We start from the raw sequence: 60,948 nt of genomic DNA on the forward strand, positions 1-60,948 counted from the left end.
CAAGCGTTTTGGAAGCAGCCAGTCTTATCTCTGCTACGACATGTTCCCTGCAGTTTATTTGCTCTTCGGACCACACTTAGGTCAGATCCCGAGAGCACTCAGGATGCGAGCGGGATTGAGCCAACAGGCCCTCACCTTATTTCAGCTGCCGTCAGATCAGGAAAAAAATAAAATAAAATAAAAAATAAAAAACCAACAACAAAAATCACAGCGCAGACACTTAGGGAAAAAATAAAATAAAAAAATCACGGGGAACATGCTCTGAGCACAAAACCCTGACCGTGTCACTCCAGGGCACCCCGTTTGTTCGGATTCTGCTACGCCTGCATCTCATCAGGGTTACGAGGTGTGTTCGCCTCCCCCTTTCTGAGGGAGTGAACTGGCTTTCCTTCAGCTGGATTGCATTCCCTGAGCTTACAGAGCCGGCTCTGGAATTCAGTCATCCCAATCATCGGTCCAAATTTGCAAGGATCCAAGAGTGAGGTCTTTTAAGTTCTCTCGTGCCCATTGCTCAGACAACCCCAGAGAGAGGGAGCCGGTCCAGACCCGATAAGGCATCTGAGCTGCGTAGGTGGGATCCGACATCCATCGGCTCCTCCGTTTGCCTGTAATGTATTAATAAACGCCCGAGTGCGCCCGCGTTCCAACCCAGAGACGCACAGGACGGCCGTGTTTGCCAGGGCTGGAGGAGGCGAGAGAAGACAGAGGGATTGCTTAGCGAGTCTCCACGGGGGTGACGGGATGTTCTGGAACCAGACGGCGGGGACGGTCACATGATACCGTGAATGTACTAAATGCCTCCGGTGCAGAAGACGCTCGTCTCGCTGAGCAACACCAGCCGGGCAGGATCAAGCACTTTCTTTAAAAAAAAAAATTATCTTTATTGTTGAAAGTATTACAAATGCACCCCCTTATTTCCCCCATTACCCCCTTCACCCCGCTCACCCACCCCCTGCCCCAGGCCTTCCCCACATTATTGTCTGTGTCCGTGGGTTATGCACAGATGCATGTAAGTTCTTTGGTTCATCTCTTCCCACCCCCCTTCCCTCGGAGATCCCTCCGTCTGCTCCAGGCTTCCACGTCTCTGGTTCAATTTTTTCATCAGTTTATTTTGTTCAGATATGAGTGAGACCATGGGGATACTTGTCTTTCTCTGCCTGGCTTATTTCACTCAGCATAACACTCTCCAGGTGCCTCCCTGCTGCCCCAAAGGGTAAGAGATCGCCTTTTTCACAGCTGTATACTATTCCGCAATGTAGATATACCACAGCTTTTTTATCCGCTCACCCACGGATGGGCACGTGGGCTGTTTCCAGGTCTTAGCTGTTGTGAATTGCTCTGCTATGAACATAGGGGAGCTTATATTCTTTCTGATGGGTGTTTCGGGTTTTTTAGGATATATTCCTAGAAGTGGGATCACCGGGTCACAAGGCAGCTCCATTTTTAATTTCTTTGAGGAACCTCCACACTGTTTTCCACAGTAGCTGCACCCGTTTGCCTTCCCACCAGCCGTGCACCAGGGTCCCCCTTTCCCCACACCCTCGCCAGCACCTGTCGTTTGCTGATCAATCACTTTGGATGACGGATTTAGATCCAGTAAAAAAGTCCCCTTGGCCGTCTCGCTCACGGGCTCTGCCCAGAAAAGACCTTCCTGATCCTGGCTGTCGGGTCAGGACGCATTCTCTCCCAGGGACGCAGCGAGCTTTGCGTGTTTGGCGAGCTCCTGTCCCTGCGCAGTTGGGAAAATAGAGGCTCATTCAAACAACGTGAAGGGTTTGGAAGGTGTTCATTCATCCGACTGTTGCCCAAGTTCCCTGAAACAGCTGCATCGGCCACTTCGAAAGCGGATACGAGATTTCAAGTTTCTGCGTTAGAGCCACTTCGGGGAAAGCGGGGGGCGGAGGCCGGGGAGGGGGGCGTCTTACTGTATTTCTTTGCGATTCAAATACATCCAAGGTTGGGAACGGAGTCCCCGAACATTTGCTTTCCTTATGATGTATGAAACGGCGATTGCAAGAGGACTTTTTAAAACTCCAAGCTCAAGGATTGAACACGTTGTTTATTTCCCAGACGTAATTGAATTAGGCTGTATTTTTCCAGTGGGACAGGGACAGGAGTCGGCGTGGGCGAGCTCCAGAAACTAAATCATTTTAACGTGCTCGCCGCAAAAGACTTACATTTCTAGAAACTCTCACGGGCGATATACACGCATGCTGGAATTTAAAAAAATAATAATAATAAAAATGTTATTTGTATTGATTTCAGAGAGAGGAAGAGAGCGAGAAACATCGATGATGAGAGTCAGTCACTGATCAGCGGCCTGCTGCACGCCCCCTCCTGGGGCCTGACCGGGAATCGAACCCTGAACGCCTGGTTCGTGGGTCAACGCTCAACCACTGAGCCACGCCAGCCGGGCCATACTGTAAGTTTTTGCATCTGGACTTTAAAAACATACGGTGTCCCCCCAAAATCTATATGCACACACTCTGAATAATTACACGGTCAGTGTTTATTAAAGTGCATTTCGTTTTCCAGATGGAGCCCTCGGCTGTCAAAGCGCGTCTGCGTCTTTTTGGGGGACACCCGGCGTTTTTGCGTCTGTCTGAGGTTTGCAGCAGGACCTGGACACCTGGGGCTGGATGCCTCTCTGGGGCGTCCTGTGCGTTGCAGGAATCTCAGCAGCGTCTCTGGTCTCCCCTCCCTTACGGACGCCGGTCGAGTCCTCCAGCCCGGCCGGCGTGGCTCAGGGGTTGAGCATCGACCTATGAACCAAGAGGTCAGGGTTCGAGTCCCGGTCAGGGCACATGCTCGAGTTGCCCACACACAAGGCAGATGCGGAGCCATGAAATTCAGGCAAAACTCCCTCCCCAAATATTTCATTTTTTTTTTCAACCGAATTTTGGTCGACGCGGTGAACCGTCACCCGAGGATATTTTTTCCATTGATTTCTAGAGAGAGTGGACACAAGGGAGGGGGAGAGAGAGAGGCCGACGGTCTTATCTTACCGCGGACCCACACGGGCCGGGCCTAAACCAAATTTATAATTTTTTAAATAATTTTTATAATTTTTTAATAATTTTTTATAATTTTTTTATAATTTTTTTTGCCATCAGAAGCATTTCCAGTCAAAATAGTATCAGCATTTGGCTCCTAGAATATTGGAAAGAGCAGCGTCCTTATTAGAATTACAGCCGCCGTGGAGGGAGGGACAGGGCTTGGCCGAAGCTCTCGCCAGATGCTGTGATGTCACGAGACACAGGAAACGCCCACCGGGTCCTTTATTTCGCATTTTGTTTAGTCTTCAATGGTATTCGTGGGTTTTGCATGAGATACGTCAGGAGGGGTGTATGTATAGACGTGTTTATAGATGTTTCCATGATTCCGGCCCTGTCCTCATAGTCGTATCACGACCCTCGAGTGTCCAACAGGCCGGGGACCGTCTGTAGTTTACGAGCAGAATGATGGAAACCATTTCATTTATTTCTTTATTTTAATTTTATATATATATATATTTTTTTAAGTGCACAAATTTATACTTTATTTATGTAAAGCTATACATATATGATTTACTAATATGCACATTTAATGGCAAAAGGGGACACGTTTGCATTTTTTGGAACTTTTACATTGAGTCCATGCTGTATTTATAATTAATAATATAAAAGCCAAAGAAATAGTCACATGATGGCTTATTACTAAAGGTTATTTATTATTATTTTTAAAATTTTGTTACTAAAGGTTATTTATTATTATTTTTTAAATTTTATTACTAAAGGTTATTTATTATTATTTTTAAAATTTTGTTACTAAAGGTTATTTATTATTATTTTTTAAATTTTATTACTAAAGGTTATTTATTTTTTTTTTAAATTTTATTACTAAAGGTTATTTATTATTTTTTTAAATTTTGTTACTAAAGATTATTTATTATTTTTTTAAATTTTATTACTAAAGGTTATTTATTATTATTTTTTAAATTTTATTACTAAAGGTTATTTATTATTTTTTAAATTTTTTACTAAGGTTATTTATTATTTTTTTAAATTTTATTACTAAAGGTTATTTATTATTATTGTAAAAAAATTTTTTTTATATAATTTTATGGTTGAAAGCATTACTGATGTCCCCCTGCCCTTTTTTTTTTTTTTTTTTTTAATTTCTATATGCTACTTGCTGTAGATTTTTCTCACAAGGAAACATGAATGACTCACATGGGGCTGGTTCGAAGCCCCCTTTGCATGTAACCTCTGTGCTATTCTGCCAACGATGAAAAAAAAAAAAATCTGCACCCGAGCCACCCCACCTGCGTGTCTAACGCTGCGTTCAGTGGGGCGCAGGCTCCCCGCACTCGGGTGCAGCCTGTGAGCTTGGAATTTGCCTGAGCCTCGGCGATTTCAGGAAAAGCCCGAGGAGATTCAACATTTCCCCCCCACCTCCCCTCCCCTCCCCACTTCGCCCCAGGGGAGCGTCCCACAGGCCTGCAAACACTTAGCTGTCGCTTGCTTACTTGAGAAAAGTCAGAAAGAATTATTGAAACGGACTGGAATGCTGAACCAAGTTTATAAATATTTCGGGGCTGTTTTCGTTAACGCGGGAAGATGCTGGAACAGGAAACACGGCGAAACTGCAGCTGAAACTGCACCCTCGTGAAAGGGCCCTATGAGCTCAGAATTCAAAGTCGCAGGACGGCTGGTGCGGCTCAGCGGTTGAGCATCGACCTACGAACCAGGAGGTCAGGGTTCGATTCCCGGTCAGGCACAGGCCCGGGTTTGGGGCTCGATCCCCAGTAAGGGGCATGCAGGAGGCGGCCGATCGATGCCTCTCATCATTGATGTTTCTCTCTCCTTCCTTTCTCTGAAATTAATAAAAATAACCATATTTTTTTTTTTTAAAAAAATTCAAAGTCCCCAGGCCAATCCCAACAGCTATACATGGACTCTGACAATCTCAGCCGCCAGCTTGTAAGCAGCGTTCCCGGGACTCCCCTGGAACCGTTCCCGTTCGGAGAAATGTTGGGAGGTCCAGCCGTGGCCGGCGTGGCCCCGTGGTGGGAGCATCGGCCTGAGCACTGGAGGGTTGAGGGTTCGATTCCCGGTCAAGGGCACGCACTTGGGTTGCAGGCTCGCTCCCCAGCCCCCGTCAAGACTTGTGCAGGAGGCAACCGGTGCATGTGTCTCTCTCCCATCAATATTTCTCTCTCTCTCGGTCTCTCCCCTTCCCTGCCTTCCAGTCTCTCTAAAAATCAATAGAAAAATATCCAATAACAACAAAAACATGAAGCCGAATAATCCCTCTCTGTCTTTCCGCCCCCTGCCCGCCTCCCCGCAAGCTGACGAGGGACATTTCCTGAGTCAGGAGCACGCCCGTCACCTTCCTAGACGGTGAAAAATGTGGTTTATTGGGACCGTCTCCAATCAACGCACCTTAACTCCCTCCCGTGGCCTGGGTCCCGGGGACTCGGATGGTGAGGTTTCTTCCCCCGATTGTCCGAGACCTTTTGTACAGAACTCAAGAGAATGGAGGCATTTTTCCTGGCGACTCTCAGATGTGTATTGAAATGCGCATTGTTCCCAAATGCATCGGTTTAAATATATATTTTTTTGTTCTAAAGACGGCGGGCCCCCCAGAGCTGAGCAACAGGGGCTCAGCGTCCTCGATCGTCAGCGTGGCTCACGGGTCACCCGCATCCACCCGTGTCTCGGTGGGGAACAGAGACTCCTGAACTCGCCTCCCGGGACAGCGCGAGAGGTTGAAGTGAAAATAAACCCTGGGCGACACCACAGCTTCCAACCAGAAAAAAAAATCTGTTTACCCGGCTAAAACCCTGACCGATGAATGTGACCTGACTCATAAGCCCCCGGACGTTATCTCAAAATACGTGTCACCAGTAACGCCCTTCACCCGTCAAAAGGGCCTGCGGTTGTTAGGGAAGGATGTCTCCGCAGAGCACTCACATTCTGCTGGAGACCTTCTCTTAAACCCTGGATCATCTAGTCTAAAAATGCTCGGCGTCCGACACATGCACACGGACACAGGGCCTTGAATCCCAAATGCATCCCCTCCCGTTACCTCCCATAGCAGGTGCAGACACCTAGGCCACCGGCGGGCCTCTCACGGCGAGAAATTCTGCGAGAGATCTTCTTTTATACCCCAGTTGATCTATTTAAAAAATGCACGTTGTGTGATACAGACGCAGACACGCGCCAACTAAATCCTCACCTCCAAGCATCACCTCCTGACCTGCCCGCGGCCTCTGCGAAAAATCCGAATTTTGCACGTGGCTGAGCTCAGGGAGCCTGGGTGAGCCTGGGTGCTGCTCTCCCGAATAATTAAATAAATGTTTTGCCGTGCTGGTTGTTAACCTGCACCCGAGGGTGTTTTTTGCATGGCTTTTGAGAGAGCGGGGAAGGGAGGGAGAGGAGACAGAGAGAGGAACATGGGCCTGAGAGAGACACATGGATGGGCTGCCCTCCGGCACTCATCTGGGTCGAACCCGCAACCCAGGTACATGCCCTTGACCCCGGAATCGAATCCAATGTGCGGATTGAGCTCTAATGATGGAGCCACACCGGCCGGGGTGCAATCGTCGATGACCAGCAATCACGCTTTTCTCGCCGACACGGGTTTCAGGGCAAGTCAGCAAAGAAGCAGAAGAGACGGGGCGTGGAGATGAGCCCCCGCCTGGGACGCGGGGGCGGGCGCCCCGGGTGTGAGTCACGCTGAGCTGCAGGAGGGAGCCCATGTCTTGGAAGAGGCCTGCGGTGTCTCCGCGGCTCTGGGCAGACACCTGCGCCTCGGCCCGGCCAGGGGAGGTGACGTCAGTTGTCTGGAAAGCGCAGGCAGAGCTGAGCAACAGTGAGATAAAAGAAGGGCCCTGACAGCGGGAAGCCGGGAGGAGATCTGAGGTCCTGCACCAGCCTTATCTGCCCTCTGTCATTCCAAAAGCCCTCTCCAGGGGCGCCTGCGTCGTCCGTGGAAAATCGCCATATGTCACCACCTGGCAGGAAAAAATGTATATTTTTGCAAGTGCAAAAATACTAAAAAATATTTTTTAATATTTAAATATTTTCAATATTTTTAAATATTTAAATATTTTAATATGTACTATTTTAATATTTTTAAATATTTAAATATTTTTAATATAAATATATATAAAATATTTAATATAAATATATTTAATATAAATATTTTAAATATTTTTAAATATATAAATATTAAAAATATTTTGAATATATAAATATTAAAAATATTTTAAAATATATAAACATTAAAAATATTTTAAACATGTAAATATTAAAAATATTTTTAAATATATAAATATTAAAAATATTTTGAATGTATAAATATTAAAAATATTTTAAATATATAAACATTAAAATATTTTAAATATATAAACATTAAAAATATTTTAAATATATAAACATTAAAAATATTTTAAACATATAAATATTAAAATATTTTAAACATCTAAATATTAAAAATATTTTTAAATATATAAATATTAAAAATATTTTTAAATATATAAATATTAAAAATATTTTTAAATATATAAATATTAAAAATATTTTGAATATATAAATATTAAAAATATTTTAAATATATAAACATTAAAATATTTTAAATATATAAACATTAAAAATATTTTAAATATATAAACATTAAAAATATTTTAAACATATAAATATTAAAATATTTTAAACATCTAAATATTAAAAATATTTTTAAATATATAAATATTAAAAATATTTTTAAATATATAAATATTAAAAATATTTTTAAATATATAAATATTAAAAATATTTTTGCAAGTGCAAGCTTTTTTTTTAATAAATATGTTTTTATTGATTTCAGAGAGAGGGAGCGGGTGAACGAGATAGAAACATCAATGAGTTATTGATCGGCCGCCTCCTGCACGCCCCCGACTGGGGATCGAACCCACAACCCCGGGCATGTGGCCTGACCGGGACTCGAACCCCGACCTCCTGGTTCATAAATTGACGCTCAACCACTGAGCCACGCCGGCCGGGCCTTCTGTCCGTTTTTTAATCAAACCGTTTCCTTTTTGCTATTGACTCCTGTGAGTTCATCTAATGCCTCTTGGCCTTGGGACAAAAAACTAACATATTTTCCAAAGGAACGCCCGTTCGATGACCGACAGGACCTAGCGTGCGCCCAGCCCGACGCGTGTCCAGGGCCCAAAGCGCGGGCAGGGAACAGCTGTCACCCAGGCCGCCGGCGGCTTCCCGCGGGGACTCGGCACGGTCTCGGCGGAAGTTCCCTGCTAGGGTCACGGATCCCAGATTAAAAGCCTCGGCTGGATCCCGAGACACTGTTTGCAACGGGCGAGGCACCTCGGTGCTGGAACAGAGACCTCCGGCAAAGCCGTGCATCCGACGACCGTCCCCCCCAAACTTGCACCGCAAGGGGCTGGGAGAAACTGCGGGTTGGGGCCACGTTTCCTCCAGAAATAATTCCAGGTTGACACCAAGGTGCATTTATTTGGTTGTTGAAGCCTGAAGAATGGGAGCCCGGCCGGCGTAGCTCTGGGGCTGAGCCTCCACCTACGACCCAGGAGGTCAGGGTTCGATTCCTGGTCGGGGCACCTGCTGGGGTTTCGGGCTCGACCTGTAGTCGGGGGGCGTGCAGGAGGCGGCCGATCCATGACTCTCATCATGGGTGTTTCTCTCTCTCTCCAAAATCAATAAAAATATATTTTTTAAAAAATGAGAATATTGCCCAGGCCGCTGTGGCTCCATGGTTAGAGCGTCACCCGGTGCACTAAAGGGTCTCGGGTTCGATTCCCGGTCAAGGGCTCATACCCGGGTTGCGGGTTCGATCCTCGGTCAGGCCATGTATGGGAACCAACCAACTGCTGTTCCCCTCTCTCGCCCTCCCCTTCTCTCTAAAAATCAATAAAAAACATCCTCAGGGAGGGATTTAAAAAAAAAAAAAAGGAAATATCGCTAATTGCTTATTTTTCGGCGTTCACTCCCTCGCTCATTTACGTTTCCTGAGCTCGCTTAGCCCTTCGGCCTGTGCGTCCCGTGGCACCGAGCGCCCACCTTTCACTGGTCTCGCCTTAAACGCACGTCGCGTGTTCCAAAAAAAACCCAAATAAACAAAAATCGAAGCATCGGGATGGTTTCCCACCCGGGTGCAGAAAAGACAAAATTCCGCGTTGTCGGAATAGAAGGCCGTGGCTCGTCCCGACCTCCGCGCCGGGCCTGGGGTAGGCCCTCCTGCAGGCGCGGGCAGGAGGCTCTGCGTTCCCTGGCGGGAGAGAGTCTGGCTGAGAAACGGAGCTGAGAAGCTAAGGAGGCCGGTGGTTTTTCACAGACGCCAGCCTGGCGTGTTCTTGTGCCGGGACGAACTCCACGCGCCCAGGGATTGCAGAGAACGGACGGACGCCGTAGGCAGGTGTCCACACAGGGTCACCCATCTCATCTGGACGCTTTTCATCTGCGCCGAGCTACACGCTTGGGGAGTCCATCCCGCCCGTGGCGGTGAACTTGGGTCATTCGGGGAGGTACGTGCCCTTGACCCGGAATCCGACCTTGAGACCGTCCGGCGAGCGGGCCGGTGCTCTGACCACGGAGCCACGCCGGCCAGGGCTTTCTCTAAACACGGCCACGGCCACAACGGGGGAAAAAAGTAAACTATTTACGAACACGGGGAGCAGACAGAGGGGTGTCAGAGGGAAAGGGGGGCAAGGGGACCGGAGGAGATTAACCAGAGAACTTCTGTGCGTCTGTGCAAAGCCCCTGGACACAGGCAATAGGGTGGGGAAGGCCTGGGAAGGGGGCCGGAGTGGGGCGCAGGGGGGCAATGCAGGGAAAAGAGGGGACATCTGGGATACTTTCAGCAGTAAAAATAATTTAAAATAAAAATAATAGCCCGGCCGGACGTGGCTCAGCGGTTGAGCGTCGACCTAGGATCCAGGCGATCGGGGTTCGATTCCCGGTCGGGGCACATGCCCGGGTTGTGGGCTCGATCAGTGACTCTCTCATCATTGATGTTTCTCTCTCCCTCTCCTTTCCTCTCTGTGAAATCAATAAAGATATATTTAAAATAAAATAATAAAATAAAATATAAAATAAAATAAAATAAAAAATAATAATTGCAATGCTTTAAAACCAAAGCGAACCCGTGTGGTAGAACATTTTTACGTTCAGTGTCTTCCCATGAGCTAAATGAGCATTTTTAAGCCAAATGCAGGGCGGGGGGAGACGGACGCGCCATTCGAGTCGCTCTCTGCTTTTCAGGAGCCAGGGCGGCCTCTCCTGAGGCCTCCAGTTTCCTGTTTAATTTCCTCGGGAAAGACAAGCCTGCTGGTAGCTCTTACTGTTTAAACAGCTCAGCTCGGCGGACGGCCCCCGATTGTTTACGGGGAGGCGGGGTGCGTGGCCAGCCTGCTGTGTGGCCAGCCAACCTGTGAGTTAGGCGACCGGACATGAAAGAGCGGCCCTGGCCAGTGCGGCTCAGTGGTCAGAGCACCGGCCTGAGCACCCCAGGGTCTCGGGTTCGATCCCAGGCCAAGGGCACGTACTTGGGCTACAGGTTCAATCCCTGGCGCCGGTCCGGGTGCAAGCGAGAGACCACCAATCTGGTGCAAGCGAGAGGCCACCAATCAATGTGTCTCTGTCCCATCAACGCTTCTCTCTCTCTCTCCCTCCCTTCCTCTCTCTAAAAAAAAATTTTAAAACCATGGAAACAGATCCCCGGGTGAGTATGAACAGCGACAACTCAAAGCAGTGAACACAATCCGGCGATTGTGCCCGTGGAACTCGCAGCCCAGCCGAGGCAGACGGTCATAAAAAACTCAGACGCACAGCCGGGCGACCGTTGCAGACGGAGTTAGGGGCCCTGACGGGACCCAGCGCCGCCGTGAGAAAATGCATCGCGGAGGAAACGAGTGGGGCCAGGGGGCCAGGCGTAGATGGCCCGTGGTCTCCCTGGAAGGGTGTCCAAAGGGTCTCGGGCGAATAGAGGCCCTGGAGGGAAGCCACGGGGCGGGAAAGGAGCCAGAGGCCTGAAATAAAGTCAGGGAGGGCCGGAGAGACCCGGGCATAGATCTCACGGGCATCATGCCCCGTAAGGGCAACCGCAAGCGCTTAGGGGGTTTCAGGGCTCCTTGCGTACAGGGCAGTTTCGGAAGGGGTAGAGAGCCGTTCGGCCGTCGGAAGCACATAAACTGCCCGGGTTGTAAACGTAAGAAACATTCACACCTGTAGAGAATCTGTGGGAGTGTATTTGAGCCACACTGTGGACAGTGGCCGGGAAGCAGGCTCTCAACGGATGGAGATTTTGCTCCCGAGATGGGCAGTTTTGTCCCTTGTTTTATGCAAAGAGGAGACGTCAGGGGGTCCCCTGAAATCCACGGGGGACAGATGGGGGAGACGGGAGGAAGCAAAGCGGGGAAACCTCTGGGGTTGGGTAGAAAATAAAATGATGGACGCACGTCTTTTACTCAGGCGGGTGCAGGATGGTTGACAGGCAACAATTAACTCGATGACAATGAGGGGGCCTGTGGTCTCTGCAGAGCGGGGCCTGTGCCCTGAGGGGTCCGGAAAAAGGGAAATTACTTTCCCATTCCAACCAAAGGGAAATTACTCTGACATCCCAACGATACATTATAGTAGATGCAAAAACACAATAAACAGGCTCAGTTCCCGTAAAGATGGACCTTTGTCAGGGGAGATGCCACCCGAGGCACTGACGACCCTCCATAAACTGCTTTTTAGTTGGAAAGTTTTCATTTCAGACCATCCCGTGGGGTTCCTTTAGGCCTCTGAGTTTGCCAGGCCGCCCGCAGGCCTCCCCTGAGCCCGTCGGGTTAGCACGGGGGCCCCTTTTTGTCCACAGGTTGAAAGACGATGGTAGTTTCCACTAGACCGGTGGAGGTAGAGAGAGGCGTAGAAATGACAGCCGCCCGTCAGGGCCGGCGACGGATTAGACGCAGGGTAAGAAAGACCCGTAGGCCCCTCGCTTGTGGAACGAGACCCGCGAACCCGGGTCAGAGGTTTGGGGTTTGGGGTTTTGAGTTTCACGGCCTCTAAGATGTCAGAGGCAAAATGTTGGCGATGAAATTAGATACGGATGCCTGGCGTGTCTAGAGACGGCCTGGGCTGGAGAAGATATATGCTCCCCTGTGCTCACTGCAGCACGACTCACGGTGCCCAAGGCATAGAGACCACCAAAGTGCCCTGCAATAGGCGACTGGACAGAGAGGATGTGGGACATGCACACGATGGAATACTACGCAGCCAGGAAAAAGGCTGGAATCCTGCCATTTGTGACAACGTGGATGGGCCTTGAGAATATCGTGCTGAGTGAACTAGGTCAGGCAGGAAAAGCTAAGAACCGTATGATGTCACTCGTCTGTGGGACATAAAACTGAAACTCGTGGACACAGACAGCAGAGTGGAGGTTGCCAGAGGGGAGTGAGGGGTGAAGGGGGCCTAAGAGAGGGTGACGGGAGGAGATATGACTTTGGGTGGTGGCCACACAGAGCAAGATACAGATCCCGTAACATAGAAACCCACACCCGAAACCCGTATGTTCCTATGGAGCGCTTTAATTATTTTATTTAATTAAAAATAAAAAGGAGACGTGGGCCCGGTTGGCGTGGCTCAGTGGTTGAGCATCAAAGCGTGAACCAGGAGGTCACCGGTTCGATTCCCAGTCCGGATTGTGGGCTCGATCCCCAGTGGGGGGCGTGCAGGAGGCACCCCATCCATGACTCTGTCATCGTTGATGTTTCTCTCTCTCCCTCTCCCTTTCTTTCTCTTTAAATTCAGTAAAAATATATTTAGAAAAAAAAAAAAAAAGTATGATACGTTCGAGAAGAAGTTGGAAGGACGGGCTCCAAGGCCCTAAAAATATATATATATTTTAAAAAAGTATGATACGTTCAAGAAGTTGGAAGGACAGGCTCCGAGGCCCTAAAAATATATATATATATTTTTAAATTTTTTATTTTTTAAAAAGTATGATACGTTCAAGAAGAAGGTGGAAGGACGGGCTCCAAGGCCCTGAAAAAATATATATATATATATTTTAAAAGTATGATACGTTCAAGAAGAAGTTGGAAGGACAGGCTCCGAGGCCCTAAAAATATTAAAAAAAAAAAAAAAAAAAAGTATGATACATTTAAGAAGAAGTTGGAAGGACAGGCTCCGAGGCCCTAAAAATATATATATATACATATTTAAAGGTATGATACATTCAAGAAGAAGGCAGAAGGATGGGCTCTGAGGCCCTAAAAAAAAAAAATATATATATATATATATATTTTTTTTTTTTTTTAAAGTATGATACTTTAAAGAAGAAGTCGGAAGGATGGGCTCCAAGGCCCTAAAAAATATATATATATATATTTAAAAGTAGGATACATTTGAGAAGAAGTCAGAAGGACAGGCTCCAAGGCCCTAAATATATATATATATATATATATATATATATATATATATATATATATATATATATATATTTTTTTTTTTTTTAAAAAGGATGATACGTTCAAGAAGAAGGCGGAAGGACGGGCTCCGAGGCCCTGAAAACATCTGCTCAATGGGAAGCGGCCTTGTTTTCCAGGGCAGAACTGCCGGCCTCAGCGATTCTCAGCACATGGGGCTGACCTAAAAAAAAAAAATGGGATTTCCACTCCCCCTCGCCTGCTGACGCGGCTGGACGGCTTTGAAGGACCTCCTGTCCAGATGTTTCTGGACACCCTCCTGTGTGGTCATTGTGTGGCCAGCTGCCAGGCCTCCTGGGGGGGAGGGAAGGGAGGCAGACGGCCTTGTCCAGCGAGGGGGTGGTGGGGAGACAAAGCCTCAGCCTCCGTCGTCAGCCAGGAAAACTCCAAGCGGGAGGTGATATACACGTCCCTGGAAGAATCCGACGGCCCCGAGATTTTCTTTTCTTTTTTTTTTTTTTACATGGTGGGCTCCTGGTCCCTCAGAGGCCGCAGGAAATGTTGCAGGAGAAAAACCCAGCGGCGGCTGGAAGGAGCCCGTTTCTGGAGGGGAAGAGGGCCTCCCACGCTGCGGACAGAGCGTGGAAGGGAGAAAATCAGAAGCTCCCGGGATGGGCTGTGGAAAACGGGAAAACTCTGGCAGCAGGCACAGAAAAATCTGGAGCCCAAGCCACCAGGACGCACCTCCCTGCCTCTGTCCCTTCCCTCCCACGGCCCCCTCTCTGCTGTTCTCGCCTCCACTTTCCTAATTTTTTAAATTTCTCTCCCGTCTTTCCACCCCCCACACTCTCCGCCGACGGGCCTTCCCTCTCCGCCCGTTTTTCTCCTGCTCAGGGAACAACGCATTTGCATTCTGCGTGATATTTCCTTTTATTTTTTTAAAAAGCGGTGATTATTTTAATTTTTTAAATTAATTTCAAAGAAGACAGGAGAGGGAGAGAGAGAGAAACATCCATGATGAGAGTCAGGGGTCGGCTGCCTCCTGCTCGCCCCCTGCTGGGGACCTTGGGCCCTGACCGGGAATCGAACCGAGAGCTCCTGGTTTCTGGGTCGACGCTCAACCGCTGAGCCACAGCGGCTGGGCTGCGATATTTCTTTCTTTTTTTTTTTAACATGTCTTTATTGATTTCAGAGAGAGGAAAGGAGAGGGAGAGAGAGAGAGAAACATCAACGATGAGAGTCATGGATCTGCTGCCTCCTGCAAGCCCCCGACCAGGGATCAAGCCTGCAACCCGGGCATGTGCCCTGAGCAGGAATCGAACCCTGATCGCCTGGATCCTAGGTCGATGCTCAACTGCTGAGCCACGCCTGGCCGGGTTTGATAAATACTTCTTAGAAATAACCAACACATGGCCGTCTTTATGGCTAATGGGTAAAGAGGTGAATAAATTACATAAATCCCTAAAAGTCGGAGGTATTTGCCGTGACGTGTCTGTGCGAAGCCTTCAAAACCCTACAAGCCACTATTGTGTCGAAATCAACTTGGGCATATTTCTTTTAAATACGAAACTGTGAACCCCAACAAACAGAGTATATTCCCCCCCCCCCATGAAGTTACAAGACGTGACACTTGAGTAAACAAACTGTGTTGACCTGGAGAATTTATTTATTTTTTTTAAATACCCGAGGATATTTTTTCCATTGATTTTTACAGAGAACGGAAGGGATGGGGAAGAGAGAGAGAGAAACACGGATGTCAGAGAGACACATCGATGGGTTGCCGCCCACCTGTGCCCCGACCACGGCCAGCGATTAAACCTGCAACCAAGGTCCATGCCCTTGACTGGGAATCCAGCCCGAGACCTTCCAGTCCGCAGGCCGATGCTCTCACCGCCCAGCCAAACCGGCCAGGGCGGCCTGGAAGAAATTTTTTCATCAAGCCAGAAAGCCCGTCCCCCAAATCCCCCCAGATCTGGGCCAGCTCCCTGCGATGCTGACGAACGTTGGGCTTATTTGAATGACGCGATGTCTCCCTCTCTCTGCGCTTCTGCAGGTCAGTCGGGGGTTAGAAGAGCAGACTATGAAACCATACGGGTGGAGCAGCCGTCACAGGCCAAAGGAGCGTAACGCTGTGAGCGATGGATGTTGGTCCTTGGATATAGATTTGAAATCCGGTTTCCTTGTGTGGGCCCGTTTACCGGTCCTGGCGGCTGGAATCTGAGACCCAGGTGTGGGCAGGGCTGGTTCCTCCTGAGGCCTGTCTCCTTGGAGTATAGAGGGCCGCCTCCACCCTGTGGCCATACGTGGTCATCCCCATGGCATCAGGGCCCACCCTAGTGACCTCATTTTCCCTAAATCACCTCTTCAAAGACCCACCTCCAAATACAGCCCCACGCTGAGGCCCGGCTGGTTACGACCCCCACATACCTGTCCACGTCGTGTGCACACCTGAGCCCGAGGGCGCCCCCCTCCTCCGACCTTTCCAACGATGACAAGAACCGTGGGCGGCTTCCATCCAAGTGTTTGGTTCGTGTTTGTTTTCCCCCCACTTTCGGCTTCGATTGGCTCGTCGCGTAGTCGAGCCAAAGTTGATTTCGACACAACAGTGGCCTGTAGGGTTTTGAAGGCTTAGCACAGACACGTCAGGGCAAATACCTCCGACTTTTAGGGATTTATATAATTTATTCACCTCTCTCCCCGTTAGCCATAAAGACGGCCATGCGTCGGTTATTTCTAAGAAGTATTGATCAAGCCCGGCCGGGCGTGGCTCAGCGGTTGAGCGTCGACCTAGGATCCAGGCGATCGGGGTTCGATTCCCCGTCAGGGCACATGCCCAGGTTGCGGGTTCGATCAATGACTCTCTCATCATTGATGTCTCTCTCTCTCTCTCTCCCTCTCCTTTCCTCTCTCTGAAATCAATAAGGATATATTTAAAAAAAAAAAAAAAGAAGAAGTATTGATCCAACCAACTAGAGAAACAGCCGCAGATGTCCAGCTACCGAAGAGGTTCAAGAGTAAGTCATGACGGTTGAACAGGACGGATGGCGTCTTGCATGAAGGTTGTAGGGACTCTTAAGTGTTGACTCCTTTGGGGACACAAGAAAAGCAGAACATGGAAAGGGGGTACTTTTGGAGCATCCCAATAAAGTGCATTGAGTCCGTCAAGTCCTGCCTATGGTTACATTTAAAAAATAATGAAAATAAAAAATAAAAATACGCCCCTAGTCCAATTTATGGGGGAGTTTCTTAACCCAAGAACAGCAAAGCTACCCAATACGGCAACACACGCGGAGACAAGGCTTGAGGAGCCGGGTCACCTTGGGTTGTATATGAAATATCACCGCAATGGAATCATGGTTTGGGCCTCAAAGAAAGCCCTTCGAAGATAGTTTTACCGGAGGCGAGATACGGCGGGCGTCATCGGGCGCCTTACGTTGGTAGCTGGCGTCGCTACAGAGAATCCACTCTTGGGTCTAATCAGCAAATTATCTCCCTGTCTAGACGGTGAATTAGGCCTGGCAAGGGGTCAGCTCCGCGCTTGCAGATACCGGGGGGCTGGCGTAATCTCCCCGGATCCTTTGACAAGTCTGCTGTTATTGTACCCCGTGAGTTGCCCTTTTTTTAAAAAAAAAAATAAAATATGTGTTTTTTTAAAATATATTTTTTAAAAAAAATATGTTTTTTTTAAAAAAATATATATATATATTTTTATTGATTTCAGAGAGAGGAAGGGACATGGAGAGAGAGAGATGGAAACATCAGTGATGAGAGTCATGGATCGGCTGCCTCCTGCACGCCCCCAACTGGGGATCGAGCCCCCAACCCGGGCCTGTGCCCTGCCCTGGAATCGAACCCGTGACCTCCTGGTTCATAGGTCATTGCTCAACCGCTGATCCCCGCCGGCCGGGCATGAGCGGCCTCTTCGAATTCCCAAGGATACGTGGGATATATTCGCCGGAGAACCTCCCACTCAGCATTTACCTAAGACACCGGTTGCTGAGATCACTTCTTGGCGAGAGCAATGAATTATCATTAATCAGTGTTTCCTGGTCTTCGTATGGCTGGTAATTATTGTTTTCCCTTCCATTCCCCAAGGGATTTTTCTTTTTTCTTTTTTTTTTTTTTGCATGCTAATGGCCTTACTCCCTTCTGCACACGAATTATCTCAGGGCTGTGACATCTTCTCCGTGTCTGCAACGGGAAAAGGCGAAGAAAACGCAGCCGGGCAGGGGGCTCGATGCCCAGCAGGGGGCGTGCGGGAGGCGGCCGGTCGACCATTCTCATCATCGACGTTTCTCTCTCCCTCTCGCCCTCTCCCTCCGAAAAGCAATGGGAAAAAATACCCTCGGGGGGAGATTTAAAAATAATAAAATAAAACCGTCTTGATGATGCGAATCAACGGCTTCCCGCACCCTCGGCATCATCTTGCTGAGGCCCCTGGGTCAGGACTCTTGTGGGAGCTGGACTGTGGACTTGGGGTTGGGCCCCCACCCTTGACCCCTGAACCGCCCACCGGTATATTCCCCAGCATTTTGGGGCCCCACACTGTCCTTAAACCTGTTTTTTTTTTCCTTCCTAAGTTCACGTCCGGACCTTGGGGTTCTTTCAGAATGTGAATAAATGGGGGCATTTTTTGGGGGGTGGAACAGAAACTTTTCTCTCCCGTTCTTTGTTTCTTTTTCTAGCGAATCTCCCTTTAAACAGAAGAACAGAACTGGGGGAAATAAAAAAATTAAAAAAAAAAAAGGCCACCCCAGGGAAGAAGGGCCCAGGACCCTCGTGACTTGGTTTCGACACGGATCAGGGTGGCAGCCCTTCGAGGGACCCGCTCGGAGCCCCCCGCTTGGTCCCGGATCCTCGGCGTCTCTCTGCCTGGGTGCTGTGGGGAGAATTTCAGTCGGCGTCCTTTCCAATGTCTCTTCAGGAATTTCCTTGGAAAAAAACCACACACACAAAAAACGCACGCACACAAACAGCCCGGCCATGTGGCTCAGTGGTGGAGCATCGACCTATGAACCGGGAGGTCACGGGTTCGAATCCTGGTCAGGGCCCACGCTCGGGCTGCCCAGTAGGGGGCGTGCAGGAGGCGGCCGATCCCTGACTCTCTCAACATCTATGTTTCTCTCTCCCTCTCCCTTCCTCTCTCTGAAATCAATGATAAAAATATATATATATTTAAAAAACCCCAGACATATTTTAATTAATTTGAGATGCACACAGCGATAGAAGAGGCCGTGTGTGCTCCCCGAGGACGACACGGCTTTGCGAGTGTGTCTTCTGCGCAGGCTGGAGCCCGGTGTGTGTCCGCCCCAAAGTCTGCATTGCTGCCATCTGTCCGTCTGTCTGCTCTCCCCGCCCAAGCCCCCCATGGCCCCCGACTTTCACCCGGGATGAAAAGTGGGCCCTTCTTGGTTGCGGAGCTACCTCGGCACCCGGGGAAGGGCGGACAGATGGACGCTTTGCGGCTGAGTTTCCTCCGCTGTTTCCCTGGCACCTTCGGTCATTAGCACCTTGTGTTCTTGTTGTTAATCGTCACCAGAGGATATGTTTCCCCTTCATTGTTAGAGAGAGTGGAGGGAACAGGGAGACAGAGAAACATGGATGTGAGAGAGACACAGGGATGGGTGCCTCCCACCTGCACCCAGACCTGGGCCGGGATTCGAACCTGCAACCCAGGTACATGCCCTTGACCAGGAATCGAACCCGAGACCCTCAGGTGCACAAGACGATGCGGTTGCCACTGAGCCACGCCGGCCCTCACAGCCTCTAGTTGTGTTTTTTTTTTTTTTAATCAATCAAAGCTCATCGGACCCGGGGTGCCAGGCTGGTAGAAACTCAGATGCCCAAACCTGGGCATCGGGAAGGCAGGTGGCGGTTTCCACGATTCCACTTTGCAGCAACGCGGGCAGAAGGCCTTGTGTCCCGAGACCACTCGGCGCACGTCTCCTCTTTGGGAAAACCCAGGCCTCTGTGAAAATCCGGGATTTTCCATCCTGACGGCATATTCGCGTTGCCCAGAGAGCTTAAGGACTAATCCAGGGCCAGGTCGAGAGACACCTGAGTTTGTTTTCGGACCCTCCATCCGGGAGAGATGCTGAGCCCGACCCGCCTGGTAACAAGGTCCCCGGGTGATTCATACGCACATGAAGCCTTAGACGTTCTAGGAGGATTTCTCGGATCCTTATATTATGTTTTTTTTCTTATTGCAAAGCATGGTACGCATTCCCATATATCCCTATTTTATTCTAATTTTATTCCCTAAAATTAGAAAGTACTAATTTTATATTAAGAAGCTCTTACCAGGCAGCCCAGCCGTGAAATGCATTTTCCCCCCCGAACCCCGTCCACTTGCCTATAGAGCCCATCTCCACGGTTCATGTTCATTTTTTTCAGATTCGTTTAATAGATACTTGCTCTCGCAACCCTTTAATTTCACGCAGGAGTCACCAGGGGCTGGAAAGGGACCTGAAATCGCTTTCAAACGAAACAGTATTGAGAAAGATGCCTTTGATGGGTCATCATTTTTTATTTTTTATTTTTTTCGTCCTAAACCAAAGCGAAACCTCAAAAGAGAGTCTATGCCAACGGCCGGGAAACTCAGAAACAAATTATATGTTAACAATTTGCAACCACAAACTCCCCGATGATCCGCCTCTGGCAGAGCGGGTACAGCTTGCAACGAGTAAAGAAATCAAAGGAGACACGTTTTTCTGGCTAACGCTTTATTTTTTTTTAATTTAGAAATTGGCTTTTTTTTTTTTTTTTGGCTTTTGGCTTTTGGGTTCCAAGAGGTGGAACAACTTCATCAATGGCCACCTGCCATCGGCCTCGCTCCATTTAAAATACCTGGGTGTTGACCATAGAAATGTGTCTTTGCTCTAAATGGCTGCCATTTTCACAGATTTTTGCCAAAATGATATAAATAGAGTTGCTTTTTTTAAAAAAATTCTCACACAAGGAGTGAGGATATTTTTTCCATTGATTTTTATATAAGAATTGAAAGGAGGGGGGAAAGAGAGAGAGACATCGATGGGTTGCCTCCTGCACGCGTCCCGATCAGGGCCTGGGGTCGAACCTGCAGCCCAGGTACATGCCCTTGACCGGGAATCAAACTCAAGACCCTGCGGTGTGCAGGCCAACGCTCTAACCACTGAACCACACCAGCCAGGGCCAGTTGCTTCTACTTTATTAAGTTTTAAAATAATTTTTTATTAGATCACAATTTACTGTGTGTGTGTTTTGTTTTGTTTTTTTCTCTCCAAAATCTGTCTTTGGCTTGCCATCAATATCCATCGCGAGTATTATTTTGTGGAGATGTGTTTTGCTTTGCATGGATCGTATACTTTATTATAGTAAAACCATTGCAGATTTTTCTCCCCCCTGTGCTGTGGTCTCTGTAAGAACAGTTAAAATAAAAATGTCTAAAAAATGCCCCTTTCCTCCCCTTTTTGGATGTAGTTGGATTAAAGTTCCAAAGGGTTTCTACATCATCAAAAATGACTTCTGACTCCAGTGCCAAGACGAGGAAGTACGAGTCTTTTGAACTGATGTCACTTCTATTTTCCGAATGCTAGTCATATAATCGTTTGCAAATGCCAAGAACATATTTTGAAAACACCCGGAAGGCACGAGGCTGAAAGTGATCAAAGAAAGACAGGATGGATATTTCAGCATTGCATATGGAGATGGATTTTAAAAATACATTTGGTCCGCATTTTTACTTTCAAAGAACAGCCTCTGCTTCCTGTGGGTTCAATGGTTCATCTTTGCCCATCAGCATCCTGACCTGGAGAAAGGAGACAGAAGTGCTGATGAACAGGCCACAGCAGCCAGGCTTGACCTTGGATGGGTGTAGGAGGCAAACAGGGATATTCTCCTGTGAAAAGAAACCATCATCATCACCATCACCATCACCACCATCACATCACCATCACATCACCATTATCACCATCATCAGCATCACTATCATCACAGTCACTGTCATCATCTCCAACATCACCATCATCCCCATCATCACCATCATCACCACCATCATCATCACCATCATCCCCATCATCATCACCATCACCATCATCATCACCATCATCACCATCAGCATCACCATCATCACCATCATCATCACCATCATCACCATCATCATCATCACCATCATCACCATCACCATCACCATCATCACCATCATCATCACCATCATCACCATCATCATCATCACCATCATCACCATCATCACCACCATCGCCATCACCATCACCATCATCACCACCATCATCATCACCATCATCCCCATCATCATCATCATCACCATCATCATCACCATCATCACCATCAGCATCACCATCATCACCATCATCACCATCATCACCATCACCATCATCACCATCACCATCATCATCACTATCACCATCACCATCACCATCATCACCATCATCATCACCATCATCACCATCAGCATCACCATCATCATCATCATCACCATCACCATCACCATCACCATCACCATCATCACCATCACCATCACCATCACCACCATCATCATCACCATCATCACCATCACCACCATCATCGCCACCATCGCCATCATCATCACCATCATCACCACCATCACCATCATCACCATCATCACCATCATCACCATCACCATCATCACCATCATCACCATCATCACCTGCCTCCCTTTTACAAGGATGCCCACCATGACATCAAGCCCACCTGGATAAGTCTTGACTCCGTCCACACCACTCTGTACCTGCTGGGCGGAGATCACTGAGTGGCTCGCAAACCTTTCACAAATATCTCTGACAGACTCAGGTTGCGAGAAATACCTGCCCAGATCAAACAATGCGCCTTACATTGAGCTCTGTCCGCTGAGGGATAAACACAACCCTCTCTCCTGCCGGACTCACCTGGATACCCACAAGCACAGCGGGCTCTGTTGAGAAAGAATATAGAAAAGCAAAATCTGTTGACCATGACAGGCACGGGCATGTATTCATCTTAAAGAAAAGAAATTTAACATCTGAAGGGCTGCCGTGTATATAAAGTAACAAAGATATTCCACAAGGCCGCTCAGGATGTACCTGTGATCTGCTAAAGTCACAAAGAAGTGGATTTCGGGGTAACAGGGGTGGCTAAATGTGGAGCACACCTGTCTCTATAAGAATCAGGCTTCCAACACAGGAGGCTGTAAACTAATTTAGTCTCTCCAGGCACTTGGAAAGGATGGTATGTAATTAATTTAGCCATTGATGGGTGATAATTTTGTTGCTATTAACCCTCAGCTGAGAATATTTTTTCCATTTTTTTTTTTTTTAAGAGAGAGTGGAAAGGAAGGAGGGAGGGAGACAGATGGAGAGAGAGAGAGAAATATCGACATGAGAGTCACATTGATTGCTTGCCTCCTGCACGTGTCAGGGATTGAACCTGTCATCCAGGTACGTGCTCTTTACCAGGAATTGAACCCTGGGCCCTTCGGTGTTCGGGCCAACACTCTAACCACTGAGCAACACCGGTCAAGGCTGGGGTGATAAAATATGATGGGGAATACGTAACCAATTAGGGAAATGTCTCCCGTTGAATTGATTTCCCTTTAAAGCACAGCTGTATCTCTTACATCAGTTGTCGCTTCAGTGGGACTCCTGTTTTAAGCACATCCGCATTATTTCCCGCTTTTTCCACTGCTCCTTGTGTTCAAAGGCAGACCATTAGGAGTCATCCGACTCGCTTTCCTTGTATCAGGATTACCCCCGTCATTGCAACAGTATCCACTTTTTTCCACTGCTCCCTGTGTTCAACGGCAGACAATTAGGAGTCATCCGACTCGCTTTCCTTGTATCAAGATTACCCTCATCATTGCAACAGTATCTTTATGTGCAATTAATGTAGCCACTTAGATTATAGACACAGACCCTTGTTTCCATACGAGGAATGCACGTAACTTGTAACTGTGTTCCTTCAAAAGAAAAAAGAGGATACAATTATCCAGGTGTTGAATAGGTGTTGGGGCCCCCGGGGTTCAAGTTGATGTACGAACATGTTCCTCAGTTTAACTTACTTCACGGCCCTGAAATGTTTAATCTCTCTTGGAAACTGTTACCTAACAGAGCCCCGGGCTGTGTCACTCGAGGATACAGAATACGTGGCTAATAAACAAAGCCAGCCCCTCTTAGATACCGACACAGGGCACGTGGGGAGAATGTGGGTGGTTCATTTAGGTGAGTCTCATACTTTACGATTCTGATTCAAGTGCACTTAGTTCATTTTTTTTTTTTTTTCCTCCTGGGACCTGCAGAAGCATGGGCTCCAATTATGTTGTCAAATTTTTTTTTAATTTTATTTTTTTAGTCCGTTTGCGCAATCTAATTTGCAGTCAGTGCCTCAATAAGCTTTTTTTTTTTTAAAGGAAGTTTGAGTATAAAGTCCCTAACTGGAGACTATGAGAATTAGATTTACCTTGTCCTACGGACAGATTAGAAGAGGGACACAGACAAAATCGCCAGCATTGAGAATCCGGGGCGATAGAAATTAGATGGAGAGAAGACACGGGGGGCAAATAATTCCAAGAATGCCGATGGGATGGCAGAACTCCAGATGCCATGTGGGGGTGGGACCATGGAAAGGCAAAGTGGAAGTGGGATGAGGAGCTTATTGCTAGAGTCTCAGAGAAGAGTAAGAGAGCCTGGGACCAGGGTGGGTGTAGTGCAGGTTGGGAGAAATACCTGAATCAAAAGAACTTAATAAACTGATGAACGGGATAGATTCAATGACATGGAAGCACAGATGAAGCCGTCACCTATTTCAAAGGGGGAGCTGGCAGGACTTAGCGTCAGGTTTGGTACAGAGAATGCAGACGTCTCTGTGCGAACAGTGGGATGAAGGATGGTGCTATTTACTGAGGTGGAGAAAGAGCTCATTTGGGAGGAAATGGGGCATTCTGATTGGACGCGTCGTGGGCGAGACGCCTGTTAGATGTTCAAGCGATGGCTGTAGATAGGAGGCTGAGAGTCGAAGAGGGTGAGATGGGAGAAATAGCAAAAGCTATTTTGCTATGACATCCAAGACCCATTAGCCATAGTAAATTGGCATTATTTTAAAAAATGGCATTATTTTAATGTTACAAAGTATCAATGAAGCTTTTTTTTTTTTTTTAAAGAACCGTGGTGGCCTGGTGGTCCTCAGATATCCTGTAGGGCGCAGTCACCTGCCGCCATATCTTGGCACGCGGAGCCCACGGCTGCTTCTGTAGGTTGAAAACAGAGCCTGAGATCTTTGTCTCTTTCCTAAAAATCATGACACGTTGGAGGGATGCGTCTGTCGGTGCCCACGGCTGGCATGCACGATATAGAGGGAGGTGGCTTCATTCTGCCTTTGGTTTTTTTTCCCGGGTTGGGGAGCACATTTCCTTGTAATAGAAACTCCTGGCTCAGATAAAGTCAGCGGTGAATAAATCGCTTCTATTATACCCAGAAATCCCTTCCAGCGAGTCCCCCGCGGTGGGTCAGACCAAGTTCACGCCTTACCCGCCACCCTTTTTCTGCACGTTTCTGCCCTTTCAGGCTGAGCATCATTTTCCCCCGGAAAATAATTCAACCGTGCTTGGCAGACGCGGACCCTTTCTCCGACTTGTCCCTCTTATTGTCTTTTTTTTTTTTTTTTTTTTTACATCGTTCCATTTTAAAATACGCCGATGAGAAAATCTGGAAGCATTTTAGGACAGGCAAGGGAGCCGGAGACGTCCGCCGGCGATGGTATGCACCAACAAACCAAACCAGAAATACCCTCTCATTTTCAGAGCCGGTAGCCTGTGTTACCATTCGGTGTTTATCCTAGACAGGCTGGGGGGCAAGTTTCACATGGCACATTCCTAAAAGTCTGTTTCTCCTCAACTACAGATACATCCCCGCTAGCAAGCACTCCTCCCCTGGGATTTTCCGGCTACGAAAGTAGACATTTCCTGTGCTGACTTCTGTCTCTCTCTCTCTCTCTCTCTCTCTCCAGTTATTCTGGAATATTTAGGGGCAGCCGTCCCCCCGATCATGTGGGCTGGGCGACAGTGGGGAGCGCAGCCACCCGACTCACAAGTAACATGCACAATCCCCATCAAGCAAAGAGCCACGTGATTCCCTGGTACTCCACGGACGCCCTGGGAATACTCAGCTCTCTCACTGAAGGGTCTGAAAGCCTAAGAACAGCAGCTGCCAGAAGAAACAGGCCCTGTATCCCCAGAGATCCTGCCTCAGGGCAAATTTGCGTAATAGACTGAAAGCCGCAAGTATGCAGTAGAAAATCATAGACTGTTGGTTCTCCAGGTCCTACGTATTAACTACAGATAGGATGCGGGGACTGTGTTCAGGGCCTGTATCTGCACCCTGATGTCACAACAGCTGTGAGAGGTGGGCGTTGTTTTACATTTGATTTTAAAAAAATAAATTAAAAAAAACACCTGTGGTACATCTATACCAGTGGAATACTATGCAGCTGTGAAAAAGGTGGATCTCTCACCCTTTGGGACAGCAGGGAGGGACCTGGAGAGTATTATGCTGAGTGAAATAAGCCAGGAGAGAAAGATAAGCATCCTCAAGATCTCACTCGTATGTGGAATCTAATGAACAAAATAAACAAACAAACAAAATAATCCAGAGACGTGGAAGCATGGAGCAGCCGGAGGGATCTCAGAGGGAAGGGGGCAGGAGGGACTGCATGAAAGAAAGTGAATAAATTAGCTAAAAGAACCTATTATATACACAATTCATGGACACAGACCACTGTGTGGTGATGGCCAGGGAAGGTGGGGGCAGAGACTGGGTGGAGATGGGTAAAAGGGGGGGTGAGCTTTCATTGTCCCCATGTCCCTCAGGGGAAGTATGGTCAAGGGCAGGATTTGGAAGCTGGGAACTGATCTGGCAAACCTTGTTAAGATTTCCTTCTGGCCCGGCCCGGTGTGGCTCAGAGGCTGGGCATCGACCTAGGATCCAGGAGATCGCGGTTCGATTCCCAAGTCAGGGCCCAGGCCCAGGTTGCGGGCTCCATCCCCAGTCGGGGGCGTGCAGGGGGCAGCCGATCCGTGACTCTCTCTCATCATTGATATTCCTCTCTCTCTCCCTCTCCTTTCCTCTCTCTGACATCAATAAAGACATATTAAAAATAAATAAATAAAAATATTTCCTTCCGGATGCCCAAGTTGAGAGAGTTGAAGATCAGGACCAGACACATCTTGCCCTGGCTGCTTTGGCTCAGTGGTTAGAGCGTTGACCCAGTGACCGAAGGGCCACAGGTTTCATTCTGGTCAAGGGCACGTACCTGGGTTGCAGGTTCGATCCCCGGCTCCTGTTGGGGTGCACGCTGGAGGCAACCAATCCATGTGTCTCTCCCACGTCGATGTTTTTTTTTCTCTCTCTCTCCCCCATTCCTTCCTCCCTCCCACTCTCTCCAAAACTCAAGGGTGAAAAAAAAATTAAATTAAATTAATCAATGGGTTTGGGTCGTTCCAAGCGGCCACCTAAAACCACTTACTGGAAACACATCAGCGCAGGGTGTGGGGAAATAATCCCGTAGAAGAAGTGCACTGGCTCGTTTGTGAACCCACTGAACAAACCGATCAGGGAGCCGGCGGAGCCGCAGCGAGGGATTCCTGGACGCCTGGTGCGAAAAAGGAAAGCAGCCCACGCTTTGTGCATCGGAAAGGACGCATCCACGGCTCATTCTAGGCCATCTCTTTTTTTTTTTTTTTTGTGGTTGTTAACCTTCCCCCTAGGATATATTTTCCCATTGATTTTTAGAGACAGTGGAAGAGAGACAGAGAGAGAGACAGAGAGAAACATCGATGTGGGAGAGACCCATCCATTGCTTGCCTCCTCCCCTTGCTCAGATGGGCCAGAATTGCCCCCAGATGGGCCAGAATTGAATCTCCAACCGAGGCATGTGCCCTTGACCGGGAATCGAACCTGCGACCCTTGGGTGAGCAGGATGACGGCCTAACCCCTGAGCCTCACTGGGCAGGACCTGGCGGCCCCTGGTGGGATCCCAGGCATGCAGCTGACTGCACCTGGAGCCCCCTGGACTGTTCCTTTGCGCACCCCCCAGCTCTTCCTCCACACGGTGCCTTCCTCCTGGAGTCCCACGTGGGCCCCTCTTGATAACCATCTCCACCTGACCCCTCCCCACAGTCCCTCTGGAAGCTAAGTGATCTCCAAGTCTCTCCCCTTGTGGGTCAGCTGCGCGCCCTGCTCTCACCCCCTCTCCAGGTCCTTGCGCGCAAAGCTCCCCAAGGCTCCCCAAGGCTCCCCAAGGCTCCCGGTGCTGGCCCGGCCCCCGCGGGCTCTCCAAGCGCAGGAGACCAGTCCCACCTTCCTGCCAGGAGGACGCTGGCAGCCGGAGGGGAGCGCGCAGCCAGGAGCAGAAGCAGAGGCGGGAGGGCGTGGCCGTGGGGCTCACATTGCAGCCGGGCCTGCAGCTCCGGGGACGCTGGCTGGCGGGGCGCAGCCGGCTCCCGCCTGCACCAGGGTTGCAAGGCGCTGCCAGAGGCCACTGCGCGCCCCCCCTGCCCACCTCGAGGCGTCCCAACCCTGCTGTGTTTCCCCCCACAAAGCAAGAAACCGTCTCCACCGCTGCTGGAACGGGCGCCGGGGTGCAGACTCTGCGGGCGCAGCTCCCTGCTTTTTCCCTCCCCTGCTCCGCCCGGGTCCCGGGACTTGCTCTGGGAGCAGCAATAACCCTCCCCAAAGCCGTGCGCCGCGTCCAGCCCGAGGGGCACAGGCGCGCCCACCCTGCGCCCGGCGCGATGAAGACGCGAGAAGAGGGCTGAGCGCAGAGCCGCGCGGCCAGGGTCCCTTGGCTCCGGCCCGCGCCCCGTCTCCCCGGGGTGGGGCAGGGTGGGGGTGGGCCGAGGCGTGGACTCCAGAAGCCTCTCGGCGCCTGTAATAAAAGGGCTCCGGCTCGCCTGGCCGCGCTGGGAAGCTGTGTCACCTCGCCCCCGGCCCCGGGAAGGACATGCCTCCTGCGGACCCCCAGGGGTGACTCGCGCCCCGACCCCGTGGATGCTCAGAGCGCGCTGCTCGCCTGGGTCTCTGCCTCCGAGGGACAGGTGAGGTCCCAGAGCCACCTGGGTTCCCGGGTGGGGGTGGGAAAGGGGGCGCAGCCGGGGATGGCGGGGCACGGTCTCTTTCGGCAAGGGGTGCAGGGGTTTGGGGGAACAGCCAAGAAAAAACAACAACAACGAGGGGGCATCAAGGCAAAGGGGCGTATTCAGCTGTTGCTGGTACTATAGGGGCTGAGGGGCCACTTGCCATCCAGGAGAGGCGCTGATGGAATCTGGCGGGAAGATGCCTGGAGTCGGTCTGACTTTGAAATCCGACCTCTGTCCCTTCCCCCCTTCCCTCCGTGCCCCCTAGGGACCCCTCACCCACCCACCCTCGGTTTCCAAGAAGCCGCCAACGGGACCCCCTAGGGAAAGCCCCTGCGCCCCTGCGTTCCTGGGGGGAGCTCCGCGGCGGGGCCTCCTCCCCAAGCGCTCTGGCTCCCGGCGCGAAACGTCCCCTCCTCCCGCGACTGTTTCCCTGGAAAGGGGGAGACCTAAGGCGCGCCGTGGGCTGAGCCACGGGGAAGCTGGAGAAGTCATTATCTGGGAGAGGCGGCTTTCGGTGTCCGGCTCCCAGGGGACCCGCGGGGCAACCGGAGCCTCGTTCCCGGAAAGCTCGGGTTCCCCCCCCCCCCGCGCCCTTGGCGGCGGGGGCGCGGCAGACCCCGCGCTGGAAGCTGGCCAGGGTCTCCGGGGCCGCGCGCCTGGCTGCTCCAGGTTTTGCGCGCACAGCTTTCCAAGGTTTGCTAGGGCGCATCCGGTGGCTTTTTGCAGGCTCCGGGGCGGTTTCCCCTTCGAGGTTCTTTGGGGTGCTCCGGGGCGCGAGATTTGGGTCCCCCCTGGGAAAACCAGGGAGGAAGGCAGGGGGACGCGGAGGCCACGTCCGCCGGTGGACACTGGGCGCGAGCTGGGATGCCCTGGGCGCAAGTCCAGAGCCCAAGTGGAGCGCTCAGGCGGGGGCGGGGAGGCCTGGGCGGGGGCCAGTCAGGAAACTCCCCTCTCCGCGCAGAGCCCTGAGCGCACGGTTCCAGGGCGCAGAGGCGGAGCCTGGACTGACTTTCACCAAAGCTGCTGCACAGTCAGCTCTTTCGGAGCAGCTGGAAGGCGGGACGGGCAGGGGCTTAGGAGACTCTGAAATCCTGCCAAAGAGGCCAAAGCTACGGATTTTTTTTTTTTTGGTGCCTGTATCCTGCAGGAGCGGGCGTGGAGTTAGTAATCAGCGGTGAGCGCTTGCCCGGAGCAGGGGCGCATGCACGGGCGCGTTTCTCTAGGGTGCCTTTTAGTTTCTGTGCGAATTACTGTTTTTATATAAACTTCAGAGGAGAGATGGCAAGAAAAAAAAAAAAATTTAAAAAAATGAGATGCTGAAGGCGTGGCCCAGGGGTGGAAATGCATCGCTGACATTCCAAAGAACGGAGCCTAATACAGTTGAACAGCTTCCCTCCCTCCCTCCTTCCTTCCTTCCTATTTCTTTCCACCTCTCTCATTTTTTTTTTTATCTTGTAATTTTTGTTGGCCTGACTATATTTCATCGGGCAATTCTTTCCCGCTTTATCTAATGGTGGAGGTTGCAGAGGTTTCCCCAAAGTTCCTTCCGCCTCCCGGGGTGGGGCAGGATGCTATACCTTTGGGTCTTCCCATGAAATAAAAATGAAAGACAATTAACAAACCCACAAATGACAGAGTGAATCTCGCTCTAGTGAATGCCTCTTTGAGCACGTTAAGGAAAGATAATTAAAGCGTGAAGGAATGTCACTGAAAGAAGGGCATACTCCTGATAATAATGACCTCCTTGGGGGTGTTTTTTATCCAAGTACGTACAACATATCATGGCTCAGACAACCCCCCCCACACACTCGCTCACAACCTACTGAGATTCCCAAATCGCAGACTCAAAGTCAGGAATTGAGCTACTGTTCTATAGCAAAGATTAACGTTAACCCCGAAACGTTACAAAATTACATTTCGGACTTTTTGACTCACATATTTTAAGCGTCGCGGAAATCGGTCATCGTCAAGTCTCGGGAACCTTCAAACCATTACCCACAACTCCAGCAACATTTGCTGAACCCAAGGAAGGGCTACCCCGGCGATACGTACATCTGTCTGTTTTTCTAGCTTCATTTTTTAATTACAGTTGACATTCGATGTTACTTTGTATCAGTTCCAGGAGTACAGCCTACTGGTTACAAAGTATCCCCCCTCGGTATTTCCAGTAGGCACCTGGCACCATAGAGGCGGAATCTAATGACCAAAATAAACTGACAAAGCGCATCTGTTTTTTTTGTTTGTTTGTTTTTTTGGTTCCACCCCTGCAGGTTGCCAGGGCCCACGCACCACCCCCGGGACAAGATGCCACCGTGGGCGCCCTGGAGAGCCCTCTCCGTGGTGCTGATCCTGGTCTGGGCGCATCTTCCCGCCGCGCGCACCTGCCCTCAGTCCTGCGCCTGCTACATCCCCACCGAGGTCCACTGCACCTTCCGCTCCCTGGCTTCTGTGCCCGCCGGGATCTCCAAACATGTGGAAAGAATCAATCTGGGGTTTGTACCACGTTTCCCATCCCCCGGGGGGAGCGCATTTGCCTCTTTGCCTGCGCGTTTTATTTGGTTTTGCGCGTCCGTGTGCGGGTAACTGTTCCCGTCCGTGCTTTCACGCGTCGCTCTTTCTAGAATGATGGGCTTCTTTATGGGTTTTAGCTCTACCAGAGGGAGCGCCTTCGGGCGGTTACCTGGATGTATCCATGAGCTCTCAGCGCCATCGTGAAGTCTGATGACAAAGCATCGTGACCGAGTTCAACTGTAGAGACGTTTCCCTTGGCTATTCTTTAATATGTCAATAGAAACGCGCACGACACATGGATACATATAAGAATATATATATACATATTGTTAATACTCACCCGAACGTATTTTTTTCCATGGATTTTTAAAAATTTTTTAGAGACGGGGAAAGGGAGGGAGAGAGAGAGAGAGGGAGAAACATCAATGTGAGAGAGACACATGGATGGGTTGCCTCCTGCATGAGCCCCAATCTCTCAGCCAAGGATCCAACCTGCAACCAGGTCCATGCCTTTGACCGGGGAATCGAACCCAAGACCCTTCATTTTAAGGGTCCATGCGCTACCCACTGAGCCACTAAGGCCACTGGCTGGTGTGGCTCAGTGACTGACCATCAACCTATGAACCAGGAGATCGCCGTTCGATTCCCAGCCAGGGGGCGTGCAGAAGGCAGCCGATCAATGACTCTCTCTCTCTCTCCCTTCCTCTGTCTGAAATCAGTAAAAACATATTTTTAAAAAGACAGTAAGACAGAAACACCCGTAATCCACAACAACAGACCACTAAATCGTTTACGCAATAAAATCTTGGGTAGTGCGGTGAGCTGACTGCCTGAAAACCCAGCCAGAAGGACGGTTTGGGGGAAACATCTCGAGTTTGCCAGAGGAGGTGATATTCATAACTAACCCAGTTTCGTTTTTTACAGTCTTACCATTTATTAAGACCCTTTTTTCGCATATTATCGCCTGAGATACTTTTGCATAATATTAAACAAAAGTTAACTAAGGAGTAGCTTTCACGGCATGTAGAAGGAATACATTATTTCCATCCCTATTAATTTGCAACATGACCTGCCACATTTCTAAGTTACATTTATATTCTCACAACACTGTTTTTTGTCAGGTTTGTTTGTTACTTTTTGGTTAATTTCTTCCCTAGGAAAATGTTTCCATTGATCTTTAGAGAGAGTGGAAGGGAGGGAGAGAGAGAGAGAAACATCGATGGGAGAGACACACATCAATGGGTTGCCTCTCGTATGCTCCCCGACCAGGGCTGGGGATACAACCTGCAACCCAGGTACATGCCCCTGACCGGGAATCGAACCCGAGACCCTTCCTTTTGAGGGCCGACACTCTAACCACTAAGGTGAGGGCTCACCGGGCACTGTTTTTGAAAACCAATCTCAAAGCAGATAACAAGGTTGGTATTGTGTATTTTCTTGGGGGTGGGGGGGTGTAAAAAAAATAAGAATGGTGTCCAATAGACATACAGCTCGGAGGTTGCTCATTTGAGTTTTAGCAATCTGGAAAGAATTCAAACCTCTCCGGGAATGAGGGATTCTAGGCAGAGCACTAATGAGAAGTTTTAACCCCACACAGATGTTTTTAGGGTTCCCAGCCAGCGCTGAAGGAGAGGTCTGCTGTTTCCTGTTTGGACGGCCCCAAAGCTTTTACCAAAAAAAAATTTTTTTTTTAATTACTTTCCAGATATTTTTGAGCAAACAAAAGAAAACCATCCACTCGGTGTCAGATTTATAGACCTGTGAATATTTGCCCCTTGTTGGAAACACTGATTTTGATAACATTTTTCCTATATCCGTGCAGCAGTTTTGCATATATTTCTGATGCAAAAGGAAGCATGTCACTCAGTTGGTTATGTAGCCAGGAACTGGCCATCAATAGGTGAGAAAGACACTCCCTACATCTCTGCTGGGTTTTGTGTTTTATTTTTTTTAAAAATTGATTTATTTGAGAGAGACAAAGAGAGAGAGAGATGCAGTCACTGGCTGATCCTTATATGCACCCTGACCAAAAATCGAACCCGCAACCTTGGCATATCGAGACGATGCTCTAACCAACGGAGCTACCCAGCCAGGGCTCTTCCAATGCCACTTCCTCACCTGATACCCTGATGTTCTTTACTGTTTCCAGACAAATCTCAGGTTCCAAAAATGGAAAAAAAGTGTAGATGTTGCTATGCATTCACTTTTTAAATATATATATGTGTGTTTTTATTGATTTCAGAGAGAGAGAGAAACATCAATGATGAGAGTCATGGATCGGCTGCCTCCTGCACGCCCCCTACTGGGGATCCAGCCCACAACCCAGGGCATGTGCCCTGACCGGGAATCGAACCCGTGACCACCTGACGCTCAACCGCTGAGCCACACCGGCCGGGCTAAACATTTCCTTTTTGTGTTCACCGCCCTGGACAAATTTCATTGCAGGGTCCTCATGAATGATAAACAGATGAGGTGGTGCCTCAGCCCAAAGACTATCTCGTATCCCATCTCAGCTCTAATTGGAATATAAATTTCAGAAATAATCTAAAACAGGTTTTTTGGGGGTTTTTTTCTTAAAAAAAGTTTATCGCTGAAAAGTGCTTCGGAAGGCTTTCGGGGGAAGTCATGACCCAGCTATTGACTTCAAAATCGGGGTTTCTGGGTTTAGGCGCACGTGTGTTCCGGAGAAAACTGGAACTCGTTTGCATTTCCTGCGTTTAGCGATGAGCCCTTCCTCGTAATTCTCTGCACATCTCTTTCCTGTTATTGAGGTGATAGGAGAAGTCATAAAGTCAGGCTAGATATGAATATATATATATATATATTTTTTAAAAAAGATGTTTTTATTGATTTTAGAGAGAAAAAGAGGAAGGGAGAGGGAGAGAGAGAGTCATTGACCGGCTGCCTCCCGCACGCCCCCTACTGGGGATCGAACCCCCAATCCGGGCAGGTGCCCCAACCGGGATTCGAACCCCCGACCTCCTGGTGCCTGGGGTGATGCTGAGCCAACTGAGCCATTGCAATGTAACAACGGGGCCCTGGCTGGCGTCCCTCCGTGGTCAGAGCATCGGCCTGCACACCGAAGCGTCGCACGTTCAATTCCCGGTCAAGGGCACGTGCCCGGGTTGCAGGCCCACCCCCAGCCCTGGTCCAGGCGCCTGTGGGAGGCCACCCACCGATGTGCCTGTCTTTTTATACTCGGAGCTACTCCCGATGCCGGCTTTTTCCTTCCGCTCCTGGGGGCCGCGTGTCCCGCATTACCGCCACTCTTGTACGGCGCAATTTCCTACAATTGGCCATTTCAACTGGCTCGTTTCAAAAGTGAAAAAATCCTCTATATCTCTGCAAGTATCCGCTGACCGCATCCACATATGCCAAGTCACAACCCCCAGCAGCTATGCCCGAAATGAACAGAAGCTAATAAGAAGGTGCCACGGTCCTTGGGGCCCCAGAAAGAGACGTGTGCATTTTTTTTTTTTTTTTTGGAACGGCATCAATAAAAGCTCAGAATCAGCCCGGCCGGTGTGGCTCAGCGGTTGAGCACTGTCTTGTGCGCCGAGAGGTCGCCGGTTCGATTTCCGGTCAGGGCGCCTGCCCTCGATCCCCAATAGGGGGCGAGCAGGAGGCGGCCGATCCCTGACTCTCTCTCCTCATTAATGTTTCTCTGTCTCTCCCTCCGCCTTCCTCCATCTATAAAAATCAACTTATAGATTTAAAATCAATTTATCAATTTGTAGATTAACAGCCAGAAGCACAAAAAGCTCAGAATCCGCGTCGTTGCTCCGTTGTTTCTCTGTAGGGTCGGCTGGGGAATCTTTCCCGCATGGGGTCACCCGGGTGCATGTTTTTTTTTCTTTTTAGGTTTAACAGCATCCAGGCCGTATCCGAAACCTCGTTTGCGGGGCTGACCAAGCTGGAGCTGCTCATGGTTCACGGCAACAACATCCCAAGCATCCCCGACGGGGCCCTGAGGGACCTCAGCTCTCTCCAGGTAACGCCGGGCGTGGAGAACCAGTCGTCTCCGTGTAGCTGCTGTTAATGCTCTGTCAGGGGTATTTTCTCCTATCGATTCTTAGAGAGACTGGAAGTGTGTGGGTGGGAGAGAGAGAGAGAAAAACATCGACGCCAGAGACAGACACGTCAATCGGTGGCCTCGAGACAGGGCCCGGGGATCGAACCTGCAACCCAAGCATGTGTCCTTGACCGGGAATCGCGCCCGAGACCCTTTGGCGCGCTGGCTGGCGCTCTAACCGCGGAGCCGAAGCGGCCAGGGCTAGAGCCCTTCTTAGCTGTAGCCTCCAGGACCGCCCATGACTATATATAAAACACTAGAATGCTCTCTGGACATGTATAAAATAGACTTTTTTATTTATTTTTTTATTTTATTTTATTTTAATATTTATTTATTTATTTATTTTTAAACATATCTTTATTGATTTCAGAGAGAGGAAAGGAGAGGGAGAGAGAGAAACATCAATGATGAGAGAGTCATTGATCGAACCCGCAACCCGGGCATGTGCCCTGCCCAGGAATCGAACCCCGATCGTCTGGATCCTAGGTCCGACGCTCGACCGCTGAGCCACTCCCAGCCGGGCTAGACTTTTTTCTTTAAACATGAGAAACGAGCTCACGGATTCGGTTTCTTTCGCGGTTATTTGTTCAGCTCGAAACGTGTCCGTCTCCTCTCTGGCGTGGGTTTGGAAGGTCGCACGTTCGTCGCCGCGTTACTTGCGATAGTCAAGACACGGTGGCAACCTCGGGGTCCGTGGATGGACGAGTGCTCCCTACGCTCGGTGGAATACTACTCGGCCCTGAAAAAGAACGGGACCCGACCATTAGCCACAACCCGGATGGGCCTAGAGGGTGTCCTAAGCCCCGTCCGAGAAAGACAGGCGCCCCATGAGCTCACTTACGTGTGGCATCTAGGAAGCAAAGTAAACCGATAAAACAGAAATAGAGTCATAGATGCAGAGAACAGAGGGGCAGAGTCGGGGGGCTGGGGCGAAAAGGGGGGACGGGATTGAGACGAATAAAGGGGCAGTTACAGGATAGACCTGCTGCGAAGCTCAGCACCGGGGGATACAGCCAATAATATTGTGATCACGACGCGTGGTGCCCGGTGGGCACTAGATTTATGGGGGGGCATCGCTTTGTAAGTTATACAGATGTCTAAGCACCATGCTGTGCACCTGAAACTCATATAAAAAAATATTCTAATCGACAATAAATTTAAAAAAAGCAAAAAAAACAAGCTTCATTGCTCCCCTACGCTTTGCATCCTTTCTGTTCCCGTTTGAAAGTTATAACCCGGATTTTTTCTGCCCTTTGCCCCCCGCTTTCCAGGTTTTCAAGTTATAACGACACGTGGTGCCCGGTGGGCTCTAGATTTATGGGGGGGCATCGCTTTGTAAGTTATACAGATGTCTAAGCACCGTGCCGTGCACCTGAAACGCATATAAAATAATATTCTAATTGACAATAAATTAAAAACAAAATACAAAAACAAGCTTCATTGCTCCCCTATGTGTCCCACTGTTTTCTGTTCCCGTTTGAAAATTATAACCCGGATTTTTTCTGCGCTTCGCCCCCCGCTTTCCAGGTGTTCAAGTTCAGCTACAACAAGCTGAGAGTGATCACGGCGCAGACGCTGCAGGGCCTCCGGAGCCTGGTGAGGCTGCACGTGGACCACAACCAGCTCGAGTTCATCCACCCGCAGGCCTTCCGGGGCCTCACGGCCCTGCGCCTGCTGCACCTGGAGGGCAACCAGCTGCGGCACCTGCACCCGGGCACCTTCTCCACCTTCGCCTTCCTGGATTATTTCCGTCTCTCCAGCGTCCGGCACCTCTACCTGGCGGAGAACCGGCTGCGGGGCCTGCCCGAGGGGCTGCTGCAGAACATGCCGCTGCTGGAGAACCTCTACCTGCAGGGCAACCCCTGGGCCTGCGACTGCGAGATGACCTGGTTTCTGCGCTGGGAGGCCAAGTCCGCAGGTAACCGCGCCGGGGGTGGGCCCGTGGCTCCTCGCCTCCCTGGGGAAGCCGCCCCCTCCAGCCGTTGGGTGTGGCTTCATCTTTCTAATTTTTTATATATTTTATATATTTTTTTTTATTGATTTCAGAGAGAGAGAGACTTATCAATAGCTTGCCACCTGCATGTGCCTGGACCTGGCCCGGGCATCAAATGCATTGCCCGGGAATCCGATCCGAGACCCGCGGGTGCGCAGGCCGAGGGTCTAACCACCGGGCCGCGCCGGCCAGGGCGGGATGAACAGCAACAACGAAAAACGTGTTCCTAGTCCCCGAGTTTCTCCATCGGGAGAGACGACAGCATCCGTCGATGGTATTTTAAAAAAATAAAAATAAAATAGTAATAATAATTTTTTAAAAGGGCCCCGAGAAGCCTGGTTTCTGCGCTGGGAGGCCAAGTCCGCAGGTAACCGCGCCGGGCGGGCCCGTGGCTCCTCGCCTCCCTGGGGAAGCCGCCCTCTCCAGCCGTTGGGTGTGGCTTCATCTTTCTAATTTTTTATATATTTTTTATAGTTTTTTATTGATTTCAGAGAGAGAGAGAGAGAGACTCATCGATAGCTTGCCTCCCGCATGTGCCCGGACCTGGCCCGGGCATCAAATGCATTGCCCGGGAATCCGATCCGAGACCCGCGGGTGCGCAGGCCGAGGGTCTAACCACCGGGCCGCGCCGGCCAGGGCGGGATGAACAGCAACAACGAAAAACGTGTTCCTAGTCCCCGAGTTTCTCCATCGGGAGAGACGACAGCATCCGTCGATGGTATTTTAAAAAAATAAAAATAAAATAGTAATGATAATTTTTAAAAAGGGCCCCGAGAAGCCTGGTTTCTGCGCTGGGAGGCCAAGTCCGCAGGTAACCGCGCCGGGCGGGCCCGTGGCTCCTCGCCTCCGCGGGAAGCCGCCCTCTCCAGCCGTTGGGTGTGGCTTCATCTTTCTAATTTTTTATATATTTTATATATTTTTTTTTATTGATTTCAGAGAGAGAGAGACTTATCAATAGCTTGCCACCTGCATGTGCCTGGACCTGGCCCGGGCATCAAATGCATTGCCCGGGAATCCAATCCGAGACCCGCGGGTGCGCAGGCCGAGGGTCTAACCACCAGACCGCGCCGGCCAGGGAGGGATTAACAGCAACAACAAAAAACGTGTTCCTAGTCCCCAAGTTTCTCCATCGGGAGAGACGACAGCATCCGTCGATGGTATTTTAAAAAAATAAAAATAAAATAGTAATAATAATTTTTTAAAAGGGCCCCGAGAAGCCTGGTTTCTGCGCTGGGAGGCCGAGTCCGCAGGTAACCGCGCCGGGCGGGCCCGTGGCTCCTCGCCTCCCTGGGGAAGCCGCCCTCTCCAGCCGTTGGGTGTGGCTTCATCTTTCTAATTTTTCATATATTTTATATATTTTTTTTATTGATTTCAGAGAGAGAGACTTATCAATAGCTTGCCACCTGCATGTGCCCGGACCTGGCCCAGGCATCAAATCCATTGCCCGGGAATCCCATCCGAGACCCGCAGGTGCGCAGGCCGAGGCTCTGGCCAGGGCGGGATGAACAGCAACGACGAGAAATGCGTTCCCAGTTCCCGAGTTTCCCCGTCGGGAGAGACGGCATCATGCCTCGATAGTATTGAAAAAAAATAAAAATAAAATAGTAATAATAATTTTTAAAAAGGGCCCCGAGAAGCCTGGGTTCGGCGCAGGGAGGAAACCATTTGGTTATGTAGACGACCGTGTGAGGGGTCGAAATAGACGCCGACGAAATAGACGCGCCAAGGAAGGGCTACGGCAGAAGCAGGTTAGCGGGGTTATTGGCGGGAAAAACGAGGGGACGTCTGTGATACTTTCAACAATAATTTATTTTCTTTTATTTTTTTGTTAATAACGATATTTTTTTGCATTGATTTTTTTTAATGACAGCGGCCGGGCGGAAGGAACGGGAGAGAGACGGAGACGGGACAGAGGCACCTCGACGGGTTCCCTCCCGCACAAGCCCCCACCGGGGATCAAACGCTCAACCCGGGCGCCTGCCCCTCGGCGGGGATCGAACCCGCGACCCGTCTTTTCAAAAACGGGAATAAAAAATAAAAAAGGAATCCTTTATAAGCTTTAAAGCGCTTCTGCTGATTCTAGAAAGACAGTTACTGAGCGGCGTGTTAATATTATGAAACCGCGTTAAAAAAAAAAAACGCAAAAAAACTGGGTCGTGACCACGCACTTGCCTTAAATTGATTTCTAAGACCAGAAATGCAGCCACAGAGGCGACGGGAGGGAGACGCCCGGGCCTGGGGAGCGTCCGGCCTGCGCGGGCCACGGTCCCGACGCATCGTCAGGTCTCGGCGACCGCAGGCCGGACTCGAAATCCAACAAATCCAGGCGCTTTTCTCATAGCTCACTTTTTAAAATTTTAAGCGGATCCCTGCGTGCGGCCCGCAAACGACGCTCCTGAACATCCGAAGGGCCCTCGGCCGAAAGCAAAGCCCCCCCGGGCCCGGGCCCCCCGACGTCGGTTCACCGCGTCTCTCTGTTCTCTGTTCCAGGCGTCCTGAAGTGTAAGAAAGACAAGGCCTACGAGGGCGGCCAGTCCTGCGCGGCCTGCGCCAGTCCCCGGACGCTGCGGGGACAGGAGATCCACAGGCTGGCGGACGTCCCCTGTCGGAAGCCGGCCATCGAGTCGCCCCTGAGGCTCAACGACAGCCGCAGCGACGCCGAGGAGGCCGAAGACGAGGACCCGGACGGCGTCGGCGACGGCGACGACGGCTGGGTCCCCCCCGACGGCTTCCCGGCCCCGCCGTGGCACGTGGCCTTGAACATGACCGACGAGCACGGGAACACGGTGAGCCTGGCCTGCGGCATCCGCAAGCCCCGCGGCGTCTACAGGGTCCGCGTGAACCAGACGGAGTCCCAGGAGCTCGACGTCAACGCCACGGTGGCCTTGACCTTCGCGTGCCCCATGACGCGGGACAACTACGAAAAGCTGTGGAAGCTCATCGCCTACTACAGCGAGGTCCCCGTGAGGCTGCGCCGGGACGGCCCGCCCGCCCAGGAGCCCGGGGACGCCGCCCGCTACCGGCAGGACGCCGAGGACCAGGACGCCCTCTACTACACGGGCGTCCGGGCCCACGTCCGCGCCGAGCCCGCGTGGGTCCTGCAGCCGTCCATGGAGCTGCAGCTCAACCGGCGCCAGAGCAGCGCCAAGCAGGTGCTCCTGTCCTACTCCTCCCGCGTCGCCCTGACGGCCCCGGGCGGCGACGCGGGGCAGGCTCGCGGGCGCAGCTGGGTGATGATCGAGCCGGGCCCCGCCGGGCGCAGAGCCCAGACGGTCCTGGAGGGGGCGACGTGCCAGCTCAGCTGCAACGTGAAGGCCTCCGAGAGCCCGTCCATCTTCTGGGTGCTGCCCGACGGCGCCGTCCTAAAAGCGCCCGTGACGGACGCGGACGGCAGGTTCTCCATCCTCACCAGCGGGTGGCTGAAGATAAAGGCGGCCGAGCCGTCGGACTCGGGCGTGTACCAGTGCGTGGCGCGGGTGAGGGACGAGACGGACCGCGTGGCCTACAGGGTCCTCGTCCAGCCTGCCGACGCCCCGCCGTCGGGCGGGCGCCCCGTGACGGTTCGGAAGAACCCCGGGGACGCGGTGGCGTTACCCTGCCGCGCCACGGGCGTCCCCGAGGCCCAGCTCAGCTGGATTCTCCCCAGCAGGAGGATCGTGAGCGACTTCGCCAACGCGTCCCAGGCCCACATGCTGCCCGACGGGACCCTGTCCATCCCCAACGTCCAGCCCAGCGACAGCGGCTACTACACGTGCGTGGCCGTCAACCGGCGAGGGGCCGACCGCTTCACCGTGGCGGTCGCCGTGAATCATAAAGGGCCCGGGAGGTCGTCGAAAAGAGGCCGACGCCCGGGCTCAGGCGGCACCGGCGGCGACGGGAAGGCCCTTTCGAGGCTCCAAGGCGACGTCGTGGACGAGGGCGGCTCCGGCCTCGACGGGGACGATTTCGCTGCGAGGAAAGTCCCGCACCCAAAGGACCCCAAGGCGCCCGTCCAAGGCGCCGAAACCAGGAAAGGGCGCAGGAAGCTGAAGCCCTGGAAGAGTTCGGAGAAGGAGCCGCCGGAGACCAACGTGGCCGAGGGCCGCCGCGCCTTCGAGTCCCGGCGCAGGGTCAGCATGGCCAACAAGCAGATCACGCCCGAGCACTGGGCAGATATTCTAGCCCGCGTCCGCGGGAAGAACCTCGCCAAGGGGACAGAAGCGCCCGAGGCCGCGACGACCGCCGCTCCTCCGTCCGACGGCCTGCATGTCACGGCCGTTTCCCCCGTCGCCTCGCCCCCCGAGGTGTCCCCGGCGCGGACTGCGGGCGGCGCTGACGAATCCTCAGCTGATGCCCTTTTCTTTGGGTACGAGGAGCCCCTTTCTAGTTTGGCGCCCTCGCCCAGTGTGCAACGCGGACACGGCCAGGGTGGCAGCCTCGGGGCTGAAGCCAAAGCGACCAGCAGCACGGACCTGGGAGGATTCACCGGCCACGGCCACGACCACGAGCACGACCACGACCACGACCATGACCACGGCCACGAGCACGACCACGGCCACGAGCACGACCACGACCACGATGACAGCGACACGTCTCCCGAGGAGACCGACGAACGTCCGCTTGTCCCCGACGTTCACGCCACGGGGACCGTGGCCCCCACGTGGACACCCACCGAGGTGCCTCACGCTCCTTCCAAGCCGCCCATCCTGGACGCTGTCGACGAAGAGCCCGTCGGTGAGCCCGTCGCCACGGAGGCCCCGTCCCCGGTGGGCGCTGGACCCACGCCAGAGCCTCCCTCGGGCGCCGTCTCGTCGGGGGAGCCGGACGCCGAGCGATCCGTCGAGCGAGAGCCGGGGATGAACTCGCAACCGGATGGCGAATCGATGAAAGCGGCGGCCTCCGGGCGCCTCGCTGGAACCCCCGCCTCGTCCGCGGTGGACGCCCGGACACCCGAGCCGTTGGCAGACGTCACGTTAGGGGCACCGGACGTCCCAGGACAGGGACAGACGGACGAGCAAGCGGGTGGCCTCCAGCTTCTGCAAAACACCTTGAGCACCGGAAGCAACCCTGTGACAAAAGCGGGCGCAGAGGGAAGACCCCCAAAGCTCCCGGGGGGAGATCGGCCCCAGACAGGGCCCCCCGACCCCGGGAGGCCCGAGAGTGACCGTCGGGGCGTTGAGTCTAACACTCTGCCCGGCCCGGGCCTGGGAATGGACGGCAGGGTCACCCCGTTTCCGAGCCCCGGGGGAACCGCGCGAGGTCGTCTCCTGGACCAGGACGGCGCCACGGCAGGTGCCACCACGCCCGCCCTGAAGGCCTCTTCGCCGTCGTCGGCGCCCGCCCTTCACCCTTCCCGAAAAAGACCCAGCGGGAGGCGGCGACCACGACCCCACAAACCCCGACAGCGACACAGACAGACCCCGCCCACGGCGCCCGCCCCGGCGGACACCCCGTCGACCCGGCCCCATCGGCCGCCTGAAGACAAGACCCGCGAAGCGCCGGGTGGCCTGCTGGTTCCTACGGTCACGGTCCCCGGATACATGGCGACAGGGAAGCACGCCGAGCCCGTCACCGGGGGGTCCCCGCGGAGGAAACACGGGAAGAGGCCGGGCAGACACCGGTACGGCACGTCCACCGCGTCCGTGTCCAGGCCCCGCCGTCCAGGAGACGAGCGTGAAGATCTCACCACCTCCAGCCCGGAAGCTGTCCTCGTCTCTACGGCCGCGTCTCCCCGCACCGGGGACCCCCGTGAGCGCACCGGAGGGGCAGAGCGCGGGACGGCCACCCCAAAAACGCATCTATCCCGTCACGCGTCCCAAGAGATGACGCCCGCCGCATACACGCCCGCATCAGGCACTTATACTGTGGCCGATACAAGTGACCGTCAAACTGACCGTTTCGTCCCCGGGGAGTCGCTCACCGACGTCCCGTCGCCGTCTGGCTCCGAGGGGTCCACTGGCGGAGAACTTAAGAAACAGCCCCCTTCTCCCCACTTTCCAGGAACAGGCGGCCCGGATCCCCCGCCGGCGAGGCCGCAGACAGACGCGCCTGTGACCGGCCCGTCGGAAACCCTCCCAGACCCATCAGCCCTTTGGAAAGAGCCGGGGGACCCGGGGGTTCCCTCGGAGGCGTCCCCTTTGGCAGCGGCGGTCCCCACACGCTTCCCACGGGAAGAAGTTGTCGCTTCGACGGCTCCACCTGGCGCAAACGGAGAGTCAGCATCCACCGTGACGGCCCGGGGTGATCCTGGAACCGCCCCAGCAACCGTTCTTTCCGAAATGAGACCCCACGGCCCGCCTCCCGCGCCCGCGCCCACAGAGGAGCCGGTGTCCCAGTCCCCGTCCACAGCTCCCGTGTCTCTGGTCACGGCCGAGGCGAGGCCCACGCATCGCCCTCCGGGAGCGTCTCCGGTGCCAACGGCTCCCGACGAGAACGCGTTCCTCAATCACGTGGGGATCCCAGACGCCCCGACCCTTCCCGCGAGCAACGAGGGGACGCCGCTGGTGTGGAGCGGCAACGAATTATCCACCTCGTCTCCCAAAGGCGACGGATTTCACGTCACCCCAAGGCAGGAATTGGGGAAGGAAGCTTTCGACGATGGGACGCAAAACAGCCTCCTGCGCGGCCCGGGGGGGCCCCCCCAGGATGGGAGAGTCCACGTCTCCCACCCGCCGGCCAGAGTCCCCTGGCAACCGAGAGGGACAGCGAGACCCCTCCAAAGGACCACACAAAGCCCCTTGGGGTACCCAGTGACCCTCCAGCCCGCCCGTCACCTGACCAACAAGCCGGGGATAACCGCGTACCCCTCGAGGGTCTTGCCAGACAAAAAGCACCTGGCGACCCCAACACTGTCCAGCCCGACGACTCCCGTTGGCCCGTGGCGTCCCTCCAGGCCGGGTAAGGTCACGAACCGCGGCACGGGCTGGTTCCACGCCGAGTCCAAGGCGTTCGGAAATAACGACATCCCGGACCTGCGAGACGTGGCTGGCTGGCTTCCCGGCTCCCGAGTTGCTCGCCCTTCCGACGGGAGACTCCCTTTCGTGTCCAACGGGACCGTCTCCTTCGCACGGTTCAGGGTGACGCCAAAGCCCCAGGCACCCACCTCTCCGGCGCCAGGGGTGAGAGACAGAATCGTCAACCCGGGCGCCTACAATAGGATATATTCTCAGGGCATCACCCACGTGGACTTCGGTCCCCCAGCTCCCCCGTCGTCGCACCGCCCGAGGACCACGTCGCCGCCCTCACCCGACACCCAGCACGTCCCCACCCGGGGCGCCATCCCTTTCGTGACGTCCGCGGGCCCTCCATCCAGGAGCCACCACCCCAGCAGCGCAAAGCTTTTCTCGGCGGCGGGGGGACCGCCCGCGTCCAAGTTCTGGACCCTCGGCGAAAGGCCCCAGATTATCACGAAATCCCCTCAGACCGTGACCGTCGCCGCGGACACGGACGCCATCCTCCCGTGCGAGGCCACGGGGAAACCCACACCTTTCGTGACGTGGACCAAGGTTTCTACAGGTAGGGCGCTGAAGCGTCGGCATTTCCACCGGGGCTTGGTGTCGGGGGTTGAACCCGCAATCCCGGGTACGCGGGATTTGAACCAGGGACCCTTCGGTCCACAGGCTGATGCCCGAACGGCACCCGCTGGGGCTTTGATTTCAATCTAGAGATGGGGTTGTTTCCGTTGCCTATGGATGGGGCACCGGACCCCAATAGAAATGTATATGTCTCCCCGTCTTGGACGCGGGAAGCCTGAGATCCAGACGTGGGTAGGGCTGGTTACCCCGGAGGCCCGTCTCCTTGGCGTGTAGACGGCCGTCCCGTCCCGTGTCCCCGCAAGGTTGACCTTCTGTACGTGCGTCTGAGTCCTCGTGTCCTTTGCTCCTAAGGACCCCGGTCCCATGGGATCAGGACCCACCGTAAAGACTCAATTTTACCTTAGTTACCTCTTTAAAGACCCGTCACCGAAGACGGCCCCACCCTCGGGCCTTGGAAGCGAGACATCAACCTATGATTTTATTTATTTACTTATTTAATTTATTTTTAAATATATCTTTATTGATTTCAGAGAGGAAAGGAGAGGGAGAGAGAGAGAGAGAAACATCAATGATGAGAGAGTCATTGATCGAGCCTGCAACCCGGGCATGTGCCCTGACCAGGAATCGAACCCCGATATCCTGGATCCTAGGTCGATGCTCAACCGCTGAGCCACGCCCGGCCGGGCAAAAATCCTTTTATTTTAAAATCCTTACCCGACGTTGTGTTTTTCATTGATTCTAGAGAGAGAGGAAGGGAGTGAGAGAGAAACAGATCGATGGCCTTCCATCGAGCCCAAGACCCCTCAGTGCTCCTGATGTTGCTCCAACCCACTGAGCCACACCGGCCCGGCTGTCGTTATTATTATTTTTGATGCATTGATTTTAGAGAGAAAGGCACAGAGAGAGAGAGAGGAAGAGAGAAACATTGATTTCCACTTATTTCCACTTATTGATGCATCATTGGTTGATTTTTCTATGTGCCCCGATTGGAGATCGAACCGGCAACCTCGCTGGATCAGGACGACACCCTAATCCATGGAGCTATCCGGCCCGGGGTTACAGAAAATTATTTAAAAAAAAAAAAAAAACGCAGAGAAAAATTTCAACATTAAAAGAATAGGCCATAGTGCTATCGACCCAAACACCTCGCAAAGGATGTCTTAAAAAAAAATAATTTAAAAAAAAATCAGGCTTTTCTAGTTTTTAAATACGGGATTTATTAGTCTTCAGGCCCGGGGAGGCCAACCGGTCAGGGATGAGTGACATAGAAAAGGTTGTTGGTTCCTCACTGTTCCTGGAGCAAGGGACACACCAGGACGTGCAGGGCCACACGGGGAAGCACCAGGGACGGTCAGATGCCACCTGGAGTTTCCACCCAATGCTCAGCTCCAGCAGATGGAGCAGAGGATGGTCGGCCTCGTTGGCTCCCCCGTCAGCCTCAGGAGCCGGGCCAGGCAGAGGCGGATGGTGGCTGCAGGCCTGGGGCGTCCCTGCGGCCAGCCCGGGGAGCTCAGCGGGGACAGGAGCCATGCAAACGAGGCAGAGGCCGGGCAAGCAGGGATGTACCTGCAGTGACGGAAATGAATGGAGGGGCAGCCTTGGGAGCACCTGGGGTCAGGAAGGCTTCTAGAATCTTCTATGAAATCTACACGGGCTGCCCGGGTTCTGGGATTCAGTGTCAGGGTCAAGTACAGGGAAAGAAAATATTTTCTCTGCCCCGCGCCGGAGGTGGGGCCGGCCCTTGCTTTTGTGGTTTCGGACGTGAAGAGAATGATTATTTTTTTTTTATTGAGAGCATTACGTGGCCCTTTACTCCCCACTGACCTCTCCACGTCCACTCCCACCCCTCCCTTGGCCTCCCCTATACTATTGTGTATTTCTGTGGGTTTTGCATATTTGCATATAAGTTCTTTGGTTCATCTCTTCCAGTCCCCTCTGCCCTCTGAGACCCCTCCGTCTGCTCCATGCTTCCATGTCTCTGGTCCGATTTTGTTCAGTTTATTTTGTTCATTAGATTCCACATATGACTGAGACCATGGGGCACTTGTCTTTCTCTGCCTGGTTATTTCACTCAGCATAATCCTCTCCAGGTCCCTCCCTGCTGCCCCTAAGGGTACGAGATCCACCTTTTTCTCAGCTGCATAGTATTCCACGGCATAGATGTACCACAGCTTTTTTTATCCGCTCGTCTACAGATGGGCACTTGGGCTGTTTCCTGATCTTGGCTACTGCAAATTGCGCTTCTATGAACATCGGGGTGCCTAAGTTCTTTCTGATGGGTGTTTCGGGGTTTCTTAGGATATATTCCCAGAAGTGGGATCCCGTGAACAGAACTGTGGACAAGCCATCGTTGTTTGGTCTTTACCGAAAAGCCGTGTGTCTCAGGAACCTCACTGTCCCTGTGTTTGGCTTCCAGGAGCCCTCATGACCCCCAACACCCGAGTCCAGCGTTTCGAAGTCCTTAAGAACGGCACCTTCGTCATCCGGAAGGTGCAGGTGCAGGACCGGGGCCAGTACATGTGCACAGCCAAGAACCTGCACGGCGTGGACCGCATGATGGTCCTGCTGTCCGTCTCGGTTCAGCAGCCCCAGATCGTGGCCTCCCACTACCAGGACGTCACCGTCTACCTGGGGGACACGATTGCCATGGAGTGTCTGGCCAAGGGGACCCCGGCTCCCCAGATCTCCTGGATCTTCCCGGACAGGAGGGTGTGGCAGACCGTGTCTCCGGTGGAAGGCAGGGTCACCCTGCACGAGAACCGCACCCTGTCCATCAAAGAGGCGTCCTTCGCCGACCGGGGCGTGTACAAGTGCGTGGCCAGCAACGCGGCCGGAGCCGACAGCCTGGCCATCCGCCTGCACGTGGCGGCCCTGCCGCCCGTCATCCATCAGGAGAAACTGGAGAACATCTCCCTGCCCCCGGGGCTCAGCATCCACATTCACTGCACCGCCAAGGCCGCGCCCCTGCCCAGCGTGCGCTGGGTGCTTTGGGACGGCACCCAGATCCGCCCTTCCCAGTTCATCAACGGGAACCTGTTCGTCTTCCCCAACGGGACCCTCTACATCCGCAACCTGGCGCCCAAGGACAGCGGGCGCTACGAGTGTGTGGCCGCCAACCTGGTGGGCACCGCACGCCGGACGGTGCAGCTGAACGTGCGGCGGGCCGCGGCCAACGCCCGCATCACGGGCACCTCCCCGCAGAGGACCAACGTCCGCTACGGCGGGACCCTCCGGCTGGACTGCAGCGCCTCCGGGGACCCCTGGCCGCGCATCCTCTGGAGGCTGCCCTCCAAGCAGATGATCGACACCCTCTTCAGGTACGTGCGTCCGGCCCTTTGCGTCCTGGGCACAGGCCCGGGTCACCTCTTCGTGGAGCGAGGGACCTCGGCCAGGACGGACGCGCCCAAACCAACCTTTATCACCTACGCTCCCCGCTTTCCCACCCAGCACCCCGAACAAAACAAACACGTGTGTGTGTATTAACCCGCACCCGCGGGTATTTTTTTCCGGTGATTTTTTTTTTGTTTTAAGACAGTGAAAGGGACAGAGAGAGACAGAGAGAGACACATGGATCGGTGGCCCCCCCGAAACCTGCCCGACCAGGGCCCGGGGATGGCACCTGCCACCCAGGTACATGCCCTTGACCAGGAATCGAACCCGAGACCCCTCGGCGGGCAGACCAACGCTCTTAACCACCGAGCAGCACCCGCCGGGGCAAATAGCTCCTGTTTTAATCATAATTTTCAACTGTCCTTTTAACGACAATATCGGCTGAAGCGATCGACGTTCGTAGGTAATTTCTACAGAGCACACGGGAGCCTCGGGTGTTTAAATGGCAGCGATGAAGGGGCGTCGAGCGAAGTGTTGAAGGCGGGACATTTCTGTCGCCTCGGCTGCTTTATTTTTATTTATTTATTTTTTAATATGTTTTTATTGATTTTTATTTTATTATTTTATTTTTTTTAAATATATCTTTATTGATTTCAGAGAGAGGAAGAGAGAGAAAGAGAGACATTGATGATGAGAGTCATTGATCGGCCGCCTCCCGCATGCCCCCGATTGGGGATCGATCCCGCAACCCGGGCCTGGGCCCTGACTCGGACTCGAACCCTGATCGCCTGGATCCTAGGTCGACACTCAACCGCTGAGCCACGCCCAGCCTGGCTTAATTTTTAAATTTTTAAATTAGAGCTGATGCACAGTGTTAGGTTCGTTTTGGGTGCACAGCCTCGGGATTAGACATTCATGCAACTTACACAGGGATCCCCCCGATTATTTCCTTCCACTCTCTCTGCAAAGCAATGGAAAAAATATATATATATCCTCAGGTGAGGCTTTAAAAATGAACAGAAAATAAAAGAGCCCGGCTGGGCGTGGCTCAGCGGTTGAGCTTCGACCTAGGATCTAGGCAATCAGGTTCGATTCCTGGTCAGGGCACAGGCCAAGGTCGTGGGCTTGATCAATGAGTCTCTCATCATCGATGTTTCTATCTCTCTCTCTCCCTCTCCTGTCCTCTCTCTGAAATCAATAAAAATATATTTTAAACAAATATAAAATAAAATAAAATAAAATAAAATAAGATAAAATAAAATAAAATAGGTGCTAATTGGCAAAACAGAATGAAAGAAACACCCTGGGTGCCACGGGGGAGACGCCCCAGGTTTACGGAGCATCATCAGCATCCACGGACCCCCCAGCTCAGGCCGGAGGGGACCTGTTTCCCATTGCCTTTGGCGCGGCCGGGGTTGAGTTCGCCGTGATCAGATGACAACCGTGTCCCGTTATCGACTGGTATCTCCCGGTGAATCAGAAATCATCTCAGCAGGTCCGTTATTTCCATTTCATCTCCCGCGTGAAGGCCATGAAACAAGCCACGTGGGTTCCACAAAAGGGCGGCCTCCCGGCCCTGCCGACGCAGGGGAAGCCGTTTAAAATTCACGTGTCACAGCGCCCGGGGGACGCGCAGGCTTGCGTGCGGCCCCGAGCTCCTCGGTTCATCCTGATTACAATCGGAACACGTTGGTTCACGTTTCAAAGTGTTGACAGAAACAGGAGCCTCTGTCCAATTTTTTTTTTAATTTTTTTTTATTAATTAATCCGAAGAGCGAGGGTGTTTTTTCCGTTGATTTTTATAGAGAGTCTAAGGGAGGGGTCAGCAGGGGAGAGAGAGATGCTGACGGGACAGACGCACATCGACGGACGGCCGCCCGCCAGACCCTGCAGCCGAGACTCACGCCCTGGGCCAGAATCGAACCCGAGACCCCTCAGTCGGGGGGCCGACGCCGTAACCACGGAGCCACCCCGGCCAGGGCTGGGCAGATCTTTGGCTTCCGACCCCGAGACGTATTCAAAACGATCTTTCTCGGCTTCACCGCCACCCGACTGCACACTGCAGACGGGCTCCGCGCGCAGCCCAACGGTTTATTTCATCGCCGTTAGTAGTTGCTTTTTTATTAACGATGAACCTCCGATGACCACGTGGAATTCAATCCTGGGCAGGGGACGTGCTGGGTTTTTTGGTTTTTTTTAAAAAAATAAATAAATCCAGCACAGTTCCAGACGTAGAATCACATGGTGTTGAGAAAGGAGTTCAGAGATCACGCCCTGGCCGGCGGGCTCCATGGTCGGCCTCGCGCATGGGGAGGTCCTGGGTTCGAATTCCCGGTCAAGCGCAAGTACCTGGGTTGCAGGTTGGATCTCCGGGCTCGGTTTGGGGGGGGGGCGCGCGTGCAGGAGGCAACCAACGGCCGTGTCTCTCGCACGTCCATGTTTCTCGCTCTCCCCCCCTTCGCCCTAATAGAGCTGAAGACCTTCACTGCATTTCACGTTTTTTGGGTTTTATTTTTCTCTCAAGATTTTTTATTGATTTTTAGGATCAGAGGAAGGGAGAGAGAGAGAAACATCGGGGATGAGACGGACTCACGGATCGGCTGCCTCCTGCACGGCCCTTTCCTGGGGTTTGAGCCCGTAACCCGGGCACGTGCCACCACCGGGAATCGAACCCCAACCTCCCGGTTCCTAGGTCGGTGCTCAGTCCATAGCCCGGCCACCCAAAGGTGACTCGGCCAGGGAGCTCCTATTTGCAGTAAACGCGTAATTTCCATATTGGGATGAGGCCCCTCTACCCCGTCCAGGCCGCAGAAACCACCGGGCACGTGGCAGGAGCAGGTGCGCGCGGTTACCGTTCTGGGACCCGCGCGGTCTGCGTCCCAGACACGGCCACGGGGGGACTGACGCCTCGTTTCTTTTCTCTGTGCCCATCAGCTTCGACGCCAGAGTGAAGGTGTTTGCCAACGGGACGCTGGTGGTGAGATCGGTCACCGAGAAGGACTCCGGGGATTACCTGTGCGTCGCCCGAAATAAGGTCGGGGACGACTTTGTGGTCCTCAAGGTGAACGTGGTCATGCAGCCGGCCAAGATCGAGCACAAAGAAGGCAACGACCACAGGGTCTTCTACGGCGGCGACCTCAAGGTCGACTGCGTGGCCTCGGGGCTGCCCAACCCCGAGATCTCCTGGAGCCTCCCGGACGGCAGCCTGGTCAACTCCTTCATGCAGTCGGACGACAGCGGCGGGCGCGCCAAGCGGTACGTGGTCTTCAACAACGGCACCCTCTACTTCAACGAGGTGGGGCTGCGGGAGGAAGGCGACTACACCTGCTTTGCCGAAAACCAAGTCGGGAAGGACGAGATGACCGTGCGCGTCAAGGTGGTGGCCGAGCCCGCCGCCATCCGCAACAAGACCTACGCCGTGGTCCGCGTCCCCTACGGGGACGTGGTCACCGTGGCCTGCGAGGCGAAAGGCGAGCCCACGCCCAGGGTCACCTGGCTCTCTCCGGCCAACAGGCCGATCCCCGCGTCCTCGGAGAAATACCAGATCTACCAGGACGGCACGCTCCTCATTCAGAAGGCCCAGCGCTCGGACAGCGGCAACTACACCTGCGTGGTCAGGAACAGTGCCGGGGAGGACCGGAAGGTGGTGTGGATCCAGGTGGACGTCCAGGCGCCCAGGATCAACGGGAACCCCGATGCCATCACCACCGTGCGCGAGATCGCGGCCGGGGGGAGCCGGAAACTCATCGACTGCCGGGCCGAGGGCGTCCCGACCCCCAAAGTCTTGTGGGCGTTCCCCGAGGGCGTGGTGCTCCCGGCCCCGTACTTTGGGAACCGGGTGACCATCCATCGCAACGGCACCCTGGACATCAAGAGCCTGCGGAAGACCGATTCCGTGCAGCTGACCTGCATCGGGCGCAACGAAGGAGGCGAAGCCAAGCTCGTGGTCCAGCTGACCGTCCTGGAGGCCGCCGAGAAGCCCGTCTTCCACGACCCGGTCAGCGAGAAGATCACCGCCATGGCCGGCCACACCATCAGCCTCAACTGCTCGGCCGCGGGCACCCCGACCCCCACGCTCGTGTGGGTGCTGCCCAACGGGACGGAGCTCCCGAGCGGCCAGCGCCTCCAGAGGTTTTACCACAAGGGCGACGGGAAACTGCACGTCAGCGGCCTCTCCTCCGTGGACGCCGGGGCCTACCGCTGCGTCGCCCGCAATTCCGCCGGCCACACGGAGAGGCTGGTGTCCCTGAAGGTGGGGTTGAAGCCGGAGACCAGCCCGCAGTACCGCAACCTGGTCAGCATCGTCAACGGGGAGACGCTGCACCTGCACTGCCTCCCGCCATCGGGGGGCCGCCCGGGGCGCCCCTCTTGGACGCTCCCCAACGGGATGTCCCTGCAGGGTCCCCAGACACGGGGACGCTTTTCCCTCTGGGACAACGGCACCCTCACCGTGCGCGGGGCCTCCGTGTTCGACAGGGGGACCTACGTGTGCAGGACGGACACCGAGCACGGCCCGTCGGCGGTCAGCTTCCCCGTGATCGTCATAGCGTACCCCCCGCGGATCACCAGCGAGCCCACGCCGGTCATCTACACCCGGCCCGGGAACACCGTCAAGCTCAACTGCATGGCCATGGGCATCCCCAAGGCCGAGATCACCTGGGAGCTGCCGGACAGGTCGCAGCTGACGGCCGGAGCCCAGGCCCGTCTCTACGGACACAGGTTCGTCCATCCGCAGGGGTCGCTCACCATCCAGCAGACAACGCAGAGGGACTCGGGCTTTTACAAGTGCACGGCCAAAAACATCCTGGGCAGCGACTCGAAGACGACCTACATCCACGTGTACTGAGTCGGCGGCGGAGATGGGGGGCCGGGGGACCCACAGGCGTGGCCTGGGAAGCCGGTCGGGACAAAGCCTCACGTGTCGGGAGCCCTCGGGTGCAGAGTCTGATTCTAAATGCCTTGGTCACGGGGCCCAGGGGCCCCCAGGTTGAGCTGCATTTTCTGGTGGATTCTGACCTTGACCTTGACCTCGACTGGTAGGTGTTGGCTGAAGGAAGCAACGCGTAGACCGGGAAGGCGGACTCGGCCTCTCATGTTTACAGGACACCGCGTGCAAATTGGAGATTTTCCGTGGGACTGACGTCGGGGCCCCTCGGATGCCCGAAGCGGTGTCTGGAGGGCCCACGAGGACCGTTTGCCGAAGAGGAACCACCGGAGGGATGAACGGCGCCTGATGGTCTCGCCTCGTTAACCCGCTGCAGTTGGACGCGTCGACCTTTCGAGAACCAGTGCCCACCTTCCTGTTACGGCACCCGCCGCTTCCAAACTCCAGTCGGCCCCAGAAGAGCTTAGAAAAGAAAAATTTTTTGTTTTAAACGTACAAGTTTCCTACAATCCAGCTACCGTTTTATATGAACAACTCTTTTCTACGCCCCCTCCTGGAACTCTCTTTTTATATAAATATATATATATTTTTTCGGTTTCTAATTAGACCATGAGCCTAGAGAGAGAGAAACGCTCTACGTCTCATGAAAAATAATAAATTATTGGTCTTTACAAGACTTGAATACGCTTAGAGCAGCCCTGGAAATGCAAGTAGGAAATTCTTGCCCGAGTTCCTTCTGATTCCGACGCACCTTGGTTCTGTTACCTTTTCCAGGAACGTGGGGGGGATATTGCGTTTCCCGATTTATGAAGTTGAAGACCTCTCGTGGGGGTGCAGGGCTGAGGGGCAGGCGAGAGCTGAGACGGGACCCCAAAGAACCAACCCCGAGACGTCACCCCGCAGAGCAAACCCCGAGACGCCCGAACGAGCTCCCCAAAGTCTCTCCCCCTCGACCGTGTGTCCGCAGCAGAGGGTAGCAGGCCCCGTATTTCCGCGGCTGCTTGACTGTATTTTTTAAGGCCCACACCATGTACATTTGGATAATAAAATGACATTTTCCAAATTACCAGGCAGTGTTGATATGGGTGATTTTTCAAGTACAAAAAAAAATGGGAATTTGGGCTTGAATCAGAGGGGCTGGGCCCACCTGGCGCGGCTCCGCGGCTGAGCATTGTGCCATGAACTGGGAGGTTGGGGTTCGATTCCCGGCTGGGGTTGTGGGGTGAGGGGATGGATCCCCAATAGGGGGCGTGAAGGAGGCAGCCAATCAATGCCTTTCTCTCTCATCAATGTTTCTCTCGCCCTCTCTCTCCCTTCCTCTCTCGCTCTAAAAAAAATTTTAAAAATCAATTAAAACGTATGTTTTTAAAAATAATACGCTAACTACCTGCTTTGTGATCGCAAACGCAGCCCTTCTGGATGAAGCTACCAGACGGGAAGCGATGGCTCCAACCTGGAACTGGACGGAAAATGCAAGATGCGGGGGGCCCTGAGGGAGCTTTTTCTGAGCTTTTTTTTAAATCATGAAAATCCCAAGTGCATGTAAGCAGTTTGGTGAGTGGGTGGCTGCCAGCAGGACCGGAGGTTTCTCGGGGTGCGAGCCAAAAAGAGGGGAGAGCTCAGGGTCCCTGTCACAGGGCAGACAAGGTTTTGAATGCATGTGACATGGGCCTGCCCCTTAAGGCTGGTGGGTGCCCACAAGGAGCTGCCTTTTATGTGGGCGTCAGATCACAAGGGCACCACCCGCTTGATAGGATTATCGAGAAGACCACTGAGATGACCTCTGGATGGTGGTAAAACAAAGGCCAGAAATCCTATTTAAAAATTTTTTTAAAATCCTGCAATTGTGCCCAAGACCTAGTGACGTAACACAAGTCGTCTGGGAGAAAAATATACATTTGTGGGTGATATTTTTTTGTAAATCCTAAACTTAGGATATTTTTTTTCCATTCTTTTTCCAAAAGAGAGTGGAAGGGAGGGAAGGGGGAGAGAGAGAGAGATGGGTTGCCCCCTGCGGGCACCCCAACGGGGGGGCGGAGAGCGAACCTGAAACCCAGGGCCATGGCCTTGACCAGGAATCGAACCCACGACCCTTTGCTGCGCTGGGCTGATGGTCTAAGCACCTACCCATGCTGGCTGGGGGCTGCACAGTTTTATTTTGTTTTGTTTTGTTTTTAAATATATCTATTGATTTCAGAGAGAGGAAAGGAGAGGGAGAGAGAGAGAAACATCAATGATGAGAGTCATGGATCGGCTGCCTCCTGCACGCCCCCGACTGGGGATCGAGCCCCCAACCCAGGCCTGTGCCCTGACCAGGATTCGAACCCCAATCATTTGGATCGGAAGTCAATATTCAACCGCTGAGCCCCTCCCGGCCGGGCCACAATTTTGTTTTTGAAAACCCTCTACGAGGCAACTTCGTTACGTCAAAGGAGAGCCCGTCCCCGGCCGGCCTGTGGGAAAGATGTCAGGCGGGGAGCGTGCAGACAGGAAAACAGAGCCCAGGGGTGTTAGCAGAAGGTCCCGATGGCAGCGCGTCTTGTGCTGACGGAGATACGGAGCCGAGAAGCTCCCCGGGGCAGGCGGCACCCGAGACAGGGGTCCCCCAGGGTTAAGCCGACGCGGGGAGGCCGGTGGCCACGGCTGAGAATGAATATCTTCTCTTCTGCCCGCCTCGCTTCCACGCTCTTGTTCATCCATTTCATTGTGCACCCCAGCCAGGATCTACCCGATTCGGGGACCCTCCTGGGGACCCTTCTGACATGCAGAAGGTGAGACTCAAATGCCCGGGAGGGGACCCAGCTCCCGGAGGTTGCCCTGGAAGACGAAATGGCCCCGAACGCACAGGCAGGGACGTTGGTCTCCTTTCTTTCCGGCTGCGTCCACCGAAGGCCAGGGCCGGACACACTGGAGGCGCTCGAGCAGTGAGTCCAGCGGCCGTCATGAAGGGGCTTGAGGTTCCCCTCGGGCTGAAGGTCACCCTGAGGTTGGCCTCACTCTGCCTTCCCGCCCGGGAGGCGCGTGGATGCTGACTTTTCCCGGCGCGGGAAACAACGGGTGCGCCTGTCCTGCGGTCCCTCCTGAGTTTGCCCCGTCGGACGGGCCACGTTCACGCTCAGTGACCCTCAAAAAAAACCCGGGACACAGAGCCGACGGGGGGTAGGTGGCGCGTTGGGCAGGAAGGAGAGAGAACTTTGTCAGGGAGCTGAGACGAGCGTCGCAGGGCCGCGCTCCGACGTGGGATCCAGCGAACGCAATAAACCGAGGCGCAAAATAGAAACCGAGAGTCAGAGGCGGGGGACAGACGGATGGAGGTCAGAGGATGGGGGAGACGGGCGAGCAGATGGAAGCAAGTGGGAGGATTAGCTGAAGGACATGCAGAAATAAATAAAATAAAAAATAAATCATTATAGGAATATATATGTGTATCTATATATCTATATCTATATCTATATCTATATCTATATCTATATCTATATATCTATATATCTATCTATATATATATATATATATATATATATATATATATATGTGCTATGCATATAAAATAAAGGAACAAAATATATGATGTTTCCAGATTCTTAGGATATATTCCTAGAAGTGGGGTCCCTGGGTCAAAAGACAGCTCTATTTTTAATTTTTGGGGGGGCCCTGCACACTGTTTTCCATAGTGGCTGCACCCAGTGTTCCCAGCAGCAATGCACCAGGGCTCCCCTTTCCCCTCACGCTCGCCAGCACGTTTACTCCGGAAAGTATTGCTTATTACTTAATAATGCTCATTTTGCGAGTCTGAGGGTTTTTTTGTGCCTATCGCATAGCCCCACGTAAGACAGGAGGCCATAAAAAATGTCGTGACGTTTAAATGAGATGATACTTGTAAAAGGCTCCCCGTGGAAATGCAAAAAAGCAGTTGTTATTATAATTATTATTTTATTATCATTATCACTGCTTTAAAAAATATATGTTTTTATTGATTTTTTTTTTTTTAAGACAGAGAGGGAGAAACGCCTATCAGCTGCCTCCTGCATGCCCCCGACTGGGGATCGAACCCAGAACCGGGGCACGTGTGCCCTGAGCGGGAATCGAACCCGTGACCTTTTGGTGCACGGGATTACGCCCCAACCATCTGGATGGAATGATCGTGTGATTCAAATGAGCACATGAGCTATAATTTTCAGCTGCGATGTAAAATATACAAGACTTTAAGCAAAGTATGACTCCTGGATGGTGGAGCTCATGGGGTTTCACGACCACCCCCAGCTCCCTGGCCCGCGAGCGGCGGAGAAAAACTGCCTGCAGTCGGGCCAATATTTTCATTGGAGTCTTAAACACGGCAAATATTAAATTTTTTTAAATTTTTTTTTACCATGTTCCAGTGAAGACATCCAGGCTCCAAAGCCTCCTTTGTCATTGAGGAGACAGAAAGCACAGGGCCTATTTCCCTTTTGTAGAAAGTCACCGGGAGGCTTGAGAGCAGTGATGTGTCCTGAGGGGAAACATTCAAATTTCTCTTAACATCTCTATGGACACAGAATCAATAAGAATCAATATAAATTTATTTTTATAGAACAAAATGTGGATGTACTGATTTTGGAAATAAAAAAGCAAAGCTAGTTTTGTGTTTTGTTTTGTTTTTAAATTCATGTCCATTGCCCGGCCGGATGTGGCTCAGCGGTTGAGTGTCGACCTGGGATCCAGGCGATCCGGGTTCGATTCCCGGTCAGGGCACATGCCCGGGTTGTGGGCTCGATCAATGACTCTCTCATCATTGATGTTTCTATCTCTCTCTCTCCCTCTCCTTTCCTCTCTCTGAAATCAATAAAGATATATTTTTAAAATAATAAATAAATAAAAATTAAAAAATTAAAAATTATAATAATAAAAATAAAAAATAAATAAATGCATGTCCAGCAACACAAATTTATATATTTACAATAACCAAGATATGGAAGCAACCCAAGTGCCCATCAGTCGGCGAGCAGACAAAGAAAACGTGATACCTTTCTTTACACGATGGAATATTACTCGGCCATGAAAAAGAATGAGCTCTTACCATTAGCAACCACCTGGATGGACCTAGGGGCTATTATGCTCAGTGAAATACGTCGGACAGAGAACAACAAACGCCACATGAGCTCACTTATATGTGGAATCTAAACAACAAAATAAACTAACACACAAAACAGAAATAGATTCATAGACACAAAGGACAGACGGATGGTATCGGGGTGGCTGGGTGAAAAAGGGGAACGGTATTAAGAAGTAAAAATTGGTCATTATGGAATTATCCCAGGGCTATAAATTACAGCGTAGGAAATATAGTCAATAATGTCGTAATAACTACGTATGGTGCCGGGCGGGTACTGGAAATATCGGGGGGGGATCACTTTGTAAAATATATGACCGTCTACTTTATAGACAAACCAACCGAATGTCATTGAAAAATATTTAACACATTTAAAAATATTGAACAAAAAATAAAAATAAAATTATAAGATAAACAGAAAACCTTAGAGATTCCACGCATGACCCGAAGGCTGGTGCAGCCCTGTGGATTATTTTATAATTTATATTGTAAATTGGATTATTTTATAATTTTATATTGTATGAGCTTCGGTGAAATGTGTCGGAATAATTCCGCGATTCATTTTTTGGGTCCGGACGGGGCGTTGGGGTTTGGAGCCGTCCTCGGGACTTGGCTCCGGGTGACTGTGAAAATAATGATGTGAGAAAACGCTCTTTTCTGTTTTTCTTTCTGGCTGATGGTCGGAGGTTGAGCTCTTTTAAATAAACGGTTAAAGGAAGATATTCAGAAACACACTTTTGCGGGATCCAGGATTCATTGCTGATTCTGCAAAATGAGATTTTTTTTTTTGGTCAAGCCAGGGCTTAAACTAATTTTAAAAAAAATAATAACCACTGAGATTTTTTTTTTTAAATACAGAAAATACTGCATTTTGGACGTTTGGAGAAGCACGGAAAGAATCTTTCCTAATAGTCTTTCAGCAAGAAGCGGAAAAAGTGCAGAAAAGACCACCCACCCAGAGGCTCAGAAAGAATTGGTCCGAATAAAAATGCATCGGGGGCCGTTTGGGAGAAAAACGCCAACTTTCTAATGTTTTCACCTGTTACGTTTTTTATAACAGCCTTTGTTTCTTTTATTTATTTTCATTTTTTTCTTAATCTTTGCTGGAGGATATTTTTTCCATTTATTTTTAGAAAGAATGGGAGAGAGAGACAAAGAGACATCGATTGGTTGCCTCCTGCCCCGAGACCGGGGCCCGGGATCGAACCTGCAATCCAGGTATGTGCCCTCGACTGGGAATCGAACCCGTGACCCTTCCGTGCGCCGGCGGACGCTCTAACCCCAGAGCCCCGGCCAGTGGGGCTCCTTTTTTTCTTAGTTATAAAGAACCACCTTCATTTCTTACTTATAAAGAACAAACTACGGAAACATTCAAAACCACGCGAAACCATGAAAACGCTCCTCGGACCCATCGCTCCAAGACAAATGCTCTCCAAACGGCTCGCGTTGGAGGCCCGTCTGAAACCGACCCAGTTTATCCTCTCGGTTCTGTTCATAACCCAAACCCCGCGGATCCCGCCCCGTTTATTCTCCCCGCGGCAGCCCGCGGGGGGCACGGGCCCGCTGTCCGATTGGCATCGGGTCACGTAACCGGGCATGATTCGCATCTTGCCCTTTAGTGCGACGGTCATCGGGCAAACGGATGGGTGGCATCTCCCCGTTGCTAGCGGGAGCGGGGGCCCTTGGGATACCTCTGGAATAAGCGTTTCGGGGAGACCCCCCGCGGGACGGTGAGATGTGGTAGAGAGGCTTCATTTGGGGGGAATGTCATCCCTTGGTTTGCAAAGCGCCCCATGTCCCTCGGTCCCGTCCTGGGCGAGGTGCAGCCGGGGGTTCAGCAGAGCCGGAAGCAAAGCCAGTGTCCAGTGTCCGTCCAGCATCAGGCTCCTTGCAGCCCCTTCGTCCAACGTGTGTGGGGTCTGCAGGGCCGAGGGGTCATGTGGGCAAATGCAGGGGACCCCTGCAAGATGAGCCCCAGGATATGTGGCCGATGACCTGTTTCCAGGGGTGACTAAGAGGCAGGTACCTTCCCTGGGTCACCCAGGCTTCACCGGGCCGGCCTATGATATGTTCCTTCCCCGTTAATTAACGACCAGGTTTAATTACGACGGAATCAGAGCTGTTATCCGACGACACCGACGTGCAATGAAAGGTGGGACCCCAGCCCGGCCGGCGTGGCTCAGCGGTCGAGCGTCGACCCACGAACCAGGAGGCCACAGGGTTCGATTCCCGGTCAGGGCACAGGCCCAGGTTTCGGGTCCGATCCCCAATACGGGGCAAGCAGGAGGCAGCCGATGGATCAATGTCTCTCTCTCTCTCTCTTTAAAAATCAATTTTTTAAAAAAAGAATATGATCCGATCTGGGCGCGCATCATGGTTGGGTTTTTTTTGTTTTTTTCCCGCCGCACTTTTGGGTTGTCTCTGCGTAAATTTATAACATCCTCAGACGCTCAAATGGGCCCAGCGAAGGGTGTGCCAAATATTTGGAAAGCGTCGTCCGAAAAGGGATTTCCAACGGCCCCCACGGCCGCGGCCGGGCCCACGGCGGGCCTTCCGGAGGAGCCCAAGGGTGGTCGCTCGACTTTCCCTCTGCCTTTTGGGTTGCGGAGTTAATCCCCCAACCGCCGACCTTTGGCCGTGTCCCGGGGGAATTTCATTTATGAGCTTGTTCCCACATTTCCGTGTTGCTGTTTAGAGTTTGCTGCTTGAGGAGCAGGAATCATTAACATAATGAGGCATTAGCAGGTCGTAAATATACCAGACGCATGACAAGGCGTTAATACTTGTCCCAAATCCAACAAATACTTTCTTTTTTTACAGTCGGATTTGTTTATTTAACTGTGTTTTGGTGGTTTTTGTGTTTTTTTTTTTGAAATACAGACTTTTTTAAATTGATGGTAGCTGTCTCTCTCTCATTTTCTTAAAAAAAATATGTTTTTATTGATTTTTGGAGAGAGAGAAACGTCAATGGTGAAAGAGTCATGGATCGACGGCCTCCTGCACGCCCCCCGACTGGGGCTCG

At 52.2% G+C, this 60,948-nt stretch overlaps 1 protein-coding gene across 1 annotated transcript; it reads left to right on the top strand.

Moving 5' to 3' along the window:
• The first annotated feature begins 28,305 nt into the window (after positions 1 to 28,305).
• Positions 28,306 to 52,885, top strand: LOC308551176 (matrix-remodeling-associated protein 5-like). Its single transcript, XM_081125596.1, has 7 exons — positions 28,306 to 28,493; positions 30,806 to 31,027; positions 34,908 to 35,037; positions 36,646 to 37,036; positions 39,602 to 44,605; positions 47,042 to 47,942; positions 50,890 to 52,885. Exons 1-7 carry the CDS (start codon positions 28,447 to 28,449, stop codon positions 52,799 to 52,801), a joined length of 8,607 nt encoding a protein of 2,868 aa, XP_080981722.1. The 5' UTR covers positions 28,306 to 28,446; the 3' UTR covers positions 52,802 to 52,885.
• The last annotated feature ends 8,063 nt before the right edge of the window (positions 52,886 to 60,948 follow it).

The sequence above is a fragment of the Miniopterus schreibersii genome (genome assembly GCF_964146895.1).
Source record: "Miniopterus schreibersii genome assembly, chromosome: X".
NCBI classification, from domain to species: domain Eukaryota; kingdom Metazoa; phylum Chordata; class Mammalia; order Chiroptera; family Miniopteridae; genus Miniopterus; species Miniopterus schreibersii.

What these genes read in the sequence shown, in the direction of transcription:
- LOC308551176 (XM_081125596.1), top strand. Translation starts at nt 28,447, where the DNA reads ATGCTCAGAGCGCGCTGCTCGCCTGGGTCTCTGCCTCCGAGGGACAG. An exon ending in GGGACCTCAGCTCTCTCCAG is followed by an intron (nt 35,038 to 36,645) that starts GTAACGCCGGGC and finishes CCCGCTTTCCAG; the next exon opens with GTGTTCAAGTTCAGCTACAA. An exon ending in GTGGACCAAGGTTTCTACAG is followed by an intron (nt 44,606 to 47,041) that starts GTAGGGCGCTGA and finishes TTTGGCTTCCAG; the next exon opens with GAGCCCTCATGACCCCCAAC.